General features: G+C 45.8%; 8 protein-coding genes across 12 annotated transcripts; 3 read left to right on the forward strand and 5 right to left on the reverse strand.

Moving 5' to 3' along the window:
• Positions 1 to 1,559: 1,559 nt before the first annotated feature.
• Positions 1,560 to 2,811, reverse strand: LOC117853342 (chlorophyll a-b binding protein 8, chloroplastic). Its single transcript, XM_034735731.2, has 3 exons — positions 2,613 to 2,811; positions 2,458 to 2,519; positions 1,560 to 2,369 (listed from the first exon to the last, which is right to left on the reverse strand). Exons 1-3 carry the CDS (start codon positions 2,733 to 2,735, stop codon positions 1,754 to 1,756), a joined length of 801 nt encoding a protein of 266 aa, XP_034591622.1. The 5' UTR covers positions 2,736 to 2,811; the 3' UTR covers positions 1,560 to 1,753.
• Positions 2,812 to 3,900: 1,089 nt separating this feature from the next.
• On the reverse strand, positions 3,901 to 9,754 carry LOC117852439 (uncharacterized). Its single transcript, XM_034734542.2, has 8 exons — positions 8,913 to 9,754; positions 7,794 to 7,958; positions 7,414 to 7,500; positions 7,216 to 7,314; positions 5,189 to 5,293; positions 4,954 to 5,094; positions 4,593 to 4,880; positions 3,901 to 4,409 (listed from the first exon to the last, which is right to left on the reverse strand). The coding sequence occupies exons 1-8, from the start codon at positions 9,486 to 9,488 to the stop codon at positions 4,122 to 4,124; spliced, it is 1,749 nt and encodes a 582-aa protein (XP_034590433.1). The 5' UTR covers positions 9,489 to 9,754; the 3' UTR covers positions 3,901 to 4,121.
• A 6,635-nt stretch (positions 9,755 to 16,389) lies between these two features.
• On the forward strand, positions 16,390 to 21,742 carry LOC117852440 (uncharacterized). Its single transcript, XM_034734543.2, has 14 exons — positions 16,390 to 16,889; positions 17,545 to 17,626; positions 17,742 to 17,845; positions 18,081 to 18,207; positions 18,296 to 18,390; positions 18,659 to 18,782; positions 19,277 to 19,357; positions 19,891 to 19,989; positions 20,086 to 20,271; positions 20,374 to 20,461; positions 20,540 to 20,610; positions 20,683 to 20,751; positions 20,845 to 20,988; positions 21,154 to 21,742. The coding sequence occupies exons 1-14, from the start codon at positions 16,849 to 16,851 to the stop codon at positions 21,349 to 21,351; spliced, it is 1,509 nt and encodes a 502-aa protein (XP_034590434.1). The 5' UTR covers positions 16,390 to 16,848; the 3' UTR covers positions 21,352 to 21,742.
• A 13,834-nt stretch (positions 21,743 to 35,576) lies between these two features.
• On the forward strand, positions 35,577 to 38,614 carry LOC117852181 (probable calcium-binding protein CML21). Of its 3 annotated transcripts, XM_072293267.1 has the most exons (6): positions 35,579 to 35,773; positions 35,957 to 36,011; positions 36,293 to 36,568; positions 37,077 to 37,276; positions 37,637 to 37,811; positions 38,296 to 38,614. In XM_072293267.1, the coding sequence occupies exons 3-6, from the start codon at positions 36,373 to 36,375 to the stop codon at positions 38,397 to 38,399; spliced, it is 675 nt and encodes a 224-aa protein (XP_072149368.1). In that variant the 5' UTR covers positions 35,579 to 35,773; positions 35,957 to 36,011; positions 36,293 to 36,372; the 3' UTR covers positions 38,400 to 38,614. The 3 variants fall into 3 exon arrangements, with proteins under 3 accessions (XP_034590055.1, XP_072149368.1, XP_034590053.1); XM_034734164.2 differs by lacking the exon at positions 35,957 to 36,011 and having other exon boundaries at positions 35,577 to 35,773; positions 37,640 to 37,811; XM_034734162.2 differs by lacking the exon at positions 35,957 to 36,011.
• A 379-nt stretch (positions 38,615 to 38,993) lies between these two features.
• On the reverse strand, positions 38,994 to 42,059 carry LOC117852178 (ADP-ribosylation factor GTPase-activating protein AGD12). 2 transcript variants are annotated; one of them, XM_034734159.2, is made up of 9 exons: positions 41,869 to 42,059; positions 41,625 to 41,723; positions 41,220 to 41,304; positions 40,869 to 40,944; positions 40,465 to 40,628; positions 40,013 to 40,145; positions 39,787 to 39,903; positions 39,583 to 39,678; positions 38,994 to 39,475 (listed from the first exon to the last, which is right to left on the reverse strand). In XM_034734159.2, the coding sequence occupies exons 2-9, from the start codon at positions 41,665 to 41,667 to the stop codon at positions 39,194 to 39,196; spliced, it is 996 nt and encodes a 331-aa protein (XP_034590050.1). In that variant the 5' UTR covers positions 41,668 to 41,723; positions 41,869 to 42,059; the 3' UTR covers positions 38,994 to 39,193. The 2 variants fall into 2 exon arrangements, with proteins under 2 accessions (XP_034590050.1, XP_034590049.1); XM_034734158.2 differs by having other exon boundaries at positions 41,796 to 42,058.
• A 3,374-nt stretch (positions 42,060 to 45,433) lies between these two features.
• Positions 45,434 to 48,916, reverse strand: LOC117852175 (subtilisin-like protease SBT5.3). The gene is made up of 10 exons (XM_034734153.2): positions 48,572 to 48,916; positions 48,370 to 48,467; positions 48,118 to 48,282; positions 47,909 to 48,017; positions 47,291 to 47,828; positions 47,099 to 47,196; positions 46,761 to 47,006; positions 46,557 to 46,671; positions 46,255 to 46,468; positions 45,434 to 46,168 (listed from the first exon to the last, which is right to left on the reverse strand). The coding sequence occupies exons 1-10, from the start codon at positions 48,796 to 48,798 to the stop codon at positions 45,612 to 45,614; spliced, it is 2,367 nt and encodes a 788-aa protein (XP_034590044.1). The 5' UTR covers positions 48,799 to 48,916; the 3' UTR covers positions 45,434 to 45,611.
• A 4,995-nt stretch (positions 48,917 to 53,911) lies between these two features.
• Positions 53,912 to 59,036, forward strand: LOC117852176 (E3 ubiquitin-protein ligase RGLG2). 2 transcript variants are annotated; one of them, XM_034734154.2, is made up of 12 exons: positions 53,912 to 54,351; positions 54,973 to 55,232; positions 55,586 to 55,670; positions 56,181 to 56,321; positions 56,423 to 56,536; positions 56,917 to 57,014; positions 57,163 to 57,242; positions 57,363 to 57,468; positions 57,552 to 57,679; positions 57,792 to 58,026; positions 58,464 to 58,520; positions 58,619 to 59,036. In XM_034734154.2, exons 2-12 carry the CDS (start codon positions 55,020 to 55,022, stop codon positions 58,697 to 58,699), a joined length of 1,338 nt encoding a protein of 445 aa, XP_034590045.1. In that variant the 5' UTR covers positions 53,912 to 54,351; positions 54,973 to 55,019; the 3' UTR covers positions 58,700 to 59,036. The 2 variants fall into 2 exon arrangements, with proteins under 2 accessions (XP_034590045.1, XP_034590046.1); XM_034734155.2 differs by lacking the exon at positions 53,912 to 54,351 and adding an exon at positions 54,367 to 54,579.
• A 33-nt stretch (positions 59,037 to 59,069) lies between these two features.
• Positions 59,070 to 61,612, reverse strand: LOC117852177 (fructose-bisphosphate aldolase 5, cytosolic). Its single transcript, XM_034734157.2, has 3 exons — positions 61,451 to 61,612; positions 59,797 to 60,482; positions 59,070 to 59,704 (listed from the first exon to the last, which is right to left on the reverse strand). Exons 1-3 carry the CDS (start codon positions 61,476 to 61,478, stop codon positions 59,339 to 59,341), a joined length of 1,080 nt encoding a protein of 359 aa, XP_034590048.1. The 5' UTR covers positions 61,479 to 61,612; the 3' UTR covers positions 59,070 to 59,338.
• Positions 61,613 to 67,839: the final 6,227 nt, after the last annotated feature.

Consider the following 67,839-nt stretch of genomic DNA (forward strand, 5'->3'; position numbering starts at 1 on the left):
CACCTCCAGACGTTGCTGGGTGGTGGCCGCCGCTGCGGCCTGTGCCTCCTCCATGGCTAGGCGGGTTGCCTCGGCTGCACGCGCCGCCACGTCCTCCTCCCGCTGCTGCTCCTCGACCGCCGCCTCCTCCTCGGCCGCCGCCCTACGACGCCGCCCACTAGTTGTGGTCGAGTGGTGGGAGGAAGAGGCCCGTGAGGCTCGCGAGCGAGCCGGGGAGCGAGCCGGGCACACTGGTAGTGCGTCGGCCGCACACACCGCACCAGCCGTACGCCCCGCGTCGTCCGCGGGCACTACACCGGTCACCGAAGCCGCGTTGGCCGCCTGACTAGCACCACCCACGCCTCCTGCTGCCCGCCTGGAGCCTGCCATGTCAAGGAAGAAGTCAGGGAAGGGAAAGCTCACCTGGCCCCTGCTCGTCGCCTATACCTCCTCTGCAGCCGCGTCGCTACCCGCTACTGCCGCTCGTCCCCCACCCCACCCCGGGCCGCCTGCAGCCGCGCCGCCTGCTGCTACCGCTCGCCGCATCGCCCGTTGCTGCTGCACGCCGCCGCCGGAATCGCGCCGCTCGCTCGAAGAAGCTGCCCGCCGCTCGGGTCAACACCTCCCTACCGTGCTCGATCCACGACCACCGCGTCCGATCCACCACCACCCGCACCAGATCCATGTGCGGGGAGGGTGGGGAAGGCTTCCGGCTGGTCGGATCTTGGCCGGGGATGAGCGGCGCCAGGGTGTAGGCCCGCCGGTTAGGGTTTGAGCTCGGGGTGGAGAGGAGCACAGGGCAAAGAGAGAGAGGAGGGCTGGTGGGGTGAGAAGTTGGGCTCTGAATACCAATTGTTAGCCCAAATGGATCACTTTCTTCCCCTAAGTCATGTGTGTGGTGGGTGTGTATTTTATCTATCTATCTGCTTATGTGCACTTTACCTACTTAGATGCCATTTTGATATTTTTTTTAGATGATTTACTTAGCTTCTAAGCCACCTACCCATGGTTAGCTTATATGTACCCAAAAACCTTTTTGTGGGAGTAAAAAAGAATGAGAAAGTGATCCATTTCAACTAACAAATGAATGCTCAATATTTATTGCCCTATATAAAGGAAAAGAAACTGCATGCGAGTAAAAAAAAAGAATGAGAAAGTGATCCATTTCCTCTATTTCCTCGTGTTATAACAATATTTTATTTATTTCTGTAGAGTAAGGTTGGTAGCGCTATGGTCGTTGTTGGGATTTGGGTGGTTTCTGGAATTCTGGATGGGGATGGGGAACAATATGGGAGAATGAATATCCTTGAACTTTTTTTCTGTGTCTGAATTTTGCAAGAATCTTGAAGAAGGGCACCAAAATGCATGGTGGACGTATCTCTTCAAAATCTAGACCACATGTTAATGTCATTCTTCAGAAAACTATACATATTTTAACTGAATGTCTTTCCTTTACGTTGAGATTTTTCTTTTTCTTGATTTCTATTGAAGACTAAGGTAGGTTGTTCCTGCATCTTGAGAAGAAAAAAAATTCCTCTCAAAAGAATTTGTTCTTAAAACACAATGTACCCATGGTAAGATGAAATAACACGTTCGCTCACCATATATATAACACTAGAGTCGGTCGGAATTGTACAATGATTTACCATGTGTGATACAATTTCTGGTCTCAATTAACAGGATCGATTACTAATTTGTTATAAGCAGCGAGTAGGCCATGAATCATGCACACATCACGTCTCGCTTCCACTACAACACAACAGGCAGCAATGCTCTAGTGGAACTTGAGGCTGGTGAGGACGTTGTTGTTGACGGGGTCGGCGAGGTGGTCGAGCAGGTTCTGGAAGGGGCCGACGCCGGTGACGAGCCCCTGGATGAAGTACCCGAGGATGGCGAGCATGGCGAGCCTGCCGTTCTTGATCTCCTTGAGCTTGAGCTCCTTCATCTCCTTCTCGGTCTTTCCGAACCCGAGCGGGTTGAAGAGCGGGCCGCCGGGGTAGGACGGGTCGCCGGAGCCGGCGAGGAACTTCTCGAGGCCGAGGAAGTACTGCTTGCCCATGGAGCCCGGGTTGTACCAGTCCTGGAGGCGGCGGTGCTCGGCGAAGCCCATGAGCGCCATGTTGAAGACGAAGAGCGTGTAGGAGTCGGCCCAGTAGTTGTAGGTGCCCGCCGGCGGGATGACCCCCGTCTTGAACCACGGCAGCGCCGTCTCCGGCGGGATGAGGCCCAGCTTGCCGAAGACCTCCGGAGCGATGGCGCCCGCAGCGCCCAGCATGGCGAAGCGCCCGTTGATCACCTCTCCGTAGGCCAGCCACTTGGGCTCGATGAAGCCGCCGGTGCCCTCCGGGTCGGAGAGGCCCAGCGGGTCGAAACCGTAGTCGCCGGGCAGCCTGCGACGACGACGGCATCGTCCAAGATCGGATCAGTATATAGTAACTGCAAGAACATTCATGGAGGCATGGAGCTAGCAGTACGTACGTGCCATCGAGGTAGGAGAGGGATTGCTTGGACGCGAACCACAGCTGCCTGTCAGCGCCTTGCTGCAAGAAAGAAGATTCATCCATGATCAGTAGCTCGTTTTAGACGATGAGCTCGGCAAGTAAGAGGTGCAGCGAGAGCAGGTCCGCGCAGACCTTGGCCGGAGGGCTGGAGCTGGCCCTGACGACGAAGGGCGCCTTCCTCGCGGACGACCGGGAGACGGCTTGCACGGGGCGGCCGAGCAGCTGCCGGCCGGAGAGGAGAGCCTGAGCCGCCATGGATCCCTTGCTTGTTGCTTGTGTTCAGCTGCCGACTCTCTGGTATCTGCGGTTCGGGAGGAGAGGGGCGCAGAAGAAGAGGCGCCAAAAATATGTGACGGTACCGCGAGGGGGGCCCAGGGAAATCTAAACCGCGCGCGGTGGCCGCCGGGGAGATGAGGCGCATCCGCGGCGCCACTGGTGGCGCGCCGTGTGGCGGGTACGATGGGATAAGGGGCGAGCGAGGGCCCTGAGGACTTGTGGCGTGTGGCCGCGACGGAGTAACACTTGGCCAAGATTTTTTTCGCCCATGCACACGGCTAGTGGAAGCTTTAAGCCCATTAAATCCATATCAGAGATGTCGGTTCAACATTTCACAAGACTAAATCCAACATTTCTGAAAAATATATCAATATTTACAAATAGTTAGATTCAACATTTTTAGAAACAGATATCAGCACCCGCGGGAATCCTATTAATCTTTCCAAAGATTTTAGTTTACATGTCATCTAATATTTGAGATTAGCGCAATAGTAGTAGAAACATAGCGAAAATGAGGTGAAATAACACACCAGCGATACATATACATGGCATAAACTGATAAACAACTTGATTGTAGGTGATAGGTGAGAGATAAATTATTTTGGATCTCAAACTTGAAGTGTATCTTCTCTCAAACTGTGAGTCCGTTTTCAAATTCCATTTTAAGATGTTTAGAATAAATGCAACAAAATAATATGCCATTCGCGATGTACTGTTTCAACGTAAAATGTTAAATAAGTTCATTTGAAACATCAACCTAGGTTTTACATATTGTTATTCAAGTTTTTAGAAAATATTGAAGCATGTACAAATTTATAAGATCATAGCTCGATAAACATTAATATGTATACATTGGAATAAAAAAAACGAATAGAAAAATAAGCCTGCTAGAAACAGTGCGGTAGTCTTATAAGGTGAAACCAGTGTTCGTAGGCGGTTTTTCTACCCACCAGCCGAATTTGTATTTATCTGGGTACCAAACAGAGCAGTTTAAGGGTGACAAGAACCAATGACCCACAGCAGAACATAAGAACAATACATATAGGGTTTCTGATCTTGATCGGAAAAGATCAGAGGCAATGCTTTTTGGGAAGGACAGAGCAATTTTGGTTGCTAACACGAATCTCTTGCAAGTTCATAGGGATGGAGCGATGAAGAAATTTACAGTCCCAAGGAAACATAATCTGTTCTGGTTTAAACATCGCCGACGTACAAAAATGGAAGTGTATGAAGTTATGAACTAACATGGCAACCAAATGTAAACCTGCACATTTATTGGCCTAACTCAAACCCATTGCCTACCAAATTAGGTACACTACTACACTCATCCTGCCAGGACCAGGCCGATAAATAATTGGCCATAATCTACAATATTGTCGGTCTACTGCACAGGAACAGGCCGCCAGACTCGATTCTTTGCTTCTGCCTCCACTTCTCAAAGAGGAGGTCCTCACTCTGCCGCAGATGCAGATAGTCGTCAATGTGAAATGACGAGGTAGCAAAATGAGGGCAGCTGCTTTGGCGAATCCCGACCTCCTCAAACCTGGCCAGCAGTTTATCTTTAGAGGCAGTTGAAGTGGAGTAGTCTCCAGGGCTCCAGCTCCCACGGCTGCTCACAGTCTGATTGCTAGTGCTGCATGCCATGCTTTCTCCCTGAAAATGATCAATTCGCCATGCAATCAGAGAAAAGGTAACATGTTGGTGGCATTAATGTTGAAAATATTAGCTCAGCCATTTCACAAAACATCCTTTCCATTTAAGAGTAATGTGTAATATTCTACATTTTAAGAATAAGAAACATATTACTACTTCTATAGAAAATGGTGTCATCGTTACCTCAGCCTTGGTTTTGCATGGGGAGGTTTGAAGATCATTGGCAGTTTCCCATTGCAGCCAAGGAAGGACAACACCATCTGCCTCAGCAGGTGAAGCAACTTTCGGGAGAGCCACTGGAGTTTCCATCATAGCATGATGTAACACATCTTTCCTTGTTGAACTTGTGTCACTTCTTTCTCCATCAAAAGATGAAAAGTCGGTGTCTTCAACGTTTGATAGGAAATCTTCAAAGTATTGCTCGGCCTCTTCAGTAAGTCGTTTTGACACCTTTGATCTATCATTGCTCCTCTGGAAGAAAATTCACATCAAATTTTTAATCCGTGGGTAGTAACTGGAAACAACGGCAACCAAGCAAGCTTACCCTTCTGTGCCGCGGCTGCCTTTGTAGATTTGCAGTCTTCTTAGGAGTAGGTAGCAGTTCTCTAACTATTTTTGTGAGCTCATGACCATGTTGTTCTTCTGCGGCCAATTGAGCTAACAATTCCTGTTTCCGCTTCTCTGACTGAAAGATGCACAGAAAATGCAAAAATGCATGTTGAGTAAAGAATCAGAATTAACACAGATTAAAAAAAAAATATGTTTCCATAGAAGCATACCTCTTCCAATTTACTAGTATAGCTCCTTCGGAGCTCAGTAATAACTTGAGTTGGTTGTGCATCACTACTTAATGCCTTTTCTGGAGGTTCTGATTTTGTCACGGCCTAGAGAATGCACAGATAAAAGAGAACACAATCAGAGCTATTGGATAATAGCTTTACAGTTCTAGCGAACACTGGCAGCTGATGGGCTGATATGAGCTCTCAGTAGAAGACATGATGTTCACAATATAGATTTTAGAATTTAGCTCTAGAGCACACCTAGTAAGAAAATATTTTTGATCAAAGATATGCTTCTGCTGCATCACCATGCCAACAAGTTACTACCATAAACTCAACCTGACCGTTACATATCTAGGAATCAATGTTGTTTCAATTTAAGAAGAAATATTCTGCATATCCTTCTGTGATGATGTGAAATTGCAGCTTTAGGATAAGCACTCCAGAAATTAAGACCATACTTCTTCATATAAATAGAAAGACTATATGATAGCATGGAACCCATTAAGTAAACACTCCAAATAAAAGCATGTAATATTGTGTCCATGACCATACCACACAGAAGCATATATCAGTACTAATTTCAACATATCAGCATGACAGCATAAAACAAGAAACGAAAGTAAAGTGCAAACTTTTCTGGGGTGCCTACTGTCTAAATCGGAACTGGAATCATTAGCTTAGAACTCTGCCCCCAGCATGTCTCGGCATGTGAAATCCTATCTCCCTGTAAATATAAACCGAATCTGAGGCCCCAGGACTAAAAACTTAAACTGTAGCATACTATCCAAGTAAGCTTTTTGGAACAGGGTACGTGACCAATGAAGACCTATACCCATCCAGTGAAATACTTCTCGTCCAGAAAAGTCCCTTGCATTTGCTGTTGAGACACACACTACTAGAAAAAACAGCTCTAGTACCGGGCCGAAACCCCCCTCTAGTACCGGTTGTGCAACCGGTACTAGCCATCCGGTACTAGAGGGGGGTCCCTTTAGTACCGGTTGAAATAACCAGTACTAAAGGGTGTTCAAAATTTAAAAAAATGAAAATCCACCGCCAGCCCCACCGGGCCCCACCCCCCTCCGCCGCTGCCGCCCCACTCCCTCCTTCGCCTCCTCCCTCTTCCTACCCCCTCCCGCCGCCCCGCCACCTCACCTCCGACTCCGCTCCGCCTCCCCTGCGCATCCGCTGCCGCCGCCTCCACCTCCCCCCCCCATCCGCCTCCGCCGCCGCGGCTCCGCCCCGCCACCTCCACTTCGCCTCCCCTCCACATCCGCCGTTGCCTCGGCCCGCTCGCTCCTCCGCCTCCGCCCGCGGCCCGCCCGCCCCGCCACCCCGCCCCTTCTGCACCGCCGCCGCTCCTCACCGCCGGTGAGGCGAGTGGAGGGGGGAGGGGAGGAGAGGTACATGAAGGGGTCGGCCGGTGAGGTGAGAGCACAAGGAGGAAGAGGAAGGGAGAGGAAGCCAAACAGGAGAGAGGGAGAGAAGATAGCAGAGGAGATGAGGATGAGGGAGCGGAGCGGAGGGAGCTGTGAGGAGATAAGGAGGGGCTGGGGCGGGCGGCGCGTGCGTGGAATCGCACGAAAAATCTAAGTGTTTGCGGTGGAGACCCTCTAGTACCGGATGGGGGCTCCATCCGGTACTAGAGGTCACCCTCTAAGTACTGGTTGGAGCCTCCACCCGGTACTAAATCCTTTAGCACCGGGTGGAAGCTCCAACCGGTACTAGAGGGTGACCTCTAGTATCGGGTGGAGCCCCCACCCAGTACTAGAGGGCCTCTGGGAGTTTCCAAACTTAGATCCGGTATTAGTGCTACCATTAGTACTAGGTCTAAAGCTAACCGGTACAAACCCTCGGGACGAGAGGTTATTTTTCTAGTAGTGACGGCAATCTTGCATTGCCATACTCATCATGACATCATATCAATCAAAGCTTTGTGCGCATAAGAAGCTAGAGAAATCATCTAAGCAAAGGTAAGGTAACCAAAGGCGAAGAAACGATAAAGGGCTTCACTGTGTACAAGATACCTTTTCAAGCTGAGTCCTGATTTCTTCAACAGCTTGCCTAACTTCTTTACGCATTACATCATACAATACATTTCCAGCCTCATCACCAATTTGGTGGTCCTATCAAATTAAAGTATAGAAAGCAATAAGAATAACCAATAAACTCATGCTATTTGCATAATCTAGTTTCGATTAAAAAAATGAAGATTATGAAATCACCTTGTCAAGACTATATACTGCCTTCTGATTCCTGATATGGAAAGAGTGAGAACTCCTAGAATCATCATCAGTAAGCGAAGAATGGCTCTGCAGAAGTCAAGATAATAATGCACATTAAGAAATTCCAATCGTACAAAACAATAGTTAAAACTTGAGGCTACAAGAACCCATCATACAGCCAAAATTTAGTATACAGCAAACAACAGATAAGGACAGATTTAATGTTATTATGCTTATGCATCTATGAATGAAACCCTAGAGTTTATTGTACAACCTGGTACTAGGATACTGTAGCACAACCTTTTTCTATAAAGAGGAAGTTATTTGATATCTTATCTGATTTCAGCCCAAATAATATAAAGAAAACAAAATGTACTCACCGAGCTGCTATCTCGTGAATAAAAGAAATCCTTTTGACTTGTAGACCTCTTCAAAGCTTGATTTGCTTTAGATGGCTTATTGAATGAATTCTGCAGGCTATTGCCACTACTACTTTTAGTATGTATCCCCCTAGAAACATTCCGGTGAGAAACTTCCATATCATTCTGCATTCAAAAACATAAACCCAGATTAAAAATAATAAAATTGTACATATAAGAACTGTGATACATCAAACACAGAAATGGAGCAAGCATAGAATATAAGTATCGTGGGGTTTTCAAAAGGAATAAACATTGGGTAATTGAACAGGAATGGTGTAGTGCGCGATCACAGCAAAGCATAAAAAACTTGAGTTAAGTAACCTAAAATATTTGATAACAGAAAAATAACTTGAGGCACTGGAAGTACCATTGACCTCAGAAGAACACTGGTAAGCATAACTGCATCATAACCGCACAGTGACTTTCAAACTTAAGGAAATAATTTCATACTAGACTGACAGACAACATCAGCATACTGAAGCTAACAATCAAACAGAGAGTATAATCAACCAAACAACTGAAGCAACAATAGACAATGCAAACATAGTGTTGGGTATATGTTGCCATGTTGGTGCATTATCAGATACTATATTGTGATTTGGTATCAAGTCTGAAATGCACCAGTTACCCACTTTCACTACTCTTCCAATCTGATTGCAGGATATCAACAATACAAGCATATAATTAAACCAAACTTTATCTGTAAACATGAATGATCATAACCAGAACTTTGAGGGAGAAACAGTAAAAGGCATTGGAACTTCAGTCGTACAGCACAACAGGTATTAATGTTATTCAGGATAAAGCGCCTTGTTGTCTTCACAGTTGTCACAAAATGGAAACGAAAACGCTTGCCTATTTTGCTGTATAGAAGATATGTGTATTTCTACTTTTCTAACAGGTCAATGCAAAACCACCCAGGCACCCACAAAAACAGGATTCAATTATCCCCAAGCAAGTTTAATCTAAAATTGAATCCACCCCTGAACTAAATGCCATTATGAAAAAAATAACATAGAGCAAAATTTAAAAAATAACATAGAGCAGAAAATCTAGCAGCAGTCTACAGGCACTCACATCAGAATCGCACCACCGATGCCGATCCATGGAAGCGCGCCGGTCCACCGACGCATACCGCTGCCTCCTCGCCGCAGGGCCGCCATTCGCCGCACTGGGCGCCACGCCTCGTCGCTCGGCCGGCGGCCGCGACACGGAGCGCCCCCGCTGCAGCGACGACTCCGTCTCCCTGGCGTACCGCGCGGTGGAGCTCCGCCGACCGCCGCCGCCGCCCTTCTCGGCGGGCGCCGGGAACCTCGACCGGCCGCGCCCAACACTTTCCTCCTCGTCGTCGTCTTCGGACTCCGCCCTGGCCCGGAAGAACTCGTCGGCGAGGTCGTCGAGGCTGACCTCCGGCGGGAACGCGCCGCCCCGCACCTTGTTGACGAACCTCGAGGACGGCGTCGCCGCGTCCTCGGGCGTCGGCGACGGCGGCGGGAACCGGCTCAGGCTCCTCGACCGCCGGACGCTGCTGCCCCCGCCGCCGCCACTGCCTCCGGAGGCCGCCTGCCGCCCGCGCGTGGCGGAGCCCGCGTCCTCCAGGGCCGCGAAGGCGTCCCCCCGCCTCGCCCCCGACCGGAACACCGCCGCCGCCATCGCCCGCCGGCGGCCGGGGCTAGCTAGGGTTCCGAGCAGTCGCTAGCTACCCAAATCCAAATCCTCCCCAGCTACCCTCTCCTCCTCGTGGGGAAGGTGTATTTTCAGATAAGAGACGGAGATGGCGATGACGGGAAACAGCTTCGAGTGCACCGAGCAGAATTGGAACGAATTCTTTTCCATATGCTGCCGCAGTCTGTCAACTCCAAACGCATTTACCCTCTCTCCAAAAAAAACAAAAAACTCAAACCCGCATGACACGTGCCTCGCGGTGGCGTGGACTCTGTCCGGACCCACCTGTCACTGGAGACGAAGGGAGGAGGTAAACGCCACAGCTGGTGCGTGGAGTCGGGTGGAGGATGGTGTGCGATCGAGCGAATTCGAATTTTAAACTTGCTCCGCGTTTTGAGGGGAATTTACGATGCTCGACAAAAGCAGGCATGGCACACGCATTGAACTGCACTACTCCGTCAGACGCCCCGGTTTGAAATTCGAGGTAACGGTTGGCCCACCAGAACGAGCATGGTGTGCCAGCGTTTACGAGTCGTGATGGCCGAATGGTAATCATGGGATGGGGATCGTACAGCTTGGGCATCTATGATGTACAGGAGGCGGCCGTATGACGGGGGCCACATGGCGCACGGGATCCCCTGGTGGTTGGATGTCGTTGCACCGGCAGCGTGACCACGCCGCGCGTTGGCCTTCGCTTCTCTCGCCGCCGCCCCGCCCGTGACCCACCGAACAAGGCCGCGCCATCGGCCAATCGCGTCTTCCTCCCCGTGCTGCTACTTCCGTTGGAACGGAGGCGCACGCACCGTGCGCTCCGCCGGCGCCCGCCTCGCGGAACTCGCCGCGGCGCGCGACATGGATGGGCGGGGTGGCAGAGAGTGCAGGCACGGCTGCTGGGAAAAACGAGCGGGAAAATTTGAACCGCTCCTCTGCAGTGGTCGGGTGGCTCAATGATTGGATCGTGGGGATTTCAGGAAGCCAGGAAGAGCATCGGCTCTTGGTCGTGTCACTGGCCAGTGGGCCATGCCGAGACAGTGCGGAAAGCTGCTCCAGTGGATCGCACGTGGTCGAATGATTTTCTGCCCGGTTTCAAATTCCGCGCCTAATTAATCGTGGCCGTCAAGTTCACTCCTCAGTCGAGCGATCCATAGCAAGAGATCGCCATCTTTGTTCATCGGGCTGCTTGTGCTTCAATCTCTCGTCGTCAGTGCCCACCTCCATGGCTCCCTATTCTCCTCGTAATGATCACCAAGGTTGTGAATGGCGATAATTGCCACAAGAATCAACAAAATATCAAGAAAATTCCTTTATTCACCATGTTTACTTCGCTTTCTTATTTGCCACGCGCTCAAATCGCATTCCCTATTTGCATCAGCAGAGTTGAACAAAGTTAAGGTGACATGAGAAGATAGTTTACCCTTAGGACATAAGGATCGTAAAATTTGTCTGGCTGCATACGCATGGGATCAACCAACCTTTAAAAAATTAGGCTGCAATAGAGAAATCAAAACCAGTTGCAACACAAATTTTACAACATTGTATCTCTATATATCCTGAGGGTAAAATTGCCTTTCGTAGCCGACTTAACTCTGATGATGGCAAATAAAAAATGCAATTTTGAGTCGATGGCAAATAAAGAAGGCAAACTTTTCTAGTGACAAATAAGAAAGTGATTTATATTCGATTCAGAAAAAAGAAAGTGACTTATATTTCAATGGCAAATAAGGAATTTTCTTCAAAATATTAATGAGGGCTGAGTGCAAGTGATGATACTGGGACCGGAGGGAGTACCTAGTGGCGGTGGTGAATTTATTTTGACTTTTATGTTCAGAAATACAAGGCGGAGGAGGTTAGCGAGTGAGGAGAAAATCAAGAAATACTAAAGAAAAAGGTTTGCACATAAAATGGCGACTTTGAACGTGGGTGTTCACACCAGGTATCTCATTCTCATTAAGATAAACCATGTTTCACAGTAACTGAAACCATCACCGTCCAAAAGCAATGTACGGTGAATGTTGTGACAGTCTGTTTACATAATTTCTTTTGTAAAATAAAAAAATTATGTACCATTTTATTTTCTTCTTGTTTTTTGAGGGGGTTTCCTTTTTCTTCTTGTGAGGATACAACTTAAAAGGAAATCCTAACACGATGGTACAAGTATAACTAGCCCACCACCAGAATGGCTGTATGGGTCATGGTCCAATAGGTTTGCCGCTTCTACTACGCGGCCTCACCCACCCCACCCGGGCTTGCTTTTCATCAAAGTTTTAAACTATGTGAGAACCACGCACACTTTCGCCCAAAATGATCATGGATTGATCCATTCCTCCTGATCTTAGGAACGGATTCTTTGTGCACTTATAGTTTTTTCCCATCGAGAGCAAGCATTGTGGAATTCATGGTATGCTGATATGTTGTGCTGCTCTAACCTATGTGACCTGAAGTTGTACTCCACACCACAAGCATATCCCTGTCGCGAGTCGTGATAAGCTAAGATGAAATCGAGCAGGAGTTGGTCCACCTAGCCCGTCCCAAGTTCACATCAGAAGTATATCGGAGTAACAACTGGCAGTCGGCAAGTATGCATGTTGGCATCAGGAGTGCATGAGAAGCGGGTCGTAGGGTCCACAGTGAGATAAGATCGGACTTGCTATGTATCAGGCAGAGATCGGCCTTTGGGGTGGGTCCTGCTCCAGGGAATAAAAAACAAGCCCTCTCATTTTCCTCTCTATCCTATCTTCTCTCGCCGCCGCTGTTCGCCAGCGCCACGCAAGGTGAGAGCCGCGGGTGTGGCCGCCGTCCTGGCTCCACCGCGCGAGAGCCGGCTCCTCCTCCCCAGTTTGCGGTGCCACGTGAACCTCGGCAGCCCCGCCTCTTCCTCCCCTCCTTGCCTGGCCTCCTGGATCGCATCTCCACGCCACCTCTTCTACTCTCTCCAATGCGGCCGGCCGAGCCATCCCTTTCCACCACGTTGGAGATCCCGAGTCCCGACGACGGCCTTCCCGACGAGCCGTCCGTCGTCCGCCTGCGCGTTCTAGTGCCAATGTCACCGGCGAGCGGGACTCATGGGCGAGCAACGATAGGAAGGAGAAGGGCGGAGGGGATCTCCGATGGTGGAGAGGCACGGGGCACCAGTAGCGCCTAGGTTTGGCAGCTCGACTGGCACACTTCATACTTGAACCTCACTCCAATTTTTTTATTCCTTGAGACAGGATCTCAAGCTTGAGGCCGGTCCTTAAGCTTTTTGGCTTAAGGCCTGCTTTAAGACCTCCTCCGTTGTGCATAAGATCGACCCTAAGAACCTTTAAGACTCCCTTGTTTCCAACACTCCGGATGCCCTTGTACGAGTCGGACATGCCGGCTACCGGGGGAAGTCCTGAAGCGCAGCGACGCAGGGCTTGCTCTTGCAGCCGGATGCCGGACAAGGAACTCGAGCTGCCATCATGTGTACGGTGGAATGACCAAACTGCCCCTCCTAAGTCCTATCGTATCCTAGCTGCAGCCTGCAGCCAACACTCCGAGGGCATTGCAGTCATTGCGTTACCTCACAGCTCACACACACACACTTGCCGACCTGCGTGCACCGCAACCACGACGGGACACGGCTTCTTTCAGGTCGATTCGATCTGGTACCGGCGCGCCGCCGCGGGTTCGCAGTCGCGGTAGGTAGTACGGTTGCCCGGTGAAGTGGACTGCGCAGTTGCCGCCGCCAGCACGGGTGCCAAAAATCATTCTCGCTTTCAAGGCGGGGCCCCACGGGCGGATGAAGATGAATATTCGGGCGGCGAGTTCGGTTCCGGGACTTTATGACCGCGTCGATCCGTACACCGTACACCGTAGCATCTTTATTTTTTCTGCCTCGAGAAAAAAAAAATGCTGTAGGCGCAGGTCGACCTGCCCTAGTGCTGCTGCCGCTGGACCGACCTCATCCTTTTGGTCCTCGGGATTCAGGGATTTTCTTGCAACGCCCTCGGCAGGATGGCAGGTTCACTCTTCACTGTATTTTGAACAGCACCATTGCCAAGACAGAAGTGCGCACCTTGCGGCGTCAACGTTGTTCATATAACACGTCGATATCTATCACCTCTACCAATGTTGCGCATTATGTTGACGGTGTTCTCTTCTTCTTCTTTTTTTTGTGTGTGGGACACGTTGATTTTTGTTGACTTCACTGCTACCTTATACGATATATAGAGGTGCGGAAAGTGATAATTACAAAATCGTTGACCCTTGTAGTGTAATAGCTAGCTTAGCCTCACTCAAGGCTCGAGGTACTCCTAGATGACAATGAGTAGCACAGTTTGGTTTGGTGACCTTATCACTCTTCTGAGTCCCGCTGTTGTTTCGTCTCACAATTTCTCCTTCCTCCAATCTCACATTGAGGACACTCATAATATCACCCACTTATCGCTATCCAAGTCCCATAAAATTCGGTTTTATAAATCAATTTTCTCACTAATCAATACCTTCGCAATGCAAGTTTCATGAGAGTTTCAATCTCATTAAATGACATGCCGCATAGGTAAAAATAGTGACATGACATGAAATTTACGAGGAAAGAGAAGAGTTGGGTTTCATGCGGATGAAACCTTGTGTATATAGTTACCTAGACTGTGAAACTAGGATGAAACCTCCATTGAGAGCAGTTCGTTTCATCTCCATAAATTTTGTTGATCCCATGTGGCCATGACTAGCGTGCTAGTACTTAATTTAGGTATAATTCAAGTGGTTACATATTCATACTCCCTCCGTCCCACAAAGATTGTAGACAAGGTAGTAATAATGCTAAAAGTCCAAAGTACCCATAATAACTCTTTTTAATTGGATGGATTACCAAGTAAAATTAATTATGCATGCACGCTTGCAGTAATTATCAGACCTATTAGCCTTCCTTATTTAACAAGTCTAGCTCGGGCATCGATGGTGGGAGTAAATGATCGATTCGTTAACCGGATCAGAAGGTATAATGAGGGTTTTTGTTGGATTATCTGAAAGTTATATGGACACTCTTTGTGGGGATAACTTTTGAAGGCTAAACAAACAGTCTTTATGGGATGGAGGGAGTATTGCACATTTGATCTCAATATCATGCAATGATTAAATGTTATGAGTAGCTTATGAAATCGCGAAATGAAATTGTGCATTGTGAGGGATTGTTTCATGCATCAACTTAAATCTTTAGAAATGGTGTGTCACTGTTGAAAACAGTGTAGCGAAACTCTCCATTGAGAATGACCTATTAGTTAATGCCATCGCTACATCATACTAATACTAATGATATCTCTACCGGCTCCATCACTCAAATATCGACTTCACAGCGGTAAACGTCATCTTCAACTCTTGTAATCATAGTCTCGAACCCATCCTTATCATAATCGATCTTCTTGTTCGACAAATCTTCATCTCCTAGCCACATGTAGATGAACTATTTTAGCTGACAGCCAGCGCCAGAAAATGGACGTCGCCATTAGCCTAAAACTCTAAACACGACACGAGCAAGATCCACCTAGCTCCAGCAGTCTCCCACAGAAGCGCGCCGGCGCGCGGTATCCTCCTCGTCCCTTTGCGGCGCGCCCATGCCCTGCGCCGATAGGTTTCCGGTGGTCACTGACACCCATACCACGCGCGCATGTGCGGCGAGAATGCGAGATGGCGCCACATGCTGCGAGCAAAACTTCAGGGGGGCTAAACTACAAAAGCAAATAACCAAGGAAATACCAGTGGAGAGGAACAAATGCATTTTAAACCCCCGCATTTATTATTGGGATTTTTGTGCGTAGGACACTCTGAAACCGTGGTTTTGTGTGGGGGCACACCCATTCGTCAATTTATATGGATGGACACTGCGATTTTATGTTTTTGTCTCTACCCCACTGCATCACAGAAAAAGGACCCTTTTACCCTCATAAGGTCGGGCCCACCCGTCAGCCATCTCCCTCTCCTGTCTTCTTCTTTCCCTTTCCTTCCTCTCTCTCGTGCCAAACTCAGCCGCATCTTCGCTTGGGCACGCAGGAAGCGATCCGGCCGGGGCCGGGGTGGTCTTGAGCTCGGTTGCGAAGCGTTGCGCATCCGCAGCGCGGGTGCTGCCGCTCCCACCATGCGCGGCGGTGGCGGGCGCGTCTGTCTGTGGGGCTGCGCGGGCACCACTCACACGCTGAAGCACGCCGAGCAGGCAGTTCAAGAATTCATCCATGCTCAGCCGGAGCAAAGATGATGCTTGGTCTCTGTTTTTTTCTTTTACCTCCCAGCAGATCACAGTCACAGCATCCAGGACTCCTGGTTGACGCCCTTCTCGCTCTGTAACTTGTACAGCGACGCGACGCCGTAGGTGCCATTGCCGACTGCCGACGATCCGGCCAGGGGTGGCCCTGAGCTCGGCCGCGGAAGCGTCAAGCGTCTGCGGGCGCGAACACCGCCGCGTCCACCACGCGCAATTCAGATGGCATTGAATGCCCTTTCCGATATCCTCGGTAACGCGACACCAGCGAGCGCGGCCGGCCGACCGCCTCCGGGGCCACACGGGCATTCCCATGTGACGCGAGTGAGCAGGCAGTCGAAGAACGAGGGGTTGGGCTGCGGGATGCCGGCATGTGGCCTGTGGTGGCGAAACGGCGGAAGCGAAGAGGAAAATTATCCTTTTCAAAAAAAAGAAGAGGAAAAGTAAAGGACGAGAGGGAGAGGGCTGACACGTGGGCCCAGTTCTTGGAGGGCAAAATGGTCCTTTTATGTGCTGTGGTGTGCTGGAGACAAAAGCATAAAATCGCAGTGTTCCATGGACTTAAATCGAATAGAACCCTTTCAGGGTGTCCTATGGACAAAATTCCCTTTATTATTCCTCCTCCTCCGGCCTCCGCTAGACGCCACACCACCCCGCCCGCCTGCTCGTTAACGTTCACATTTCCCACGCCACGCCAGTACACCACTCTGCGCCTACTCCCTCCCTCCCCCGTAGTGCCGTCCCGTCCCGTCTCAGCCGCCTCGCTCCTCCGACTCCGTTCCCCCACCTCGCCCCACCGCTGCCGCCGCCGCCGCAGCCGTCCTCGGGGGAGGCTTCCGCGAGCACCCGCCGCGCTCCCCGCCGGCCCGGCCCCGCGGCTCGCGGCGAGCATTCCGAGCTCCGGGTCTCCGGGGGCCGCGCGGATCTGGGGCTGCCGTGGCGGAATTCGGGCGAATGGTTGGCAGCTGGAGCTGGAGTTGGGTCGAGTTGGTTTGGCGAGTTTAGGCGGAGGGAGGAATTTGGGGGGGAAGGAGGAAGAGCTGGTTTGGTTGCTGGGTGGCCGCGTGTGGTACATGCGCCCCGAGGCCCCTGCTCCTGCCGCCGCCGCCGCCTCGCCGCCGTCGTTGGGAAGCGATGATCGAGCAGTTCGTCAACTTCGTCATCCGGCCGCCTCGGTAATCACTTTATCCTTCCCCCCTCGCGTCGCGTGGCCGGAATTTAGTCCGTTTCAAGATGCAACGGCATGTTGGTGGAGTTTTGGCAGCCGTTACGTCATGGTTAGTGACGGTTTCTAGATGCAACCGCATGGATTTTCGAACGATATCTGTACAATGCTTGTGCAATGTATCTGCCTCTCACTGTAGTCTTTGTGATGCTCGAACTGCAAGTATGCGGAAATTGTGTGCTTGAAATAGTTGAACCTGTGTTGAATTATTTGGAACCACTGAGCTTTGGTTGAGCAAAAAGTTTCTTACAAATGTGCTTCAAATGTTTGTTACATAGGATTGGAGCAAAAGGTCTGTCCTTCTGTGCCTTGCTATTGCGAATTTTGTACCAGGTTTTAGTTGAGCAATCAGCTCATCATAATCACATGTGCTGCAGTGGCAGAGCCAAACTGGTCTGTGCTAGTAACCGAAAATGGCCTTTTGCATTTAGTTAAGATGTGCATTCACACAAACTGTACCTTTCTAAAACAACTTTGTGCCTTTTTCTTTAAGATTCAGGATAAAATGAATAATGGAGGTTCAAAGCCTTCAGGTTTTGGTATATATCAAATTATTCTGTCTCTATTTCCTGCTGTGTGGTGATTAACTGGTAATGCGGTTACAGTGCAGAGTACAACCCAGATCAGTATTTATGGGAGCCAGAGTTTACTCTTGCTGGGAGGAAGTACAAAAGACTAGATTTGGAGGCAAGTAAGGGACACAATTATTGCGTTTTTTATTGTACCATTCATTTGAGAAGGCTTGGTTCTGACTATCAATATCATTGCATGCTGGCCTTATTCTTATACTTGTATGTTGCAGCTCACAAATGAAAGAAGTCAGACCTTAAAATGCAGCCACTATGTTCCTGCTGTCATCCCAGAAGACACTCCCCTTCCATGTGTTATCTACTGTCATGGAAATAGGTACCTACATTTCTTTGGCTTGCGCTATTACTTGATTCATTCATAAAAACTGCTTTGTTGATCAGACATCTTTAGCATTCTGATCAAATTGATTTTGAAGATTTTTTTTCTACGCTAGTTAACTCTTAAGCTGTAGCCTATGCGCCAGTTGAATGCTATTTCCATTTTTGCTGTTTACCGTCATCAATAGCCAATGTGGCTTATTTAACAAGTTTTTTTCATTAATCTAATGCAGTGGATGCAGAGCAGATGCAAATGAAGCCGCTGTAATACTTCTTCCCTCAAACATCACCCTTTTTACTCTTGACTTTGCGGGATCAGGGCTGTCAAGTGGAGAGTATGTGAGCCTTGGTTGGCATGAGGTGCATAGTCCTTATAATATTTATAGCAACATTCATATCATATTTTAATTGCTGTGTTCTGAAAAAGTTACTACTCTGGTACTCCCAGAAGCAGGATCTCAAATGTGCAGTGTCCTTTCTGCGTAATAATAAGCAAGTTTCTTGTATAGGCCTTTGGGGGCGCTCAATGGGCGCTGTTACAAGGTATTTAGTTACAGTGTTTGTTCTCTACTTTGTGTAGAATTACTAAACATTCTGTTTCTCCGATAATTGACCTTTTTAGAAGGTGTTCGAATATAGAACAGTATCTTTCTTACAAATCGTGCATCTTAAAGACTTTGTACTGACCATTAAATTGTTTTCCCCTTCATCTTGATACATTGAATCCACAAAATATCTTTAAGATTTAGCTTTTCTGATATAGTTCTATTTTGGCAATTCATCAAAATTTGTCTCCATATATTTGCTGCAGCCTGCTGTATGGAGCAGAAGATCCCTCAATCGCCGGCATGGTTTTGGATAGTGCTTTCTCCAACTTATATGACTTAATGATGGAGCTTGTAGAAGTATACAAAATACGAGTTCCTAAGTTCACGGTATGATTATCTTGTGCAGAATGTTTCGGTTCTCTGTTTTCATTAAAAAGCTACAATTTTACTGTTGCACTTTATGTGTTTTTTATGATATAATCACAGGCACTTATGTGTACTGTAGTATAACAAGTGTCTGTAGTAGGCTTGTCGATGTAACAAGAAAATTATAACTGTTTAACCTTTTTGGGAAGTCCTGCAGCTCTGTAAGTTCTTTGTAACGTAGGCATCTCTGGGGATCCTAGCGTTGATTATTCAGCAACTTCTCTAATTCTGAGACTATGAATTTGCCACCTGGTTTCTGTTTACTGCTGCTGATGTTCCATGACATAATGTTTGCTAGTCGTAGAGTGAAAATGATACACCAGATAGGAAAAATACTACCGTTAATTTGTAAATATCCGCAGCATGGTCTTTCCTGCTTCATGTTATGTCCAAACGCTCACTGTCTGTTCCTATAATTACATCATCTGATGGTTGTGGTGATACATATATTTCAGGTTAAGATGGCTGTTCAGTACATGCGACGTGTCATTCAGAGAAGAGCTAAATTTGACATAATGGATCTTAATGTTGTCCAGGTTTGCTTTCTAAAATAGTATTTCAATCATTGAAGAGCCTGGTAGATTTTAAAAGAAGTGAATTGGAACAGTCTGTTACCAACTTACCATTTTTATAGTTACGGTCGTTGATAAGGGCAAAATTATGGATTACCTATGTCCTAAAAATTAATGGTAAGGAATAGTTAGAAAATGTTTATGGTTGGCCTATAGTGAGTGATTAGATCTCAACTTGACGACTTGACTGCAATGCCAAAAAAAAAAGAATGTTTCATTGTATGTGTCTTTTTTTTTTTTTGCCCAGCTTCAGAATTACCTTGGCTGTGAATAATAACATTAGACAAGTAGAGCATCTACATGAGATTTATTGAGAGTTGATACACATTGTTTGTATAAAATGGTTGTAGCATAAAATTGTCATGTACTGTGCAATCTTTCTTAGTTGTACTTGGCAACATACTTGCATAATCAATTTCACTTTTCAGTCAAACCCGTAGGATCTGATTAGCCTCTCTTTCTGGGTAACATATATATATTATTTTTTGCTTCACCAGTTTGCACCGAAGACGTTTATTCCTGCATTATTCGGACATGCATCGAATGATATGTTTATTCAGCCACATCACACTGAACGTATCCACGAAGCATATGCGGTAAGTGTGTCTCTAGCTTGCTTTAAGAAGGTTATTGCTCCTGCTGAAGGGCCTTGTGTTGCTGCACATTTTTTGACATAGTGTATTTCTCTGCAGGGGGATAAAAATTTAATCAAATTTGAGGGTGATCACAATTCCCCAAGGCCCCAATTTTATTATGATTCTGTTTCAATATTCTTCTATAATGTTCTTCACCCACCTCAATTTCCTTCAACATGCTCCAATAAATTTGACAAGTATTACAACCTTGGTGCTTTCAAGGGTGGTCCTGGTACAAATGAGGTGATATTTTCTCTGTTTCTTTGAAATCCTGCGTGAAATCTTCTGCCTCGTGTTGTACAATCTCTCCTAGTAGATTACCTATACATCCACTTTAATTTTCAGAGCTTATTGTATGAGATCATCAATGGTCTACGGGCAGCAGGCACTGATGCTGGCAGTTCATCCGCTGCTACAACTAATTTCACAAATGGTGTGGCTCTTCTTCCTGAATGGTTGTATCTTCTTAGTAGCCATTTTCTGCCTACTGATTTCATTTTCATTGTTTCAGCTACAAAATCAGTAGTTGAGTTGCTGACAGAGAGGGTAAATCAGCTATCGGTTAAAAATGATAATGACTTGGTAAGTCAATTATTGGTTGCGTTTCCTCCGGTAATTGAGATCTTAACTTAGATACCTCCATTCTAATTGCAGGATTTCCTTTTGGATGAAAATCATAACCTCACTGAGATGGACGGCAACACAGCTGAGTGTCCTTTAGAGGTAAAAGCAGATCCTGCCTAGTTTATTTGGAAGAAAAATAATTACCTGTGTGATTTGCTTACTGGAAGTTAAGAAGTTTTCTTTACATGTTAGGATAAAGCAAACAGACAAACTGAGGAATGCTGTTCATACACTAGCTCAAACAGAGAGAGCTGGGGAAGATGTTCTTCCTTGGGTGCAGCTAGTGATGGATCATCATCAGGCGAACGTACTGGGATACCCAATCATAAGCATGAGGTATATTTCTTCAGTTTGTACCATTTGAGTGCAAGAAATCTTGGTGTTTATTTGCTACTTCAACTAATAGGCTATTTTCAAACTAGTGGCATCCTTTGACTTGATCTCTGATCCAGTAACCAATAGCAAAGTTCTTGAATCTCATCATCTTCTCCCAAACTGTAGAGCATGACACTAAGGGCTTTAGCGACACCACTGAGACGGATACGAAGGAAGCCTCTCACAATCCCGAAGGAGAAGAAGAATCGGTCCCTATGGAAGAGGCTAAAGAAAGAGAGGCAAGAGATGGGGGAGAACTTATCCCAGCGTCTCCGGCTGTGTCTCCAAGGCCAGGCCCGACATAAGAGAACTAAATCATCTTGACAACTGTGAATACACATTTAACTCAGACAAATCTGCTAGGAACTCGCTGATGATTCACCAACAGAGCTGCACCGCCATTTGGAGTTTCTGACATTCAGCGCCAAATCATGCTGTGTACATTGGTTGGTCATTACTTAGAATCTTCTGTCAGGTCATCGATTGTCCCAGCCCCAATGTGTTTTAACTACCAAACATTCCATATTCGTTCGTTATTATTATTTTTAATTTAATCCTGTAAATTCCATGGCTGTAGAATTGCTCCATGTGACTTGTGATTGGGGAAGGGGCATCAGGGCATTGCTTTCTGGATTTTGTGTAGGGTTTGAAGGTTGAGTTGTATCGACAGATTCTCTCATTTCTGTGTTGATCGTTAACTTCTCTTATTTCGCTATGCCGTACTAGTTATCTGCACTGAGCCATTCTCCTATTTGTGCGAGTTTGCGTTTGAACATGGCAGCCATGTCCTGAAGATAAACTGACCTTTCCCTGATTTCCAACCCACAATCTTATTGGCATATTGAATGTTGGCATACATATCAAGGGCTGATTTTGTTAATGTGCCTTCTATGTCAAAAGTGACAAGTTGTTGAGCTAGATTGTAGGCTCATATCTTTGAATGTTTCACTTAAAAAATACTCCCTCCGTTTTTATTTATAAGACGCACGTGTATATCAAGATTTAAACTTTGTAATCTTTGACCAACAAGTTAATTTTTTATTTTATAATGTATCGTTGGATTTGTAATTAAATACACTCTTACTCTATAATAATTAAAAGTTTATAACCATAAACAATATGAAATAAGATAAATGATTGGTCGAAGTGTTATTTGGAAGACCGTGCCAAGTTATACCATATCTTATAAAAATAGATGGAGGGAGTATTATTATTTCTTTGTGTGACGCTCTCTCGAGACTAGAACTCTCGATTTAAGGTAAAAAAGAGGAAAGGTTCCACATAATCTACCCGCCACCTGGTTCAAATTTGGGCTCGTACCTTTGGATCAACCTAACGTGGGGACTGGTATCGTTTAAAGGGGATGGAATGGGCAGAATTTAATTTGAGCATATATGTTTATGTTTTGATAAAAAAACACATCTATCTATTATTATCTTAATACAATAGTGTTAAAAGAGGGTCTAAAAATTACCACGTTAATCAGAAAAAAGAGAAGAATATACACCGTTGGATTTTATGATGATCTAACGGTCTACATTAATCCAAAGAATCCATATCAAATATATTAATAAATTAAAACAAGCCACAATGTTACTTAATTGATTGGGAAAAAAATAAGTTTGGCACGTTTATTTTCTGGGCCTACAGACTAACGCCCTGGATCCATCCTAATAGATGGAATTAAAACCAAAATAAGAATCCAACACATGTAAAGCAATAAAAAAAGGTGCACAGAAAGATATTATGTACATTTGTAGCTCCGGTTACAACTTGATTTGCCATCCGTAACACAGCAACAAACAAATAAAAGGAAGAATAGCACAACCCAAACCAATCATGGTTGAAACGTTAAAAGAGAAAAAAACAAAAGTAAAATTTGATCTCACCCAATCTTCACGCAAGCTATAAGATCTACATGTATATATTCCGGCATTGCCACTGCGTGCACACACCATCAACATGGAGGAGTGCGAGGGGCAGCAGAACCGCAGTGGAGAGGATCACCACTCACCACCGACGATCGTGCCGTTGGGCTGTTTTGTGGTTTTGGCGGCAAATAGCTCTCTTTGACGCACAATGCATGCTATTACTCGACTTCGCCACGGCCACGAACAACCGGTGGTTGCTCTAAGGCAGGATCATAAGTTGATGGCAGCATAAGACCAAGGATCAAGATCACTAGAGAGAGATGAGGAAAAGGGGCTGCATTCATTGATGAGCATTGGCTCCAACGCTGTTTTTAGCACGTTTGCGACTCGAGTACCGAATATGGCACATCATTTATATATCCATCGAGAGGTTGCTCTGACTCCCTAAACGCAGGACATACCACAAAGCATGACCATGGATTACATATGGTAGTTGAGGCGTAGATCAGCAATTCCGTGTCACAACTCACAGAGATGGCTGGCCAGCGAAGAGAGGGCGGAGCCACACATTTTAGTTTCTGACTTGATGGATGGCAACAGAGATTGAGGAAGAACAATGAGAGATTGAGAGAGCGCAGTTGATGAGCATCCCAATCACCATAGGCTATTGAGGAAGAATGAACAAAATCAAACTCAATGCCTCCCAAAATTATTGGAAAAAGTCCATTTTACTCCCCTCACCTATTTATTTTGTCCACTTAACCCCCTAAGCAAAATTTAGGCTCACTTTACTCCCCCGAACTATTTCATTTGGTCCAATCTACCCCATAATTAGATTTCTCTTTTTTGTTTCTTCACATGCAAGTTGAGTTTTAATTTCAGATTTTGCCAATTGAATTATAACACGATGCTCTATGTTAGAAAAATACATTAGTAATTTTTCATCATTACTTTTTGTACAGTTATATATATCTAAGATCAATTTCGTATTAAATATTCCTAACCTATGAAAATGACCATGAAAGATTCTTAGTATAATTTTTTAACACAAGACATCATGTTTTGTATTTGCTCACAAAATTTGAACTCAAAATTCAGCCCATACACGGAGAAATAAAAAGAGAAATTTAATTAGGCGATAGATTGGACCAAATGAAATAGTTTAGTGGAGTAAAGTGAGCTTAAATTTTGTTCAGGGAGTTAAGTGGATAAAGCTGATAGGTGAGGGGAGTAAAATGGACTTTTTCCTTTTCAAATACTAAATATATAAATTTGGAATTAAAAAATTAAACATGAGAATTAGCAGCTGATTTGTATACAAATTTCTTAAATAAGGAGCTCATATAGAGTATAATTAGTTAGTAGCTAAATTTCAAAAATAAAACTAATAAAACTATTTGGTACCCATATTGATTCAGTCAAGTAGTCAAAAGAAATCATTCCCTCACTCTCGAGGCTTAGAGATAGAAGAAGACCGTTGATCAAATCTATTTAAACCAACCGGTGAAGACCAATACGTTCATAGATATACAATATCTATTGTCCATTTCAAACTATGATAGGAGAAAAAAAGGAATCGCTCCAAAAAAACAATCTTAGTACTATAGTGTTAAAGGATGCCACCACTTTCATAAAAAGGATCCAGAAACTACTCCCTCTGGTTTTTTTACATGTCAATTAGGTTTGTCCTAAGTCAAACATGTGCCACTTTGACCAAGTTTATAGAAAAATCCAACAACATCTACGATACCAAAATTGTTTAATTGAATCCACAATGGAATATATTTTGATAGTGCATATGTTTCAATGTTTGGTAGTATAGTTGTTGTTGTATTTTTCTATAAATTTAGTCAAAGTTGGACATGTTTGACTTAGAATAAAATTAATGTGACATGTAAAAAGAACCTAGAGGGAGTAACATATTAATTGAAAAATAGAGAAAAGAATATACAATGTTAGATTTTATGATAGTGTAACAGTTGAGACTAACACAAAGAGTCCAAAAAAACCTACATAGTAAATCGTTTATATTTTTTTCGAATCACAAAGTACAAACGTAGACGCTCACATACACACACATACTCATATCTATGCACATACGTATGCAACCCTACCCCCTATGAGCACCTCCGAAAGACTGAGCTGGCAAATCCTCGAGATTGATGAAGTCACCACTGGCGCCTCGCTATCGATGAGCACATCGCCTACCACTGAAAGAATAGCACCGGTTATATCCTGAAATAAATCCAGGAAAATAAGGGCACCCATGTTGAGTTGAGGACTCAAACCAGAGGTTGGGGGAGGATGGGGACCAGGTTCCATCATAAGGAATCTTACCAGCTGAGCTACGCTCAGTTCACAAATCATTTAGATTAAAAAGAAGGAAGGGAAGCGATCGATGTTGTTACATAAAGTCACCGTAGGTTAAGTAATTAAGAAGCAACATTGGTGGAAGCAGGACTGGCCCCAACGGCAGAGATGTACGACGCCCTCATTCGCCTGTATTGCAAGAGGGAGGAACTTGAAGGGGCCTTCTTGTTGTGTCGCCAGATGGAATCACATGGTGGGCTTCAACCTAATGAGGCCACCTAACGAGGCACTGATGTGGGCCTGCGTGAGCAAGAACAAAAGCATCACCAAATGGGAGGAAGTGGCGGAGGAGTTTGAGAGGAATGGGATCAGTACAGACGCGCTGTCTCCCGGCAGTCGTGTGGCGTGCCGATTATCCATGCTGCCGTTACACATAATTAAGCTCAGTGGAAGCTACTAGTTGCAGTTCCATTCTCGTTGAAAAATATAAATAACAAGAGAAAAAAAACGAGGGCCGTCAGCTAATTGTCTAGCTTTACTGAGGAGCATATGGTGAAATCCATGCATGTCTTCTGGCAGTGGCAGAACCAGCCTCAAGCGCCTTTGATCCCAGATCCTTGTTGGCATTGACAGCTGCCAGTCCATCTCGCTATGGCCGGCAGCTCGTGAGTTGTGAATGAGTAGCAGGGGTTTAATTTGTGAATATGCAACTTAACAATTTAGGGAGCTAGATGGCACCGTGAACATGGACGGCTAGCTGGTGCACTTTACACTTTTCTAAAAAAGCATGGTACATGAGCGCTGTTATTCAGTACTCCTTCCGTTCTCTTTTATCATTTAAATTTTTTCTCTTAATATATCTACTTTTGAGTTTCCAATAAAATTTTATGCGAGGTCTAAAATGTCACTCCTTGCATGCAAAAATAATTGTGGCGTGCAGATATGCATGCAAGCTAAGTAGGAAAGTAGTAATTATCCTCTTAATTAGTGGTAGCTGTATTATGGGACACAGGGAGTATTGTTTTTGGATTGTTCGTGTGTAAGACCATGTTTAGATCAGCTAAAGCTAATAAAAAGTTGGTAAGAAAAAACTCTAGTTGATCTAAGCAGTCCAACTTATAATCTACCCCCTCCTTTCCAAAATGTAGGTTGTTTTGGATTTTCTAGATGTATAGGTTTTGATATGCACCTAAATATAGGGTTATATTTAGATACATACAAAATCTATATACTTAGAAAATCTAAAACGTCCTAAACTTTGAAACGGAGGGAGTAGCTCTTTAATTATCCAACTACCTAGCTCCTCTATCTAATGTACTCCATCCCATCAAAAAAAAATCACTTTATTATTGTCCTAAGTCAATCTTTTTTAAATTTGATAATTTTATATAAGAAACATCAATATTTATAATAAAAATTAGTATTATTAGATTAATCATGAAATATATTTTCATGATATACGCATTTTTCATAGGTATTGATAAATTTTATTATAAACTTGATCAAATTTAAAATTTAACACAAAAATTAAAACAATTTGTTTTTGTTTTGAAATGGATGGAGTATCCTATAATAAGCTGTGAGAATCATGATGTTACGTGTTGTTTCTCTCAGCCATGTTCATATATAAATCCCATTCCCCTATGATGCACGGCGGCGACATGCTCCGCTAAATGCCCATCATGCTTGATACCAAAGTGCACTTTGGTGCCATTCTCGAAAATGGGGTCTTTTTGTTGCTAGTTACATATTACCGTAACTAACTTTAGATAAAATGTGACAGCCATAATAGTGTGACTAACAAATCAGACATCGTAATTGGCAATAAAATGAGGTAAGCAAGTTTTGTTGGATTACGTGTCTTAGTACGTTCTAGCATCTGTGTGGTTGTTGTACCCCATATGTGTTTTGCATAGGAAGTATTGTAGTCCCTCCATCCCAAATTATAAGTTATTCTAAAAATCTTGGAGAGTCAAAGCATCTCAAGTTTGACCAAAATTATAGAGAAAATTATAAAGATTTATGACATCAAATAGGTATACTATGAAAATATAATTGATGAAGAATCTAATGATACTTAGAGGACATCATAAATGTTATTATATTATCATATAAATTTGGTCAAACTTGAGATACTTTGACTCTCCAAGATTCTTGGAATGACTTATAATTTGAGATGGATGAGTAGTTTGTTGAGATGTATCTCATACTCCAAGTTATAAATGCCATGCTGTTCCTAGCTATATTAACACAAAGCCGTGAGCTATATCCATTCTCACAAAATTGACACGTTATAAATATAGCACGGACCAAACAAGTGTCTAAGAAAAATACGACACACCTTACGTGTGGCGTAGCAAGTTGTGAACATGAACCTGAATTCGTGGACAGGACCAAATCGGACCGCAACTTGATGGGTTCGATGCCTCCTAGGATGAGAAACTTTTTGTGTTGGATTTCATTCCAACTTGCTGAGAGGATGGAATGTTGTCTTTACTTATAGCAATCCAGCCACATTTGACAAAAATTTATGAATTACTACCACCTTCATAAATATATGACACTATATGATGTTTAGGACAAGCTAATTAGTTTAAATAAACTAACTAATTTATATCTTTATGGATCGAGGGAGTAGTATGCAACACTACGAAATGCTTTGGGCATGGAGCGCGGTTGTTGCTCAAAAATAATCTCTACCGCTGGCTCCTGCTCTTGACTTCTCCATGCTGGAATGTCGTGCCGTCGTGCTGGAGGCTGCAAAGACAGCAGCGGTGATGGATTGGCTCGGAGGAAGATTTGACCGCTCAAGTCTCCAGGTGGTGAGGTGTCAACATCCCCTTAGCTTCTCCATGCCGGCAGCGTGTTTATCTTAGCAAGTGAAGTCATCGGTCATCCTAACGCCCAAGCGACACGGACACTCGTGTCGACAAAGCGACCGCTTCCCCACTGCTCTCGGTACTGTGACGACCCAATAGGACAGTGGGCCTTGTAATAGGGTAGATGGGCTTGCGTGCTGTCATGAGGGCGAGAAGGTCCGTGTAACATTCAGCCCGAGTGGCAGGCTATGTAGGTGAGACTGAACACCAGGAGAGGCATCGATGAACAAACAAGTAACCTAATCCTACCCTGTTCCTCTTTCTCCTTCCCTAAGCCGCCTCCGCCATCGTCGGCGCCGCAATTCCGTCCGAAGCTCGCCGGTGTGCCGCCAACGTAGTTGAGGACCGCCACATTTGGTATCAGAGAAGTCGATTTGGTGCCTCCCCTAGATACCTACCCCTCAGATCCCCACCCAATTCGCCCGCCACCACCACACCACCACCACCACCACCACCACCACCACTGCCGCCACCACAAAATCGACTACGAGCGAAGAAGCCCCGCGCACCGACACTAACCTATCGGATGACAACCGCTGAAGAAAAGCTAGACCTCCTGGTCATAGAGGTGAACAACCTTCAGCTGGATTAGGTGAAGCTCCTCACCAAGGTTGACGCGATAAACACTTGGAGCATCAGCGCGGAGAAGACCGCAGATGAGCTCAACAACATGATGAAGAGTCTCACATAGCACATCGCGGAGTTAGAGGTAGCCACATCTACTCCTCTGCCACCAGCCCCAACACGTGAGGAAGGGGGGCGGGCCAGCGGCCATCGCTTTGACAAGATTCCCCAGGGTGCTGATCCGGGTTCATCAGCACCCGATCCCACTGTAGGGATACGAGGTAGGCTACACTAGCGCAAATCAAAATTTCTACCGCGTAAAACCAGGAAGAGCTGCCGTATAAGGATCACGGGATTACCACTCGACGCACTACTGGTGCGGAAGATGTAGATATGCGCCGATGCAGTGAAGACGATCACGTAGTCGTACGTAGTCGATCAACGTAGTCGTACGTAGTCGATCACGTCAACGTCCAGGAGCTCCTCAGCAGCTCGTCCACGTGCAGCAAGATCGCCCTCGTGCCGCGGCTCGTCGTTGGCTCGTCGTCGGCTCGTCGTGGCTCGTCGGCGGCTCATCCAAGTGCTGCAGGCGCAGCACCTCCAAGGTATCCACACGTGCAGGGAGGAAGCATCGCAAGCCGGACTGCTAGATCCGTGAGTTGCAATAGGCGAGGGCGTGGGAGGCGCGGCAGATGTGTTTCGCCAAAAGGTGTAAACCCTAGGGCGCCCCCACCCCTCTATTTATAGAGGTTCCTGACGGGCCTCTGGGTCCGAGGCCCATTAGTACTTCTAAACCTAATCCAACTCGGATCAGATCCGAATTGGGCTTCCAGCCCCTTAAGTGTGTGACCCTATGGGTTCGGATACGTATAGACATGGCCCGAGTACTCCTACTCGGCCCAATAGTCGGTAGCGGCCTCTAGCAAGACGTGCCAACTCCTATACGCACACGAAGATCATATCAGACGAACCATCACAACATAATATACATGCTATTCCCTTTGCCTCATGATATTTGGTCTAGCTTCAAGCTGACCGCTCTTTCTCGATCCTGTGATTCGGAATCCCTTTGTAGGTTAACTCTTAACCGTACGTAGCATGACCATGCATTTTCGGATCCGATCACTCGAGGGGCCCAGAGATATCTCTCTCAATCAGAGAGGGGCAAATCTCATCTTGATTGATCATGTCTTATAGCATGCTTCTTGACAAACCCGAAAGCTACCTTTATAACTACCCTGTTACGGCGTAGCGTTTGATAGCCCCTAAGTAGGTCGATCCACATCTAGAATACATGCGACAATCTCAGGTCTAAGGAAAAAGCGTATATGTTGTTTAAAGAGAGAACTAATTCTCGTGTTGGGTCAGTCCTAGCACATGTCTCCACATGTGTCCACACTATTAGTTCAACATCTCCATGTCCATGACTTGTGAAACATAGTCATCAACTAATACATGTGCTAGTCTAATATTCATGTGTGTCCTCGCATGAACTCCGACTAGGGACAACTTTAGAATAACCATACAAGTAAAGAGTTTCACATACAATTCACATAATTGCAAATCAATTCAAGTAGCCTTTAATGGATATTCAATGAACACAATATACAAATCATGGATACAAATGGAATATCATCATCTCTATGATTGCCTCTAGGGCATACCTCCAACACCCACCTGGTCAAGGGTGCGTTTCATAACCCAAAACCGATAAACTTGAATTTTGATTTCCCTGAGCCTAGTGATAGAAAGTATGGATTTCATGCTATTCAAAATTCACCGAGAGAATTTAAACTACCCAGAATAGATTTGTCTATATTTGAGGGAGAGCATCCGAAAGTTTGGAGAGAGAAGTGTGAGAAATATTTTACTATGTATGGTGTCCCTGTTCATCTATGGGTTTCTTTTGCCACCATAAATTTCAAGGGCAATGCTGCTCTTTGGCTTCTAACCTATGAAGCTCAACACATAGTGGATAGTTGGCCTGAATTGTGCATTGTTGTAGAGCAAAAGTTAGGGAGAGGCCTTTACCACAACTATATGAGAGATCTTCTATCTATTAGGCAAACTGGAGATGTGTTAGAATACTCTGAGAGATTTGAACAGGCTAAACATAGGGTGTTGGTCCATAATAGAGAGATTGGGGAAGTATTTTTTGTTCAGAAGTTCATAGATGGCCTTAAGTATAGTATCAGCAACTCAATAGCATTACATAAACCAAGAACAATTGATGCCGCTTTATCATTGACTCTCACGCAGGAGGAATTACTAGAGGCTTCTAGCAAGAGATTCTCCAACCAAGCTCGAGATTACAACAGGAGTGTTGTCAAGAATTCAGGCCCAAACAATGCAGGCAGCACATCTTCTGTAGGAGTGCCGGGGCCTGTACCTGGCAATGAAAAGGTTCAGGTGGGTAAACAACAACAAAGACCAAGAGCAGACAACAACTACGAAGCTCTCAGGGCCAAAATAAGAGCTAATGGCTTATGCATGAAATGTGGGGAACCATACAACCCATAGCACAGATGTCCGAAACAGGTGGGCATACACTTGGTCGAGGAACTCATGGAGTTACTTCAACATCAAGCAGATGATAGTGATCATATTAGTGATAAACTCAGCCAAGATAGTGATGAGGAACTGTTGACACTATCCTTGTGGGCAACCAATAGAACCCAAGGCAAGAAGACCATCAGACTCCAAGGACTGATCAATCATCAGGAAGTCCTAATATTGGTGGACTCGAAAAGTTCAGGAACTTTCATCAACACTGAACTAGTTGACAAACTCAAGATAACAACAAAAACAGTGAATCCAGTACAAATCACAATAGCAGGAGGGGCTAAATTATCTTCTGACACTATGGCACCAGAAGTGAGTTGGTGGATACAAGGCCAAACTTTTGTGACCAATGCTAGAGTGTTACCATTGGGATCCTATGATATGATCCTAGGCATGGATTGGTTGGAAGAACATAGTCCGATGTGGGTTCACTGGAAGAGAAAGAGGTTGCGATTCACTCATCATGGTAAACGAATCACATTAAAAGGTGTCAAGAATTTTCTTACACATTGTAAGAAGTTAACAGTCAAGAAACTCAAGGGACTGTTGAGAACATGTGCAGTATCTCAAGTGGTACAGCTATCTCCAAAATGGGTAATGGACCAACAGTTCCTGAACCAATACAACAATTGTTGGATAGCAATGAGGATCTATTTCAAGAGCCCCAACAACTACCACCTCAAAGATCCTTTGATCACTCCATACCATTGTTACTAGGAGTCAAACCAGTGAACATTAGGCCTTATAGATATTCTCCAGCACAAAAAGATGAGATAGAAAGGCAAATCAAAGAAATGCTCCAACATTGAATTATTCAGTCAAGCACAAGTCCATTTGCTTCCCCAGTTCTACTTGTGAAGAAGAAGGATGGTGCATGGAGATTTTGTGTGGATTAGAGGCACTTAAATGCAATTACGATGAAGAACAAATACCCCTTACCAGTGGTAGATGAGCTATTGGATGAACTACGTGGGGCACAATGGCTCACCAAGTTGGATCTCAGGTCAGGATACCATCAAATTAGGATACTACCAACATATGAGATCAAAACAGCCTTCAAGACTCATAGTGGTCACTGGCAATTCAAAGTGATGCCATTTGGTCTGACCAATGCTCCAGCAACTTTTCAGGCACTCATGAACATAATATTTGCAGTGAAGTTGAGAAAATTTATTCTAGTCTTTGTAGATGACATCCTAATCTACAACAAGACATTAGAAGATCACCAACAATATCTGCATCAAGTGTTCAGTATCCTCAGAGACAATCAACTCTTTATCAAGAAATCCAAGTGTACTTTTGCTCAACCACACCTAGAATACTTGGGATACCTTATTGGAGAAAAAGGAGTACAGTCAGACCCAACAAAAATTCAGACAGTGCAAAACTGGCCAATTCCTAGCAATTAGCAGGCCCCTCACTGATCTCTTAAAGAAGAATACTCCTTTTGTCTGGACACCGACCTTACAATGCAGTTTTAACTCTCTGAAGCAAGCACTAGTTGAAGTTCCAGTATTGGCACTGCCAAATTTCAAGAGACCATTTGTACTAGAAACTGATGCATCTGACAAAGGCATAGGTGTTGTACTAATGCAGGATGACCATCCAATAGTCTATCTCAACAAAGCATTAGGTCCTAAGGCTCAAGCAATGTCAGCTTACGAAAAGGAGTGTCTGGCATTATTGATGGTTGTAACTAAGTGGAAGTCATACCTACAACATCAAGAATTCACAATTGCTACTGATCAGAGAAGCCTAGTTCACTTAGGAGAACAAAAACTGCAGCAAGGTCTATAACAGAAGGCATTCATCAAGCTGTTGGGGTTACAATATAGGATTGTGTATAAAAAGGGCAAGGAAAACAAAGCTGCTGATGCAATATCAAGACAACAACTACCTGTTGAGAAGGAATCACTAGCCTTGTCAACATCCACACCTAAGTGGCTAGAAGTGATTATAGAAGGCTATCAGCAAGATCCTCATACTAAAGAGTAATAAAGCTGAGCCTCACAGGACACAATTATCATACATACATCTATGGGCCTATCAGAAGGTTTGGACAGTCCTAAATACAGGGCTAGACACCGAGACGTATCTTGAGCTGGAGGCTATGGCTCATGATAGCGTAGTCTACGTGGTAGGACAGGAACTAGTCCATGATTAGAAAAACAATTTGTAGCAACTAGAGTAGGACTCGCCTAGTTGAATCCGACTAGTATTGTTGTAAATCAACCGACCTGTAACCCTGCCCCCGACAATATAAGGAGAGGCAGGAACCCTCTTCAAAGCAATTCAATCCAACCAACACACAGGATGTAGGGTATTACGCAATCTAGCGGCTTGACCCTGTCTAAATCGTGTGTCTGTGTTCACCTTCGAGTTCCTGATCTCGGCAAGCCCCACAAACCAAACACTACCTCGGGCACCCCCTCGGTAGGTTGCCGGGTCTAAACACCGACAACAATGATAAAGGGTTTTCTCTAACTGATGGAGTAATCAGGCATAAGGGAAAAATCTAGCTAGGCAATCATGTGAAGGCACATACTGCAGTCCTGCAAGCTTTGCATTGCAGCGGCCTAGGAAGGCACAGTGGAATTACTGCAACATATCACAAGGTTAAGGCATTATTTTCATGGCATGGAATGAAACAAGATGTCAGAATCTATGTGTCTAACTGTCAGTTTGTCAACAAGCCAAAAATGAGCATTCTAAGTTACCTGGCCTACTTTAACCCTTACCAGTTCCTACACAAGCATGGCACACCATAAGCATGGAATTTATAGAAGGCCTGCCGAAATCCAAGAACTATGACTCAATTCTAGTGGTCATTAATAAATTCAGTAAGTATGCTCATTTCTTGCCTTTAGCCCATCCTTATTCTGCCCAAATAGTAGCTCAAGCTTTCTTCAATGAGGTATACAAACTTCATGGACTGCCAACTGTTATCATAGCTGATAGGGACAGAATATTCACCAGTACACTGTGGCAAGCACTTTTCCAATTGATTGAAACAACTCTGAACATGAGCTGTAGTTACCACCCACAAACTGACGGCCAAACAAAACGCTTGAACCAATGCTTGGAAACATATCTGAGATGCATGACACATGCTTATCCTTCCAAATGGGCTTCTTGGCTGAGCCTAGCAGAGTTCTGGTATAACACAAACTATGATTCAGCTCATGGTAAGACACCTTTTGAAGTACTATACGACCATCCACATAGACATTTTTGCATTGGGAATGATGGTGCTTACAATGTACCTGATCTAGAGCAGTGGTTGCAAGACAGAGCTGACATGAGCAATTTGATTCAGCAAAATCTATTGCGAGCTCAGACAAGAATGAAAACACAAGCAGGCAAACACCGTCAAGAAAGATCATTTGAATATGGGGATTGGGTATATTTGAAATTGCAACCATATGCGCAAGTCTCCGTGGCAAGACGATCCGACCAGAAACTAAGCTACAAATTCTTTGGACCTTACCTCATCTTATAGAAAGTGGGTCTGGTGGCATACAAATTGCAGTTACCAACATCAAGCCATATTCATCTAGTGGTGCATGTTTCCCAGTTGAAAAAGGCATTACCTCCATCCATCTAGGACAGCTCTAATGTTGATCTTCAGTGCTTATCTAATGCCATCAATCCAATTCCGTGGAGACTTGCATGCGTAAAGTGGGCAACACAACATTACTTTATGCTCGAGTATCCTGGAAACATCATGGAGTGCTTATCTAATGCCATCAATCCAATTCCAGATAAGATAGTGGAGACTTGCATGCGTAATGTGGGAAACACAATATTACCTTATGCTCGAGTATCTTGGAAACATCATGGAGTACCTGGGAGAGTCTCCATTGCTTGCAACAAAGGTATCCATATTTCACAGCTTGAGTCATTTCCGTTACTAGATCTCTCACAGTTTAAGGACAAGCTATTTCTTAAGGAGGGGGCATGTGATGACCCAATAGATCACTGGGCCTTGTAATAGGGTAGATAAGCCTACGTGCCATCACGAGGGAAAGAAGATCCGTGTAACATTCAGCCCGAGTGGCATACTATGTAGGTGAGACTGAACACCAGGAAAAGTATCGATGAACAAACAACTAAACCTAATCCTACCCGTTACTCTTTCTCCTTCCCAAGCCGCCTCCGCCATCGTCGGCGTCGCAATTCCGTCCGAAGTCCGCCGGTGTGCCGCCAGCGTAGTTGAGGACCGCCAAGGCACAGGCGGGCCCAACATGTCAGTGAGGCGGAGGCACCGGTGGCCCCCACCTGTCGGCGACGAGCAGGCACCGGTGGGCCCACCGCCCCGTGTGGAATGGTCAGTGGAACACCAGGGGCCAGCGCGCTGCTCCCCGCACGAGACCAGAGCACAAAAGCTTCTCCCCCTCTCTTTCTCCGTTTCTCTTGCTGCTTAGCTCATCAGCCGCTCAGGCCGGCCGGCTCGAATAATCCTTCCCTCCTCCATAGGAGCAAAGCTCCCACCTTTCCCCTCGATTCCGAACGCCCGCTGGATTCCGCGCAGGAACCACATCGCTGATCCCGCTCGTCCAGGCAAGTGCTCCTCGTCTTGCAATCTGTTCCCCTTCTCACCGCCGACTGATTCCGCGCTAGCTCGTATCGATCTTCTTGAGCGGACGCTGCTTCTCGTTTCTTGATTTGCTCTGAACTTCCGATGGAATAAATAGTTGGTGCTCTGATAAATAAAGAACTGGCTGGAATTCCCCTTTTTCTCAGGGTGGAATCGGGCACACGGAACAAGGATATTTAAATCCTGACATCCTTTTTAAAGGTACTCTGTTGTTTCTTGTGGATGTAGTATATGCTACTGTTTCTGCTGTTAATATCTGATCTCATGCTTGCATACGGTGTGTGATTTCGCGGTGGTGAACTGAAATCCTGTTCTTGTGACTTGGCCAGTTTGTTTGGAGTTCAGAGTTTCAGACAGCCTGTTGTTATTGCTCAGTGTTTTGATTGCTTCCACTAGTTGCTTAATGTTGTGCTACCTGGAACTGGAACAGCAGCCATGCCTGAGCGATTATGCTTATTAACTCGATTGCTATTCATTTTCAGATTTCAGCTGCTCCGTGCGCAGCCGATTGGGGACTTCTTTCACTGAAAATTCTTTTGGGGTCATTATCTGAACTACTAGCATGGGGGCTGTACTTGGACGCCAGGACACCCAAAAGCGGAGTTTCCATGGTTCAAAGCTGGAGGCAAAGATGGTGGATGCCATGCAGCAGAGAGCGTCACATGGAACTTCACTGAAATCGTTCGATGGTATTGTCATGAAGTTTCCCAGAATCGATGAGAGTTTTAGAAAATGCAAGACTATCTTCGAGCAATTTGGTGAGTCCTTACACCTTTACCTATGCTCTGAACCTCCAGTCACTCTCTAGACATCCCTTCATGCACGTTGGTGAAATTTGGATGGGGCAATCCTGTGATATGGTGATGGAGCATATCTCATCAATAGAATTCCAGAGCTGGAGCTGACCAGAACCAGACCTGACAGTTTTGAGTAACCCATTAAATGCTGTTTCACATAGAATTCTTCTATTTCTATTTCTTCATTTAAGTCATCGTAGTTATAACTCCTAAGCATTTAAATATATAATACAATGGTTGTAACTTGTAAGGTAGAGACTAGAGACCTAGAGACATCTCATCTCTACCTTGTACTTCAAAATAAATCATGTATGACAGGACAGTAATCGAAACGAGCTATGTGGAAGAAAATGACGTGCTTTGACGAGTATTCATTGATTGACGCTAATGGATACAATTATTTTAGGCTTTATCTGTTTTTCATATTCTCACTCATGTGTCAAGAAGTGGTTTGCCTTTTCTTTTGCAGATGAAGATTCCAATGGTGAAATAGATAAAGAAGAACTGAAGCATTGTTTTCAAAAGCTGGAAATCTCATTCACAGAGGAGGAGATATCTGACCTCTTTGAAGCTTGTGATATAAATGAAGATATGGGCATGAAGTTCAATGAGTTCATTGTCTTTCTGTGCCTTGTTTATCTTCTCAATGAACCAGCTGTCTCAGAAGCAGTATCCTTCATAATTCATATACTTCATATGGTAGCAACCTGATTGTTTCATTAGCTTTTATTGTCATATCATCGTGTAGTGTTGCTACAGAGGCATGCTAATGTGATTTTAGTTTGATAAATTTTTTTAAGTTCATCAGCTAAGTTGGTGGTTCGTTTATAGAATTAAATGTGGCTCTTATTGGCACACTTTAAGATGCAACTGCACTGTGTCAATGGAGAAACTGTTTTTCATAAAATTTTCATCACAATGTTAGTCTTATTGGATTACCTTGTAGAAATTCATGAATTCAGGTTCTATTTTAGATCTCCTATGCTGTTTCTGCGAGGTGCTTTCCTGTTCCCTTGACCTACTTCCCAGAAGATAAAGATGGGACTAGGAAATCTTGAGGCAACTTTTGAGACCTTGGTTGATGCATTTGTCTTCCTGGATAAGAACAAAGATGGGTACGTGAGCAAGGATGAGATGATCCAAGCAATAACTGAGACCACAACAGGAGAGCGCTCATCTGGACGTATAGCCATGAAAAGATTTGGTGAGTTTTCCATTTCTTGGTAGCTTGATACTGTGACCTACTAGTCATTGTTGAATTGCCTTTTGTGAAGTGAACAACCACATTTTCTTCTGGTTTGGAGTTTGGACCAGTGTCTGCTACCTACTAGTTTTTGCTGAGAGGGAAAGGGGGTAGACCTAGGGGGAAAAACTCTTTAAACAAAATGCTTCTTTCCAAAGAAAGGCACCTACTCATGAAAATGAAAAGCTTCCTAATGTTTGTTCAATGCCTGCAGTCATTTGAAACTGTACTCCGAAAATGATGCATACAGAATATGTGCCACGAGATGCTTAATGCTCTTACAAGCCTCGAAAAAATACCTGTTACCAGCAGGTTACAGCTTCATATTAAATTTGTCACTTATTTTATGTAAAATATAAAACTTACAGTTTCATAATTCCTGTTGCTGTTGTGAAACTCATTTTAGTTTCCCAGTCCTGATGTTTCCCTTTTTACATGTCTTCAGAGGAAATGGATTGGGACAAGAATGGCATGGTGACCTTCAAGGAATTTCTGTTTGCATTCACTCGCTGGGTAGGGATTGATGAAAATGAGGACGACGATGAATGAGGATTGCAAAGGGTGGTAATTCGTCAAGTGTTAGGACCAGATCAGCCCTAAAGAGGCTGGAAATGAATGACAGATAAAAGTAGTTGATGTCCATTGGTTGCTTGTTGATCATGGTGGTCATGTTATTGTTAATAGAATGTCTCATCATATTCCTAGTAGGATGGTTCGCATGTCTGAGCACCGATATCAATGGTACAGTTGCTATCTGTTCCTTATTACAGTTTACAGGTACTAGTAGGTAAAAGAAAAAGAAAACTCTTATGTCAGTCTCTTGTTTACAGAACTTAATGCAGGAAACTGAATTGTTCTATTGACAGAAAAAGAAAAACCGGTTGCATGGCAAAAAGGAGGCTGAGTTTTATAGCTCTAGTGGACAGAGAATCCTCGGAATGTCAGTAGAGAGAATCCTCGAAATGTCAGTGCATTGCAGAGATAAAACCGTATTCAAATATCACTGCCCTAACGGTTGAACAACAGTGGCTGACAACACCACGAAGCGCCAAAAATGCTGTGAGCAATGCGAGCTCATCGTCCCTCCCAAAAAGTTGAAAACGTAGAAATAATTCTCAAACCTAGCTCAGCAATGTCGGAAGATATGTTAACAATGTCAAATTTAAGAAATGTTGAGGGGTTGTTCGCTAGAAATTATTTAGTAAACGTTCACCTTAGTTAGGAGCCCCTAAAAGCACTTCGCCATCTTGTCACATACTCACATGCAGAATGTGTTATGTAAACACATACATAAGTCATCATTTTGCCACCGGTGCGAGCTACCCTGACCTGACAAGTGAACTTTACTGAGTTAGAGGTATCCACTCCAGCTCCAGGTCCACTTCCCCGGACTCCACGTTCTGCAGCTTCAACGAGACCTCCTGCTTCACCTTGCCACCGACGACGTTTACAGCACTGTCCCTGGCCAGCGCGTTGTCCGGGGATTTGAGCCATTTGCCAATCTGCATGTCCGCGAGAAGGTCAGGGTCGCCGAAAGCCGTCGCCGCACTGATCATTGGCTGCAGGTCAATCTCGGCCTCACCCATTTTGTCGTCCCTTGATAGCAAGTCATGGTCGAACACTTCCTGATTGTGAAAGAGAAAAGTGGGATTTTTACATGCCGTCAATGTACTTCTGAACCTGAAGTTTATGGTTAAGAGGTCGGTGATAAGGAGGTTGGAGGTGGACTTACAAGCTTGAGAGGTCCATATTTCTGGGGAACTGACAGCTTAAGCTCTTCATTCCAAACGGGATTCAGATTACGTTTAATCACGGAAGTCTTTGCTTTCTGCAGAGAATAATGATATTGCCAATTAACATCATCTGAATGAGACACGAGTCAACAATCAGGAACCCATCGACTTGTAGGATTATGGAGTTTTGTGAAACGTAATACCTGTTGTCCAAGGGTGAGTACGACATAGGGGTCACTACTTATCAGGTCCCTTACAGCTAATTTGGTCCCTCTTATTACTTTAACTTTTAGTATTCCTATAAACTCAACCATACCAGCCTGAAAAATATATAAACCAAAGGATGCTAAAAAGAAAAGCATGTGATTAAAGGTAAAAATGGCAATCTTGTACAGTTAAATTTGTAATTCCAGAACAAGTCAGACTTGCCTCACTGTTGAAACTTGCAGAATGTGAAGCATTGCTGTCCATATGTTTTCGAGAATCGATAGCCTCTAAAGAGCTCTTATTAGAAACTATCCTTAGACTTGGCTTCATAAATTCTTGCGATTCATACTTTGACCTGAGAGTTGCAAAAACTAACAGTGTTCAGCAGTTACCATAACATGTAATGCTTTAATGGCATAGTAAGCACTCTAATTTATACTTTCGTTGAATAGCAAGATCTTTAAAATGAAGTTAAGTGTACATTAGCTACTCTGTATTCAAACTGAATGACTAGGTAATGTTGACAGGTATAGTGGTTGAGACAAAGAACATTGCTTCTCATATTTCAAAATGAATATCTAGGTAATGCTGTCAAAAACTAAACTTTGTAATTCATTGCTAGAATCATATCTTATAAGACTTCCCAAAATATTTGCTTATCATATGCCATTTACCTGATAAAATCAGCTCTCTCTTCCTGGCTAGAATCTGGATGCGGTTTGTGATAGCCCTCTGGAAGAAATGCTTCATATATAGCATTGGCATAAGAGTTTCCACCGACTTCTATCATTGAGTTAATTTCATCATCAGTCCATTGATCTAGAGTGACTGACAGAACCTGTGACAAGTAGATGTTTATTTCAGTCAGCACATTCCTTCATGCTGCTACAATGCATCACGGTTATGAAAAAGTTGTTGTGCATTTCCTGTTGTGATTTTAAATGCATAGAAATCATCTTGCTGTTTAAAATGTTCTGCTTCTATTATAAAGCCTGTTGTAAAACTTACTGCTATATGAAAACCTCACTAACATACTATGACTGTAACAATTAACAGTATTCCAGTTGCAATGGATGACCTTCGAAACATGTGTCCCAAGGCTTCTGTGAACACCAGAGCATTTTAGGCATATGAATACTCCAATATTTGCCGACCTGCACGTACAAAGAAATTTATCATGCAAGGAGTCAGGTAGTCGATGAATCAAAGATGTTGGTAGAAGATTGACCAATGACTATACATAACACTGGGGCAATGCAGAATTACAAAAAAAAAAGACAATAAACACAAAATCTATTTTTCAGATATATTTTTTAGAAAATGGAAAAATATTCATATATATGTACTGGACTCCTGGTAGGCTGGTACTACTTCATATGGAGCATTCACATGACAGGATGTACTGAAATTTGAAGTCAAGAGTACTTACGCCCATTTGGGATCAGGTGCACTGCAGTCAGCACATATGCGGTTGTCACTCGTGTGCAGCAACTCTCTGAGCTTCCTCATTTTATCTGGATTGGGGAAAGTAAACATGAGCCTATGACGTAACATAATGGAAGGCGCCACTATGGATCTGAACAGAATTGTTTGAACATGAATAAGTAGCAAGTGCTAAGAAATAGTATGTATTTGTGCCTGGTTAACAGTCGATGTTCAGTAAACACACACACACACACACACACGCAGGTAAGGTAAGCATAACTGAATAAGAGAATATTCCTCAGTTCAACTCTGCTTCATCAAAGAGACCAAGACATTGCTTTCAGGAGCAACAAGGAAGGACAGTGCAATTCCAATGACAGGTGTGAAAGTCAATGGCGCTCTGCATCACCTGAGGCAGCCCTCCCGCTGTTAGCCCCGTCTCTGCTGCTCATCTTCGCCGTCGCCGCCGCCAAGCTCTGGCCTCCAACTCCACAAATGTCACTCGAAACTGCAGAAACGAATCTAGAAACAAGTAAGCAACCACGAACCTCGCTTCGAGCAGAATGAACAGGACTCTGACCAAGAAATCAAGATGCAGCTGAAGAAGAGTTCCCCCAATTCCTGAAGCGGCAAGAAGTGGAATTGATGGTGACCTTGTAGTTCCCGGCTCCCCTGGGTGCGTGCCGGGGTTTAGATCTCCAGAATTTCTCCTCCGCGTTTTCCCAGGCGATTGTCTGCCATGAATAGAGCAGAGCAGAGCACAGAGGCCTCTGTTGGTCGCCTACTGGTCTTCGGAATTTACTCTTTGGACCCTTTTTTGCGAATAATTTACTCTTTGGACCTGGGAGCTCAGCCATAGACCACCAGAGACGGTATTAATGCGCTGCCGACAATGGAATGGGTTTAGGCAATTAGGCTGATGTGGAATTGATATATTGCGGTGCTGAATGTTTTACCATTTTTGATCAATTAATAAAAGTTTCACTTTCTAATAATACGGTAGATTTCACTCTACGCATGGACGAGAAATAAACAATTAAACAAGACCATATTCTGATTACTGCTACTAGCCTACTATTGCCACAGCAATGGCAACACAACTTTGGATATGCTATTCGAAATATTCGAAATCTGAATGATGGTATCAACCATCTACTCCTTAAAAAAAGCAAAACCGAGGCAAAACGTCGTGCGTCAGGTTCTCCGGTCGGTTTCGGTTCGCCGAGGGCCGACGCGGAGCCGTCCGCTCATCCATCACCCCACCCTACGCATCGCGGTTTGGCGTTGATCCTTGGGATCAACCCTAACCGTCCCTCAGCTCCTTATCTGATCCCACCGCCATCCATGCCCCTCTGATAGAACCCAGGGCATGACGCCCTCCCTGTTTGCCTAACAAAACCTCGAGACATCTCCCCAATGATCCCGCCACCTTTCCTCACCAGCCACCGCCTCACCTCCGCCATTGGTCCCGCCATCACCTCCAACCCGAGCTGCCCTCCATCTCATCGAACCCATGCCGCCCGTATACTGCAACGAATGTCGCCATCTCCAACCCCATCCCGACGCTGCCGCCGTCTTCTGCCCCAAACCGTGGCAGCTGTCGACTCCGATCCATCCCCGGCGCTGCCGTCGCCTCCGATCCAACCCCAGACCTAGGTCGTCGTCACCTCCAACCCCATCCCGGCGCGTTCATCGTCTCCAAACCCAGGCCAGGGATGCCATCCCCTCCAACCCCACACCGGCGACGCAAACCCGCCGCCAGCATCTCCTCCGAGCTGCAAACCAAGTCAGCCTAATCACCCTAGATCATGCCTAGAACCCTAGATTATATCTCTGTTAGTGCTAATTAATCATAATTTAGTGTTAATTACCCTCTGTTAATGGCAATTGACCGATATTAGGGTCAAATTAGTGCAAATTAATCATGTTTTACCTCTAATTGTTCTCTGTCATGGTGCTTACATGGTCAATTAGACGCGGATAGATGCAATCTCATGTCAAAGTTGATGTTTCTTGAATCGTTAGGTCTAAATTGATGCAATCACTCATGTTTAGTGATACCCTATGCCATTGTTAGGGTTAATCTACCTCAACGCAAAATCCATCTCAAGTCATTGAATCACGCGCATAAACTTTCGGCCAGCATGTAGATGGAGGGAAATAGAATTGAAGAAACCTCAAGGAAATCCCAAGAAATCCCCAAACCGAAACCCTAGAATAGTGAAATCCATCTTCCGAACCCGAGATCCCAAATCGATGAAAGATGCGACACTTACGTGTATTTCTAATGAAATGTCACCGGCCGTTGTGCGGATCTTGCCGTCAACTCTGTCGAAAGCCGCCGCGGCCAAGCCGCGCGCACTGCCGGTGCGCCATGCGCTGTCGCCACTCACGCGCGCGCCACCGAGGAGCCCCTTGACGAAGCTGCACATGGCCAAAGCCGCACTCAAGTCCCGAGAGAGGGCTCGCAGTGGCGCAGCAACCCTCGGCGTTCGTGTGCCATCGCCCGCCACCGGCTCTCCCCCTCCCTCACATGAGAAACCCAGAGGGGAAAATGACCTAGGCTTAGGGGTGCGGCCGGCTTCGGGGGTTTTGATCCGGCGGAGCGGACGACAACCATCCGATCAGATGGACGACGCAGATCGATGCGGAGAAATGGGTCGGCTGTTGAGCTTATGGGCTGTTTCGAGCCGCTTTTGTTTATGGGCTTGAATGAACGGTTTTGGACTCCCCAGTAAAATCTCAAGAAATATCCAGAATAATGTTGAATTATGATTAACTCATGCTTACATTCTTACCAAAGTCGATTTATAAAAATGTGTTATTAATGTTGTATGTTTTTTTAATTCACTTTTGCCCAACGGTGATATGTCTTAGATAATGATTCTCATGTTAATTTGCATTTTTTTCACTGCAACTATGATTAATGTCATATATACATATTTGACTTATTTATGAATTTGCACTGATAAAGTAATGTCTAATAATGTTGAGTGCCAAAATTATGTCATGGGCTTTTCTATTTTATTTTCACTGTATTTCATTGTTTCAATGAATTCCTAATGTATTTCACGTATTCATAGTGAAGCACCAGTATACTCGTTAAATTTTCTTTCTGCGCAGCCTTTTGATCTGCTGATAATTATATGCTATAAGCCACCTGGTCCACTCGGTTTATCCTTTGAATGCAATTTTCTTTATGTAGCTGTCTGAAGAAATATATATGGATTATGCATTTCTCTAAACATAGATGGGCTAAGAGAACAAGTGGGCTCAATATATAGGAACAATAGAAGCTAGGCTGTGCTCCAAAGTGATGTTGCAGGTTTGAGTTTACGAAGTGAACACTTATAGTTCTATTTCTTTGAATTTGAATGTAAAGCAAGTGAAGTTGTGATATAATGACGTCATTCTTTTTTCCTTCTCTTTCTGGGCAATGTAAAAAAGTCCTATATGTATGAGTTGTATAATTTGGAACTTTTAAGTTGAAATATGAGTTGTATATTCCTCAATTTTGTATGACATAGTGTAATCCAATTTTTGTTTTACCCGTAGCAACACACGGGCACGATCCTAGTGCCAGTCCAAAATGGATGGTTTTTGTGGTGGTGATTGGTTTCATGGTTGTCTGGTTGGTGGCTTAGGTTTGGAGTAAGTAAGGTGTTAAGGAATTTACAACGACCGAAATATTTTAACTACTAGATGAGAAGCCTTTATCCAACATTTTCAATGATCTTAAAATAATGTTGTGTATAATTTCTTTTTGAGAAAATAAAACAACAAGTACAAAAAGGAGAAGAGTATAGAAACAATGCTCGCGCTATTTTGTCCCATTCCAAAAGGAATAAAATATAGTCAAAATACAAATATGAGCAATTAATGGCTAAATTAGACGTGACACCATCAATGTGTTATTATTTTCCCCTACCAGAATAAAAAAAATATAAAAATAGGTTGGAGCTTCTGCTACTGACTTCGGGAAAAAAATGATTCATGAGTGTATTTCAAGATAAATTTATACACACATGATTTTTATTTTTTCAAACCAGATGTTCAAGCTAGTATTTATAACCGAAGACATAAATTTAGAAAAATGTCATGAAGGTCTCCACTCCTAGATTGATGAATGAACTAGCGCCTACCGTAGCCCATTCGAGGCGAGAAAAACGCACGAAACAAATTCCAAGAACCTGAATTCGTAACCACTGACACAAGATGGATCCAAAACACTGAACCGAATTTTCAATTTGTTTGCTGTGTTATTTAACCAACGGTTAAATTCAAATCCATGCTACATTTATCCTCTCCTAACGATCAAAGCCACTACCTACCTTTTACTTTCTCTCCACTAGCTAGATTCCTAGTTCAATCTATCAGTAGACAAGATGTCTATAGGTCATTCATCCCCCATGATCTTCACTACCAGTGGACTCCTCACCTGATGGCTCCCATCAGACCAGACCATGGCGCCGAACGTGTAGCCCGTGACCGTGACAGGGTCCCTGACCGTGAAGCTCACGTCGAACTCCTTCTCCTCGCCGGCTTCCCTGAACACCAGCATCGCCGGCGTCACCGACACCTGCACCCCCTCCGGCTCCTTGACGACGGCGGCCGTGTACGTCCCCGGGAGCCCGACGTTCTTGACCCTGCGCCGCACCATCGTGGTGGTGCCAGCGTGGAGGCCGTGCGCGGTGATGGACGGGTAGTTGAGGTCCTGCAGGCTCATGGCGGCGTTGGGGCACACGAAGGAACCCTTGTTGAAGACCTCCATGGCCGTCGCGTTGTACCCGAGCGCGCACAGGAAGTCGAGGTAGTCGACGATAGTCATGTCGTAGACGAGCCCCGGGTCCAGCGCGCGGCTCGGGAAGACGTGCCCGGCGCCGTAGCTGAACGGCGTCGCCGCCACGTGGGACGAGTTCAGGATCGGCTTCCGTTCGGCGTCAAGATCCGTCGCTGCAGCGAGAACAACAAACAGCTCGACTAGTTAGTTGGCTAGAGCATTAGAGACGCCCGGGTGTTCGTCGTGAGCTTTGCTTTACCGCTCGTCATGATCGCCGACTTGATAGCGGCAGGGCTCCACTCCGGGTGCAGAGTCTTGATCAGGCCGGCGATGCCTGACACGTGCGGGCACGACATGGACGTGCCGGACAGGACGTTGAACGCCACGCGGCGCCGGTCGAACGGCCGGTCCGTAGGCGCCGCCGCGCCGGTCCATGCGGCGATCACGCTCACCCCCGGAGCCGTGATGTCCGGCTGCGAACGTGTCATTCCAGTGTTACATCAAGCTCATGGTGCAATCATGAATAAGAATGAGTACGCTGTATGCGGCATCCAAAATCACCTTCAGGATCTCGGGGTTGACCGTGTTCGGCCCCTGAGACGAGAAATCAGCCATGACCGGCGCCGGCCTGGTTTCGAGGATGGTCTTCCCCTTGATGACGAAGCCGGACGGAATCCTTGCACAAACACACCGGTCGACAACAATTTTTTTGCAGAAAAGAAAAAAATCCATCAAGTTTGAAGGACCGACTAGCTAGTGGTTTACTTGGTGTTCTTGATGTAGTCCGAAAGCGTGAGCCCGTCGGCGTACGAGATGTGCACGGCCGGGAGCACGTGCGGGTCGGCGTGGAGGTCGTTCCCGGAGACCTCGTCGTTGACGAGGATCATGGCGGCGCCGCCGGCGCGGCGGACGGCCTCGCCCTTCTCCACCCTCGTGATGGTCCCCCTCACGCACACCACGATCTTCCCCCTCGCCTTCTCCGGGTCCAGCGACCCCAGCAAGCACGCCTGGCTGCGCACGCACGAATGCATGGGTTTAAGGTTTAACACAAATCGCAACATGTAAAATTCTTGCGTTCCAAATGGCAGCAAGATTGTTCTTACGCGTCTTTCTGCGTGCTGCCAGGAGCTGTGGCTTCTGCGCCGCTGATGATGAGGTAGAAGCCTTTCCCGTGAAGCCACCTCTCAGAGAGACTCCGGCCCTGGAACAAGAGATCCATGGAAGAAATCAAGAACTTGACACGAACGTACAGTTGCGAGTTTTCTTTTTCAGGAGCGCATGGTGCCGTGCAGCACCTGGATCCGTGTTTTGTTGAAGACGGCGAAGGCCGGGAACTCCCTGTCGATGGAGCTGGCGGCGACGGTGAGGATCCAGGGCGCGACGTTGGTGACGGTGCCGGGGTCCGGGCCGGAGTTGCTGGCGGAGCAGACGACGGTGACGCCGGCCTTGACGGCGTGGAGGGAGCCGATGGCGACGGCGTCGTCGAGGTAGTCAGTGGCGTCGCCGCCGACGGAGGCCGAGATGACGTGCACGCCGTCGGCGATGGCGGCCTCGAAGCCCGCCAGGACGTCGGCGTCGAAGCACTCGCTGCCGTTGATCGGGCGGAAGCAGACGCGGTAGGCCGCCACGCGCGCGCGCGGGGAGCCGCCGCGCGCCGTGCCGGCGCCGTACCCGAACGCGGCCGCGCCGCGCACCGCCGCGCCACCCGCCGTGGACAGCGTGTGTGTGCCGTGCCCGTTCTCGTCGCGCGGCGTCTTGAGCCCGTCGTCGAGGGGAACGCCGCCGGCGGCCGCCGCGTAGCCCTTGTTGAAGTAGCGCGCGCCGATGAGCTTGCTGGTGAACACTAGTTTGTATCAACAGCCAACACGACCAAAACCACCTGGCGTTCTTCGTTAGTGAGGTTATTAACCGACCTGTTGCAATGGAAGTTGGTGTCGTGCTCGTTCTGGCAGATGCCTTTCCAGTCGTCCGGGATCGGCCCCATTTCGCCCTCGTCGAAGCTCTTAGACTCCGGCCACACGCCTTCATCACATCACATCGATCAAGATCAGGAAACAAGATCAAATGATCAATCGCAATCCGTTCTAATTTGAAAACCTGTTAAGCGATGAACAGTGCATACCTGAGTCGAGGTTCCCGATGATGGTGTCCTCACCGTACCTGGCCGTCTCCCATGCCGACCACGGCGGGACGTCGCCGCCCCTCTCGAGCCCCATGAACTGCCACGACCTCGTCGTCTGCAGCTTCCGGCCCCTGTTGGGGAACACCGACACCACGCCGGGGTACTCTGAAATGCGAGACACGTTCACGCGAATCAAGAACCAAACATTTGAGACGAAGGTCGCCGTGGACGATCAGTTGGTGGTCCACTCACTCGCGATCACGGCGGCGTCGCCGGGCTCGAGGGTGGCGGCGAAGCCGTTGATGTGCTTGGTGTACGAGTAGAAGATGGCCTCGCGCGCCTTGTCCATGCTGCATCGCGCATTGCGTCCACGTACGCATCGACAGTGAGTTTCAGTTCTCCGGCCCCGACGACCTCAAGAAACGTATGGATGGATCAATGGAACGGCACTTACTCCCCTAGGACGGCGGCGAGGAGGTCGTGGTGCGAGGCGGCGGCCCTCCGGGACGCCTCCTCCGGCGACACGCCGTCGCGCCGCGGGTGGCCGCCGAGGTACACCACGTACGACGACGCCTTCTCGGAGCCGCTGCTAGTAGCCGCGATCGGCAGCAGCGCGCAGAGCAAGACGAGGAGGAGGAAGGCGCCGGCGGTGGCGGCACGCGTGGATCCGCTGGCGTCCATGCCCGCACGACGAGAAGACTGATCGAGCGAGGGAGATGGATCAGTTGCTCGCGCGCGCCACCGAGTCCAAAGAGGAGTGGCCGTCAGTCCCCGGCTTGTGCTATAAAGGAGGAGGACGAGGGAGAGGTGGGGCGAGTGGGTGGGTGCGATCGGAGAGGAGGACTCCGTCTCACTCCCACCACCGAGCATTCCGCGACGGCGGTTTCACAAGATCTGACGGGCATCGGTTACGGCCCGATCGTGGCTGCGGCTGCATGGCTGTGGGAATCGGGGAGAACGCCGCCGCCGTCCCGCGTTTGGTTGGAGTCGGACACGTTGCACGTGTACTAACTCGACTCGATCTCTCCTGCACGATGGGTAACAGAAGGACCCCGATAGCGGCTTCGTCTCGGTGTTGTCCATGTCCATCCACATATATGCGAGGAGACCCAGAGTCTCGCGACGCAAGGACGCAGCGCCTGCAAGAAGAGATCGAAGCACGCCATGGACGCGGCCAGGGAGGAGGGAGAGGCGTTCTGTGATGTCTCTGATGGCTCAAGGTGTGTGAAAGCGCCGGGAGCCGTTTGCCGGGCTGGTCGTGGGCCGTTTGCTGGGTTGATCGTTAGGCCGGCGTGTGTGTGGGCCGGGAAATGTGCTAAGAGCATGTGGGCCGAAGGCCGTTGTATGCGCGTATAAACGTGACTCGTTCAGTGGGGGATGGAGGGGGAATAACAGAACGCAATTATCGCTCATCCCTTGTGTCGTTCTTCTTCTACCTCTGGTTCAACCTGTTCTTCACCCGTTCTTCCCCTGAATCTCTTGATTCTCCTCTTCCATTGCGGTCAAGCTAATTGATACCATAACAATTGGTATCGAGAGTCTAGTTCACCACAAATTTCACAGAAATCTTTTCACAGAACCCTGTCGCGAGACCTGGCGCCGCCTCGGAAGCCCACGAAGATCTAGACGCAAATAGCAGCCACGCTTGAGGACCTTGTGAGGAAGTTTGAGGGCTTCGAGTTGATGATGCAGCAGTCCTTGGATAAGATCAGTGGCCTGGAGGCTTGGCAATCCACGACGGATAGCTCCCTGGAAATATTGCTGAACAAGACGGAGGAAGCGGCGATGCGTCTGCATCGATTGGAGTCTGTATCCAGTCAAAACTGAGGAAAAAAAGATGAAGGTAAAATACTACAAGGCGAAGAAAGAAAGTTAGAAAGACAAAGTTTCAACCTTCTTCTATGTCCTTGCTTCAACTTGCTTGTCCTTATACAGCCACAATCTTACACACTATTAGTCTACTTAGAAACTATTGATGTCAAAATTGTCCTGTCACTGCCTGATGATCCATGTTGTGTAGAAACCGCACCAAGTGGATCTCTACCACAACCTCAAGCTAATCATCATCACACCAAAAAAAAAACCTCTGTCGCAACTTCACCGCACTCAGCCATTGCCTAGCGGTCATTGCCTGACCACTAGGACTCTTCTTGACGCCAAGACGGGAAGAGTGGCTCAAGAACGAGATATCTCCAAGATGACGCCTCCATGAAGGTAAGCGACTCCACCTGCACTACCGTCGCCTGCCTCACGGGCAAGGTTTTCACCTGGAAGATCTCGCTACGAGGATCAGTGGCACCTCGATAACGCCTCCAAGAAGGAACGTGATGCTCAAATGTCACCGTTGTCGTCTCGGCTCATCATCGGACTCGCTTTCGCTTAGCCACCTCAATCACCCCATGTTGGACTCGGCAAGCTAGCAGCACCAGCTCTATTGGTAGCGTCCCTGTCGCTTGCACGTACTGCCGACACATTGGTTGAATGGCACCCTTCCACCACCATGGATCTGCTACTGCCAGCCAGCCATCGTCGGTGAACGCCGAACGGCCATAAGATGGCTCCCCGTGCTAAAGCTGTAGACCCAGCCGTGGGACCCCCGGATATGCTCGCGGCGGAGCCACCCACTAGCAACCACGCCGTGCCGCAGATCGACGGAGGTCGTCTCCCATGGCCGCACTGCTGAGCACCTTCGCGGGTCACAGCTTCCGGCATTCATTCAATGAAGACATAGCAACCTAGCTTGACTCCACGACACCCCCGAGTGGATCCGCGAGGGGATACCCCCCGGCAGACCGGAGAGCGCTGGATCCGGCTGTGCCGGTGCTGGATCGGGGTACTGACAGCCCACGGGCGGTGGCCGCTGGTGGCATCCACTGAATCATGGAGAGGAAAATAAGATGGAACGGATGGGGCAAGTAGGAGACTCTCTGGTGAGGAAGATGAACCGGGCATGGATGTGGCCCTGAAGATGATCCTGGGACCCTAAAAGCTGAGGTGAAGGAGTTCTTCAGCGCCAAGGACCACCTGGGGCCGAGTCAGGAGATGATGCAGGAGAGGGTGCTCACCGAGGAGGAAGCTCTGGTGGACATGATCAACGGTGGTTCTCAGCCATGAGAAACTTTGTCAGGACGACTGGAAAAGGAGGGATTTAAACTGCACTGCTCCCCGTTTTGCTTGCCATAGACATGCTTTCTTGGAGATGTATATAGGAGTTGACCGGCTCAGCGTGACGGATGGGATGGAGTAATCGCAACATTTTGGCTGTCATAATCTGCTGAGTTTTTTTCCTATTCTATGGCATCCTGGTACCCTTGTTCTCACTTGTCACCGGATTTTTTGTCACTCTGTTGACGATGGCTATCCTCTTGGACCATGGCGCGTCGACACCCCAAGGTCCATTCCCACTCTTTTTCTGGCGCTGTCGTTCGTCGTCGTCCCCTGTTGGCGCGCGGCCTTGTAGCTGGGCCAAGAGCCCATTTGGGCCCAAATGCCGCAATAAGCACATCTTAAAATCAGCCAAGCCCACCCCAAGTCCCGTTTTGCTTTCCAACAAAAGGTTATGCCACGATTGCCTAAACAGAGAAAAAAAGTTTAACATGCCACGTGGCTGCAGGTGTCGCGGTGAAAACAAGAGGGCATTTCCAGTAGATTTGGTATAATGGATTGCTATACTAAAAACTGTCAGAATATCTAAAACCACCAAAAATCAGCTCCAGCAGATGATCTAAATGGATTGCTATAGCTAAATTTTAGCAATAACCTAAATTTCTCTTATACCAATCCAACCCCAGGATTGCTATTTCTTCTTTCCTCACGCGGGAGAAGCCAACCGTCTCGCTGGACACTTCCGCGCCGCCTGCTTCCCTTCGCCCCAGCGCCGCCACCGCCGTCCCTGCCTCCACCCCGCGCAGCCGCCGCCGTTCCCGCAGCCAACCACCCTCCGAGTGCCCGCACACCTTCCTGGCCAAGCGCTGCCCGGTCGTGCGACGCTCCACCCGCCGTGCGTCCCCACCACCTGCTCCACCTCGCCTTGCGCCGCCGCCGGCTTTGCCCCGCCGGCCCAAGCCATCCAACAGGTGCCCCGTCGTGCGTCGTCTCGCCCTTCCCGCCCCCCCTACCGTCGAGGAAGTAGCCGCCATCGGAGCGCCGCCACATTGCCCCGACCTCCCTGACTGCCCTCGCCGGCCTCTGCTTCGATTCAAGAAAGAAGAATCTCAATACGCTGATGAAGAAGCTCGATTCAATGGGGGCTGATGGTGAGCTTGAGCCTGGCCATGCTCGCAAGCTTGATTTGATGCGCCATCGATTCAATTTAGCCTTGGTCACCACTGGTCCTGCCTGAGTGCATGGGCCGCCGCCGCTGTAGCTTGACCCAGCGCCGCCTGTGGAGGCCAGGTGCGGACGGATCCCTACGGAGGGGGGCACGGCCGAAGCTTTGGCGGGTGGAGGCGGGCGGGCTGAGGACGGAAAGAAGGGAGGAGGGGAGAAGAGGAAGTGGCTATCCACTGACTTGTGGACTTCACTCCTCAGTGTCACGTAGAAAAAAATAGAGAAACCCTCCTTTACATACCTAAATTTTTCTCTCCCCTGTACCCTCAAGTGTTTTTAGGTAGTATACCATGCTGCTAGAGATGCTCGGATCCAAGCAAGCCAAGCCAAACCATGACTTGGAAACCAGGCGCACCGTGCACGCAGATAACAAGTCAGCTTAAACAACATCAAGATACATTTGTTCAAAAAGAGAGTAGAAGCAAACTCCCCAACCACCCAAGCATTGCTTGGCACCTAGTGTCATTGCGCAAAAGTCAAATGACCACCCACGGCTTGACGTCGCAGGACACACGTTAACATTGACGTAAGCATTGTGGTAGCGGTAGGCTTCTAGTGTTTGGTTGGTCCTCCCATTTTTTAGCCTATGATTTTTTCTATAAAAAATCCTAAATTGGTAGGGTGTTCTATAGAAACCATGCTTGATGGCCAAAGGAGACCCAATCAGCCATTAAAAAAGATGCAGCAATTAACAATTTAGTTTTGAAGAATGGTTTAACTTTTTTAAGAAAATGGTGTCAAGATTACAAATTGCAAATGCATCGGATGTCCAGTGTAGGATTTTTTTAATCAAGCTGGCTCATTTAACATAAACATTCAGAAATTACAACATCTTGATACAGCCAGGAATACACCGTTTGAAGATCGAGAAAGCAACACACTGACTCGCTCTAGCAAGCATATAAGCCACCTCATTAGCACTACGCTTACATGAACAAACGAGAGTCATAGCATATCGGAGAGTACTCACTTCTAGTGTAGTAATACCATGAAAAGGCTGATGGCATCCCATCAGACATCTGCCCAAATGGTCCCGCACCACCACACCAACAGACGAACTTGATGAAGAATAGAAGATTGTTGCATCAACATTGAGGCAAACCAAGCCAACCGACGGTGGAGTCCATTTCTGAACTTGTTTTGGAACTACACACCTTAAACAATGCAACACAATCATATCCACACAAGCTTGAATCTTCTTGACTATCACCCGAGGACGCATATTGGTTTTAGAGTTAAAAGAGTTTCATTCCAAGTATCCCAGATATACCAACAGGTGGCAGCCACTGCAACACACTGGATCCACTCATTTGATCCAGTGTAGGCTTGCAGCAGTACGTGCGTGCACGTAACATTTGATCCGCTCGCTCGCTAGTCTCTACTGACTTTTTCTCTCGAGTGGATAATCATACACAATCACTCCTCACCGGCGAACGCCTTTCCCTCCCGTGCCGATGACCGCGACAAGTAGCGTTCTTTTACCAATCAACAGCTATCGTCTTCCCACTCTCTCCCCCGCTCCGAAGCTTCCTCCGTCGTTTTCCCGGACGGGCGAGGCCGGGGGCGAGGGCGCGGGGGTCAGCGGCACCGCCGGACAAGAAACCTCCCCGCCTCCGCTGCCGCCGCATTGCCTTGCCGCCGGGTGGAGCAATTGACTTGACTTCCTTCGCCCACCGCAGCCTGCACTTCCTCCCACCCGCGGGGGTTTCCCCTCCGGTTATTATTGTAATCGAGTGCGGTCCGGCGTGACTGTCCGTGCTCCTCCACGCTGTCTCGCGCTGCGCTTCGTCCGGTGGGCGGCCCACCTCACTCCCGTCGTCGTCTTCCTCCTCCTCGCCCGCCCTCGTCGCGGAGCGGAGCGGGGCGGGAGGCGCTGCGCGTTCTTGGAACGGGACAAGGGCGGAGGTGAGTGAGCCCGAGCCCCACGTGGGTTGCTGATTCCGTGCGGTGGTAGAGTTGCTCCTCTGGTTTTCTTGGTCCGGTCCTCGATTTCTCACACCAACAAGTCTATCTCATCTCATCTACCCAATTCCCCTCCCCCACTTCTCCTATCCCCTCCGGCGTCATCCCGTTCTCTCTATTCTTGGTGTGGACGCCGAATTCTTGGTTGGTGTTTGGATCAAATCGAGTCAGGTGAGTTTGTCCAGTGTTCGCTCCTAAGATTTTTTATGCCGAAATCTAGTTTTATCCAGCGCCCTTCGAGATAGTCGATGCTTCAAGTGGAACTGGCGCATGTTTGGTCGATTTTGGCCATGGAGAATCCGGAAAAGAAAAATATTGGACATGGAAAGGGGATAAGGGGGAACGATCCCGTGGATGTTGTAGGGTAGGAAATATGCCTATTATTGGCAATGGGGAATCCCAGCCATGAATTGTGCATCCTTCAAAAGGTTTCCATGTAAAATTTGACTGGGTCAAGTTCCATTATAAGTTCTTGAGACATCATAAAACAACATGCTTTATTCCAGTTATAGTTAGTATATCTTTAGTGTGTGAGTGTAATAATGTTTTTCTTCCCTGTACCAGGAAGCTGATCTGGGTGTTGGAGTCATCCAGAGGCACAAGGCTGAGCAATGGGGCAAAAGGACTCCAAGCCTTCATATGGCCACTCTTATGACTACGGGAGTACTTCGTCAGGATATACCTCGAGGTATGCTGGAAATACATCATCCAGTTATAACACGAGGTACACCCCTTCTTCGGAGAACAATGTGCAGCCAGAAACACACGCCAGGTTGCAGAGGAAGTATTCCAGGATTGGTGATGACTACCGCTCTTTGAGCCAGGTATGTCTTGATGGCATGACCTGTATTGCTATTGGTGATTCGTGGTTTCCACTTTCCACTAGCTCGGTAGAATCGTGTTATTCTTCTTTTGGTTCAATCATCCTTGGTGAAATTTGGAAGAAACTATTTTGATAGGATTGTTTTCTCAAAAGGATTCCAACAGGAGCTGTATTTTTGCATTCTCTTCACTAGCGTAATGTCATTAAACAGTGTGCAGATTGTATACTTACCAGTTGTCACTGTGCTCAAATACATAATTTGCTACAGTTCCTAAACTGGCATAGTCACATAGGGCATGTACTAGAGTCATGCACGTTATTCCTCTTTAAGTTATGGTTCTGTTAATTGTACAGGTCACCGATGCTTTGGCACAAGCAGGCCTTGAATCTTCAAATCTTATTGTAGGCATTGATTTTACAAAGAGCAATGAATGGACAGGTTAGCAGATGATATTTCCCCTTTTTGACTTTGGATGCATACTTGTGCTTCTTTACATTTGCTCTGTTCTGCACTAATGCTCATTACACACTAAGCTACCAGACTATTTCCTTTCTGCAGCGAGAGCTACCAGACTATTTCTTGATTTGCCTGGTTTTAGGACAAACCTCCCTTTCAGATCTAGTTGCCCATATTGCAAAGCTTGTGGTTTATTATTATTGAAGAAACCTGTCTCACCAGTAATCTCAGTGACATATTAACTTCTCTTCTGTTGTTAGACGGAAAACCATGTTAGGGAATGGAATTTCTCTAAAGAGAAGGATAAGCTAGCAATTAGTACAGCTGTACTGTAGAAAGGGTGCCTCCCAAAATCGATGCTGCTTTATCTGATAATCATGGCCTTTATTGGACTATAATACTTTTCATTTTTCATTGAACTTGCAAATGTTTTCCATTTTGTATAACAATATTTTTCAGCTTCCATTAACTTGCGGAGGTTTTTTATGTTAGGTAAAATGTCCTTCAATCGCCGCTGCCTGCATGATATTGGAAGCACTCCAAACCCATATGAGCAAGCCATATCTATTATTGGAAGGACACTTTCAGCTTTTGATGAAGATAATTTGATCCCCTGCTTTGGATTTGGTGATGGTAATCATTTAGTTCCCTTTTTTCTGTTGGCATTTGATGTATTTTCAATAACATGTTTAAATCACAGTGCTGATCTAGCGTTTCTGTTCTCTGCTGAGCAGCATCAACTCATGATCAGGAGGTATTCAGCTTTTACCCAGAGAACCGCCCATGCAACGGATTTGAAGAGGCGCTAGAAAGATACAGAGAAATTGTTCCAACTCTTCGATTAGCTGGTTTGTTTAGTAAAGATTTGTAGACATTTTTTTACTTTCTTTTGTTCTGAATCAACTTGTTCTTTCTTTCATAAAAGAGAAAAAGAACTAGATTTGCTATTTTACAGCATGTTATAACTAGCTATTTATGAAATGGTACTAAAGTAGGAACTGAGCCTAGATCAGTTTGATGATGGTGTGAATGTATGCCCACACCACCCAGGTTCAAGTCCTTGCCAAGACGAATTTGGGTGCTTATTTTTTTCTTAATAAAGCCACCTATTTCTTCCTAGGTCGATCTAACTGTTTTTTAACAGTACTAAAGGATGGCAATTACAATTTTTAGTAGTTTATCAAGGAAAGAAGTGCGTACTAAAATATGATTGGTTATTTCCTAACAGGACCCACATCTTTCGCTCCGATAATTGAGACAGCAATTGGAATTGTTGACAGCACTGGTGGTCAATACCATGTTCTTCTGATAATTGCTGATGGACAGGTTGGCAAATGTATTATCAATTTCTGGCCTTTTTTTGCAACCTGTTCTTTCTGGTCATTAGATGGTTATCAGCAAAGCTCTTCTCTATCTCTAGTAGAGCTTTTGTTTGTGTATCCTTTTTTCACTTGGATAAAACTTCTGATTATAGGTTACCCGAAGTGTTGATACACAATATGGACAATTAAGTCCACAGGAGCGGGATACCATTGACGCTATAGTAAGAGCAAGGTACTTTATCTGACTGAGGTTTCGAAAGAAAACAATTACTACTTTCATGTTCTGCCAAATCAGTAAAGTAAACATAGAATAACATAGAATAATATCTCTCTTTTTTAAAAAATATTCCAGCCAGTTCCCCCTGTCAATTGTTCTTGTCGGGGTTGGTGATGGGCCATGGGACATGATGCACCAGTTTGATGACAATATACCTGCTCGCTCATTTGACAATTTCCAGGTGATTGTCCTACAGATTCTGTCTAATATTCAACTGAATATTCTGGTTCAAAATAACATAGGTATGGATATTCATTTTTGCAGTTTGTGAATTTCACGGAGATTATGTCAAAGAGCATAGCTGCTGATAGAAAGGAGGCAGAATTTGCATTGTCAGCCCTGATGGAAATTCCTGAACAGTACAAAGCAACACTTGATCTTCAACTCTTAGGGTATCTACTATGATTTCCAATATTGTACTGAGTCAATTAGAACTGTAACTTGAGCTTTGGGAAATAGTGTGCCAATTTGATCACTTTCTTAATATTTCTTCTACTCTTTCAGCCGCCGCCAAAGAATAACTCCACGAGTTGCTCTGCCACCACCAACAAGGAATGCTTATTCGCGGTCAACTAGCTTTAGTCAGCAGTCTGGTGTTTATTCACGATCTAGTAGCTTTGACCAACAAACGAGTGGCTTTCAGCAACGTTCCGAGAGCTTCAAACAGCAGCAGCCTGCTGCCACAAGGCGGCCTGGGCCTGACACTTATGCAGCAGAAAGTGCTTTAGAGGACAGAATTGTACGTATATCTTTCTTGTTCTCACCATCTCCGACCCATTTCATGCCCAAATCCAAAGTTAAACTGAAACACTGGAAATTTGATTTTATGTTATTAGGCTTATTCATATTGGGCCCTTGCATTTTGTTGCTTTAACTTCCCTTGCAGACCATAATACCTAATCTAATTTGACTCTTTCTCAGTTCACTTCTACCTTCTTATGTTCCATTTGATCTGAAAACAATATTTTTTGAAAGTAAATCTGAAAACAATAATAGCCGTATGCTTGCTGTTGTACTTGGACACATATTTGCATCTCGTGGCCATACTATGACTTTCAAGTCCTGGAACAAAGGGTATTCCAGGTGTGGAGTTTCTATCTACTGATGAAATATGTGCTGAAACCTCTGTTCTCCCTGCACTGAAAACTAAGAGGCTTTGATACTTTTTATCTGCAGTTGTGCCCCATTTGCATGTATAAATCAAAGGACCTCGCATTTGGATGTGGACATCAGGTGCTGAAAACCTTTAGGCTTTAGCCTACTATACTTGGTGTTTTCATTACACAATTCCTGTTCTGCATTATAGGTCGCTAACATACATGTGTTTGCAGACTTGCTATGAGTGTGGGAAGAATTTGGAGCGCTGCCCTCTATGCCAGCAGCCCATAACCACAAGGATCAGGCTCTACTGATTTGAAGCCTATGGAATAGCAAATGTTGGAAGAGACTCTTGCGCAGAATCATCAGAACCAGCTTTAATGCTACCGTGCTTCATCAGCTTGTAATTGGTGTGTTAGTCTTACTGCGTAAGAAGTCTCAGTGTAGATGGTGGTGATGTCACTGTCCCAGTACAATCTGAAGTTTAGCTACAGTAGTTACTGTCGAAAAAATAGCACCAAAAATAATGTACATGCTTCCACCCTTTCTTTTCCTTTATGTCCCTTAGTAAATAAGTTGAACAGCTGAAAATTTCTGGATTGAATAATGAATATTGTGATGCAAATATATTGCCATTTCTAAGCTCTGAAATATGCTGTATTCAAAGACCCCATGAATGAAAGATTCAGTAAAATGGTCACATCCATATATTAGTATTACACTTTATATCTTCTGTAATACTTGCATTAGTGTGTATTGCAAACTGCAAAGGGATCAACATTTTGACACGTTTTTTTTTTTGTTAACTAGGAGTTGGAGGGAAGAGACAATTTAATACACAACACAATGAGACACATATATCTGCAAAAATCTAGACATGGTCCGAACGCTGCCACGTGGACCAATAGGATATTGGACCCCAGGCCGGGGCCACCGTCGTGGCAGTGATTTGTTTAGTACTTGTACCCCTTGACGTACAAGCTCTCGGAGGCCGCGGCGTCGCCGGCGCCGGAGCCGGCGTACTTGCCGAGCGCGGCCTCGGAGTTGGCCTTGCACCGGACGAGGAAGGTGGCCTGCGCGGCGGCGACGTTCTCCTTCTTGCCGAGCCACTTCTTGAGGGTGCTCTGCTGCAGCGCGCGGCCGAAGGAGAAGGAGAGCGTCCATGGCTTGAGCACCTCCAGCTTGTTCATGGCGTCCAGGTTCTGCGTCGCCTCCTCCTCGCTCTGCCCGCCCGACAGGAACACCACCCCCGGCACCGCCGGCGGCACCGTGCGCCGCAGCGCCGCCACCGTGTACTCCGCGATCACCTCCGCTCCAACCTGTAGTGTTACAGATTATTGCATGGTTCTTCATGGATTGATGCATGCATGGAAAAGAAGAAAAAAAGATGAATTGCAAGAACGGCACGTGCCTTGGGGCTGTCGGAGCCAGGGGTGACCATGTTGCACTTGAGGAGCGTGCCCTCGAGGAGGACCTTGTGGTCGTTGAGCGACTTGAATACGGCGGCGAGGACGCGCTCGGTGACGGCGGCGCAGGTCTTGATGTCGTGCCCGCCGTCGGTGAGGATCTCGGGCTCGACGATGGGGACGAGGCCGTTCTCCTGGCAGATCAGCGCGTACCGGGCGAGGCCCTCGGCGTTCTGCTTGACCGCGAGCTCGGACGGCTCGCCGGAGGCGCCGATCTTGAGCACGGCGCGCCACTTGGCGAAGCGCGCGCCGGCCTCGTAGTACTTGGCGCAGCGGGCCCCGAGGGAGTCGAGGCCCTGGGTGGTGGTCTCGCCGTTGGTGCCGGCGATCTCGACGGTGCCCTTGTCCACCTTGATCCCCGGGACCACGCCGCCGGCGGTGAGCAGGTCCACGAACGGCTTCCCGTCGGAGGTCTTCTGGTACAGGGTCTCCTCGAAGAGGATGACCCCGGAGAGGTAGTCGAACACGCCGGGCGCCGTAAAAAGCAACTCCCGGAGCGCCTGCCGGTTGGACTCCACGTTCTCGAGGTTGATGCTGGAGAGGCGCTTACCGATGGTGCCCGTCGACTCGTCGGAGGCCAGGATGCCCTTGCCCGGCGTCGCGAGGTACTTGGCGGTCTTGACCATCTCATCTGCAATACAAAATTACAAATACGTAGGCGTAAGCACAAAACGGTGTGTATTGTGCTATTGTGTATACCACTAATTAACTACAAAACTATCATTAATTTCCTCCATTACTCGATCGATCTACTATAATTTATTTTTCAAAATCAATGTCTCTTTAATCAAAGATGGAACTGAATTTTTCTTTCAACTTAAAATTATGTTTAAAACACAACAACTCAACATGTATTTTTGTAAATTTTCTAAAAGATAGCTCATTTTTTGTTAAAAAGATAGCTCATTTTTTGTGTTAAAAAACGAAGCGTAGCGCCACTACACCGGATGGTACATGCTGCCTCAGTTTTTATTTATATAAGGCCAGTCTCAACTCAATGCATAGTTTTATGAAAGTTTCATGATTATTAAATTGTATGCCATATCAGTAATTTTACTTACTTGGCAAGACCATAATGAGGAGAGAGAAGGGAGAGTTTGATCAGATGTGAGAAGAATTTCATCCCTATGACACTCATCAAGCACAGTTACTAAGTTCTTAATCTTGGTAACTATGCAATAAAACTATGCGTTGAGATTGGCCTAAGGTGCATGCGCATATCAAAATTCAAACTTTGCAACCTTTGACCAATAACTTGACATCAATTTTTTATTTTTATAATGTAAATTTTATATGGTTGGATTCATAATCAAATATACTCTACAATGATTATAAATTGATAACTATAAATAATATAATATATGATAAATGAATTGTATTTGGAAGATCGTGCTAAGTCATACCATGCCTTATAAACATAGATGGATGGAGTACTGTTGAGCAAATTTGAAATTACTTTGCAATTGCACTACTGGAACTGCACAAAGATTTTTTTTAAAAAAAAATAAATACTACACAATTACACAAACGTGCACATCAACAACTTTGCACCTTTGCAAGGGTATGGAAAAGTAGACTGAGATATAGGTCAACAAGAACCTGCATATTTTCCCACAAAGGCAGACATGGCGACCCCGTCGGATGGAAGAGGCTTCGTGTGAGGAGAATCAAGGGAGCAGGAGCAAAAGCCAAACGCGTGTGGCCGGAGAGCCGAGCATTTTCAGTGGCTGCCCTTTATAAACCACCAACAGGGAGAGGTATACCAAATACCCACGACGAATCCATGATTCATGGCCTCATGCACCCTTGGAATCCCCATCACCCGTTTCCGGATAGGGGAGCAGCGGCACTGAGCCACCCAAATACAAATTCTGAAGGCCAAACCAAATAATGCTTTCCATTTAAATAAAGTAAACACTCACAATTTCCTTTTCTTACAAAAGAAACAATGAAAGAAACCAGACAAGTGGTGGTGATGTGGACTTTATCCCTGCAGGCTGAATGTAAGGATAGGATCAGTTTTCTGAGATGAAAGGAAGGTATGAGAACGTGAAGCATACATGTATTCGCTTTCTCCGCCATGAGCACAAGTTGTTTTTTCTCGAACAACGCAAGAGAGCTGCGTGTCAACAGAACAAGATAGAAAAGAGCGTACAACGAGTTCGGTTAAGGACCAAAACCCGAGTACAAAGAGTCAAAGACCCATACCCACACACTCACAAGAAAGAGGAGTTTCCATGTTTCCCAGATTCTATTATTTGTTTATTACTCTTAGTCTATTGTTGGCTGTAACTTTTACTTCTTCAGTTAAGGTTGAAATTCAGTACCCTTCGACATTTTCTGCTTTTCTTCAGTCTATTTGATTGTCCATCAGACATTGCATCCAGGCTCCTTACACCATGCAGTTGGTGGATATGAACAGGGTAAAGAAGGGAATATATCCTATTTTCCATTTACTTTCCTTTTGTGTTGATTAGTTGCTTGAAAACTTTACAAATGCTACTCAGATAGGTAAACTTAAACAGTCATTTGGTTGAGTTTTTTGAAGGCTCATGTTCTGATGCAGTTCGAGGTCAAAAGTTTGCAGAGTTATTTCCCAGTTACCAAGATCAATGACTGACTTATTAGGATGATAAAAAGTATATGGTCAAAGGGATGATATGATTGAATTGAAATTGTTGTCAAGACTCGACCACGGTCATCCAGGTTAGTTAGCATTTGGCACAGCAATATGCCTTGACATAAATAAAGAAAAGGAGACAGATTGAGAGTTGGTATAGTGCTGTTGAGGGGTTGCTTTCAGCACTTTCTCTTTCTGAATGCCACCAAGCTCCCTGTCCATGCAATTTATACCAGTGCTGCCGTTATTTGCTTTCGTGATATGCATATGAAGATGTGGCCTTGTTTTTGGCAGTGGCAGTAATTTCTGATTACATTATCACGCACGATTGTCTTCAAATTTTGCATGGAAGTACATGCTTAAGGTTCTTCTGCTTGGCATTTTCAGTAATTATTACCCTTGTATTCTTGAAAAAAAAATCTAATTTCTGTATATGATTGGTTATAGGCTTGACTCGCAAGCGTGCAGGTTGATGAGTGGTGGTATTAGGCATGAATTGATGCTTCTTGATCAAGCAAGAAACAGACTTTTGGCTGCCTATTCTGCCTAACACATGACCTCATGCTGTCAAGCAGCATCTGTCGCTTCACTAGTCAATCCAAAGAAGTTGTTATGTCTCTCAAAATCTTATCCAATCAACTACCCAACCGAATTAACAGTTTGATGGATGCTTGTCTACAACGCGCAGCATATATTGGATTCTTTTTTTCCCTTTCTTGAAATGGTGCACATATTGTACCTCAATCAGTTATGGGATCAGTTCCAAAACTGTGCTAGAATTTCTGTTGAGATAGCTAGTGCGTATTCTGGCTATTGTAAATTTCTTGTGAGAGATGAGCGTATGCCAGCTTGTTTTTTTTTTAAAAAAAATGATTGAAATGTCTGCATGAAGGGAAATGCTTTTAAAATCAAACTTACAATATCTGTGCCTACCTGTTATCGCCTCATGGGCCATGGCTAGGAACATGATAGAAAAAACAATACACATCATACCATCATCATGAAAAGGAAACTTCTTTACATGGTCCCATACCCTTCTCTAAACATAATGCTTGTGTTTCAAGCGTGCCTTTTGCTACTCTCATCTGCCTGTTCATCATTTCCTTCATATCTCAAGCCTAATTTCAGGTTCCTTCCTTTCTTGAACAACAATCCTTCGCATCTTTTACAATGGTATTCCTTCATATCTTGAGTCTAATTTTCTAGATCATGGACGCATGAACCTTTCAGGAAGGAAAGTCACATTAGAGAAACATGAGCAGAACTGAACACATGGATTAGATCTAACCACAGTGACAAATTGCTTCGATATATGCATGCAGGTGATGAGCGATGAGTTGGAGTTGTTGGCCTTGGCACGTGCGGCCAAACCGAGGGATCCCACGGTTGTCAATTGCTGTGCTGGCGTTGTCTGTCTTTGGGTCCTAGTCCTAGGCCAGTTTCCAAACATGGCGTCCCGGAACGGCGGAACCCCACACCAGCTGCACATGAAAGTACTGTGCTCACTGTTCACACTTCCATCCAGAGTTGCATGAAGGTACTGTGCTTCCAAAGTATTGGATAGAGTTTCGATACGGCATGTGCTGTGCAGCGCATCTCTTGAGCATTTCACATTTTTGGCGACGATAATGTTTATCTTCTTTCTTTTCGGGGAAGTGTTCCTAATTCCAGTGTTTGGTCCAATCTTGATTTGGCTTGTGCTGTGAATCGATTGAGCATTTCTTATTTCTGGAGATAACGTTCTTCTATATCCATACTCAATAGTTGATCCAATCTTAATGAAGCACATGGATGGCATATCTCTTAGGTATTTCTCATTTTGCTGGTAATTTTGTTTATTTACACATGAATCATGTAGTTTGATTAGATCCCGTCCTGATTTTTTAAAATTTTACCATTTTGTAGCTATGCTTCTCCCTTACACGGATGGTATTACATCCTATCTTCTTGTTACAGCACTAGCTATATCTTTGAAGTGCAGTACTCAATTTCAGGCAACAATTTAGTTCTCTTTCATCTGTGTGCGCGATACTCTTACACTGGATTGGAAAGCAATGCCATACAGCGAGAACCGCACCTTAGCCTTTTTCAGCAATACTACCCTGTTCTGTAGTCATAACTCAATGAGCACGGCATGTTTCTATATTCGAAATATGATCATGATATCTGAACAGACAACATTGATACCTGTTAACGAAAAGGTTACGTTTGTAGTTTTTTTTTTTTGCTTTGATGCAGATTATCAAGATCGTCCTCTAAAAGAGATTACCATGGACAGGTTCACCTGCCCGTGCCAGGCAACTCAGAAATTCTTAGGAAACACATGTTTGAAATATATTTTTTGAGCGACGAAGTTGAATGCGTACGTAGTCCATTAGCTCCAGCATGTATGATCATGTCCGAATTCAGCATTTAGGTTGTGATTGGTCGCAGAGTTTTCATCGACTATATGGAGCTAATCTCCATCTCCCTAATCTGGTCCCATTCCTTTCCTAGATTTTGTGGTGATGCATCAGCATGGGCACATCTTGTTCCATGGTTGATCTTTCATTTTCAGCCTTACGACTAAACCCAAGTTGAGGACAGTAGTGTCATGCTCCAATAAAGCTGTCTTTATGTGTCAAATTTTGTTTTCTAGCCAAAGCCAATGCACTATACTCCGGCTCATCATTAATGCTCGACACCACACTGGAGCATATAATTACCATATTGTCTCATTATATTTTTGTTTTCTTGTAGAAACTCCATCTCGGTATGTAATGCTCAACAGCACACTGAAATGCTTAGTTTTTCTTTTCCGTGGCTTATCATTCTGTTGATGTCGCAGCTGCATAATTATTTTATTTATTTACCACTATGCTGGTATTAACCTTTATCAATTACACTACTACACTAGAAAGTCTTTGTAGCATATATTTCTCCCCCAAAAAAAGTGCAAGAAGGTTCATCCCCAATTACCCATTGTCACATGAGGACATTTTGGAAGTTGTCACTGTTGCTACTGCTCTAGTTTCTTTCCTAGAGACTACTCTGTCCCAGAGTTTGCAACCAACGACCTGATTACTAACAGCTGCCTACAAAAGCATCACGATTGATTTCGTTTTGTTAGGTAGCTGCTGCACTTGCATGCTGATTATGTTGCCAATGCAACACAATTGAGCAGGTCGTGGCGTCGTGTCGTATCGTTAATGGGACGTCACGTCCTGCAGTGGGGGTTTACGGCATCTGCTAATTGCGCCTCCTCCTCGCCCTAACCTCCGTCCGCATGGCATTGTTTGTCGGTGCTGTGTGCTGCTGGGCGTAATCATCTGTCGAAAGTTTTTGGTTGGTGAGAGATCTCGTTCAGAGTGTCCTGTGCAGGCCCAGCAGGGAGGAATCACGTTGCGTGCAGCGGAGCTACAAAGCGTCCGTACTCTACAATGATTACGATTATAAGTTTATAACCATAAATAATATAAATATATTATAAATAAATGGTCAAAGTATTATTTGGAAGGTCGTGCCAAATCATATCATGACTTATAAACATAGATCGAGGTACTAGTGCTCAGCAAATTTAAAATTACTTTGCAATTGCACTACTGAACTGCACAAAGATTTTGATTTTTTTTAAAAAAAATAAATACTGCACAATTACACAAACGTGCACATCAACAACTCTGCAGCTTTGCAAGGGTATGGAAAAGTAAACTAAGATATATATATGTCAACAAGAACCAGTATATTTTCCCACAAAGGCAGACATGGTGACCCCGTTGGATGGAAGAGGCTTCGTGTGAGGAGAATCAAGAGAGCAAAAGCCAAACGTGTGTGACCGGAGAGCTGAGCGTTTTCAGTGGCTGCCCTTTATAAACCACCAACAGGAAGAGGTATACCAAATACCCACTATGAATCCGTGATTCATGGCCTCATGCACCCTTGGAATCCCCATCACCCGTTTTTGGATAGGGGAGCGGCGGCACTGAGCCACCCAAATACAAATTCTGGCGGCCAAACCAAATAATGCTTTCCACTGGAATAAAGTAAACACTGACAATTTCCTTTCCTTACAAAAGAAACGATGAAAGAAACCACACAGAGAACTAAACAAGTGGTGGCGATGTGGACTTTATCCATGCAGGTTGAATGTAGGGATAGTATTAGTTTTCTGAGTTGAAAGGAAGGCATGAGAACGTGAAGCATACATGTATTCATTTTCTCCGCCATGAGCATAAGTTGTTTTTTTCTCGAACAACGCAGGAGAGCTGCATGTCAACCGAACAAAATAGAAAAGAGCGTACAACGAGTTCGGTTAAGGACCAAGACCCGAGTACAAAGGGTCAAAGACCCACACCCCCACACACTAAAAAAAGAGGAGTTTCCATGTTTCCATAATCCAGACTTCCCAAGAGACCAAAATAACTAGAGAGTTAAAGTCTTTTTTCATCTCCTTCGCCGTAGAACGTAAAGCTTTCCTCCACCAAATGGAAAAACGGGAGCCAGTAGCTGAGGGCACCAGGGGGAGCAGCTGCAAAGGTTGTAGGATCAGAGACCAAATCTGTCTTGTAAAAACACAGCCAACCAAAAGGTGCTGAATAGTTTCCTCTTCTTGATCACAAAAGGGGCAGACCTTCGGGTGAGGTGGTCCACGTTTGGCAAGACGGTTTGCTATCCAATAACGATTATTGATAGCTAACCAGATGAAGAACTTGCAGCGAAGTGTGCCTAGTTTTCCCATATCATTCTCCAAGGTGCAAATTTTATGGTCCCAAGAAAAAAGGCGGCATCAGCTGACTTGCTGCTATAAAGTCCAGACTGAGTTAGTTTTCACTTGAACTGATCAGCGACATCTTGGTGTAGAACCACTCCTTCCACATGATCTCAGATCTGAAGATATTCCACAAGCACGGGGACAGTAAGCGCGCATGTGATATCTGCCACCCAATTGCGGTTAAACAACGTCTGGGCCACCGTTCGTCTTCTGATAGCTCTTTTGGGGATAGCCTTGTACATATTAGGTGCCACTTCCTCTATAGCGTGGCTGTTCACCCATCTGTCTTTCTAGAAGCAGATGGTTTCACCATTACCTACTATGCAATCCACTGCCATGTTGAACATAGCTTGAGCTTTTTTGGGAACTTGAACTTGGAGACCAGCCCAAGGCCGGTTGGGGTCAGTTTTCTGAGTCCACAGCCAACGGATACAAAGTGCCCAGCCAAGTGTTTCAAGATTGTGAATCCCCAAGACACCATATTCCAACGGCCTCTGAACTTTTTCCCAAGACACCAGGCAGTTGCCGTCATTCGCCTTTTCATGGCCTTTCCAAATAAAGCCTCGTCTTCTCTTATCAATAGCTTTCAGTACCGACTTTGACATGTCCATTGCCATC

This window comes from Setaria viridis, chromosome 4 (assembly GCF_005286985.2).
Source record: "Setaria viridis chromosome 4, Setaria_viridis_v4.0, whole genome shotgun sequence".
In the NCBI taxonomy this organism is placed as follows: Eukaryota; Viridiplantae; Streptophyta; class Magnoliopsida; order Poales; family Poaceae; genus Setaria; species Setaria viridis.

Bases quoted from the DNA above. Each gene is read 5' to 3' on its own strand.
- LOC117853342 (XM_034735731.2), bottom strand. From the start codon at position 2,735: ATGGCGGCTCAGGCTCTCCTCTCCGGCCGGCAGCTGCTCGGCCGCCCC. The intron at 2,520-2,612 runs GTCTGCGCGGAC...TCTTTCTTGCAG, and splicing joins GCTCCAGCCCTCCGGCCAAG to CAAGGCGCTGACAGGCAGCT. The intron at 2,370-2,457 runs GTACGTACTGCT...TCGTCGTCGCAG, and splicing joins CTCTCCTACCTCGATGGCAC to GCTGCCCGGCGACTACGGTT.
- LOC117852439 (XM_034734542.2), bottom strand. From the start codon at position 9,488: ATGGCGGCGGCGGTGTTCCGGTCGGGGGCGAGGCGGGGGGACGCCTTC. The intron at 7,959-8,912 runs GTGAGTGCCTGT...TTTTGAATGCAG, and splicing joins ATCGGTGGTGCGATTCTGAT to AATGATATGGAAGTTTCTCA. The intron at 7,315-7,413 runs GTGATTTCATAA...TTAATTTGATAG, and splicing joins CAGTATATAGTCTTGACAAG to GACCACCAAATTGGTGATGA.
- LOC117852440 (XM_034734543.2), top strand. From the start codon at position 16,849: ATGATCGAGCAGTTCGTCAACTTCGTCATCCGGCCGCCTCG. The intron at 20,272-20,373 runs GTGATATTTTCT...TTTAATTTTCAG, and splicing joins GTGGTCCTGGTACAAATGAG to AGCTTATTGTATGAGATCAT. The intron at 20,752-20,844 runs GTAAAAGCAGAT...TTTACATGTTAG, and splicing joins CAGCTGAGTGTCCTTTAGAG to GATAAAGCAAACAGACAAAC.
- LOC117852181 (XM_072293267.1), top strand. From the start codon at position 36,373: ATGGGGGCTGTACTTGGACGCCAGGACACCCAAAAGCGGAGTTTCCAT. The intron at 36,569-37,076 runs GTGAGTCCTTAC...TTTCTTTTGCAG, and splicing joins GACTATCTTCGAGCAATTTG to ATGAAGATTCCAATGGTGAA. The intron at 37,277-37,636 runs GTATCCTTCATA...CCTACTTCCCAG, and splicing joins AACCAGCTGTCTCAGAAGCA to AAGATAAAGATGGGACTAGG.
- LOC117852178 (XM_034734159.2), bottom strand. From the start codon at position 41,667: ATGAGCAGCAGAGACGGGGCTAACAGCGGGAGGGCTGCCTCAG. The intron at 41,305-41,624 runs GTGATGCAGAGC...TCCCCAATCCAG, and splicing joins CAGCGGGAGGGCTGCCTCAG to ATAAAATGAGGAAGCTCAGA. The intron at 40,146-40,464 runs GTAAATGGCATA...TGCAACTCTCAG, and splicing joins GAGAGAGCTGATTTTATCAG to GTCAAAGTATGAATCGCAAG.
- LOC117852175 (XM_034734153.2), bottom strand. From the start codon at position 48,798: ATGGACGCCAGCGGATCCACGCGTGCCGCCACCGCCGGCGCCTTCCTC. The intron at 46,469-46,556 runs GTGATTTTGGAT...ACACGTTCGCAG, and splicing joins TCAACCCCGAGATCCTGAAG to CCGGACATCACGGCTCCGGG. The intron at 46,169-46,254 runs GTAAAGCAAAGC...TTCTCGCTGCAG, and splicing joins GTCGGCGATCATGACGAGCG to CGACGGATCTTGACGCCGAA.
- LOC117852176 (XM_034734154.2), top strand. From the start codon at position 55,020: ATGGGGCAAAAGGACTCCAAGCCTTCATATGGCCACTCTTATGACTAC. The intron at 56,537-56,916 runs GTTTGTTTAGTA...ATTTCCTAACAG, and splicing joins TCCAACTCTTCGATTAGCTG to GACCCACATCTTTCGCTCCG. The intron at 57,469-57,551 runs GTGATTGTCCTA...TCATTTTTGCAG, and splicing joins GCTCATTTGACAATTTCCAG to TTTGTGAATTTCACGGAGAT.
- LOC117852177 (XM_034734157.2), bottom strand. From the start codon at position 61,478: ATGTCTGCCTTTGTGGGAAAATATGCAG. The intron at 60,483-61,450 runs GTTCTTGTTGAC...TTTGTATTGCAG, and splicing joins CTTTGTGGGAAAATATGCAG to ATGAGATGGTCAAGACCGCC. The intron at 59,705-59,796 runs GCACGTGCCGTT...GTAACACTACAG, and splicing joins CTGGCTCCGACAGCCCCAAG to GTTGGAGCGGAGGTGATCGC.